This window comes from Castor canadensis, chromosome 3 (assembly GCF_047511655.1).
Source record: "Castor canadensis chromosome 3, mCasCan1.hap1v2, whole genome shotgun sequence".
Lineage (NCBI taxonomy): Eukaryota > Metazoa > Chordata > Mammalia > Rodentia > Castoridae > Castor > Castor canadensis.
In genome coordinates, this window is record NC_133388.1 from 180033483 (window position 1) to 180105571 (window position 72089).

The following is a 72089-nucleotide window of genomic DNA, read 5'->3' on the forward strand; positions in this document are numbered from 1 at the left end:
GACTTTCAATTAATCTGAAGAAAGTTCCTGTAAAAGGACCATTTGATTTGGGTGAATCCAGTAGACATGACAAATGTTCTCTAACTTAATTAAATAACAAAATATATAATTCTGACTGTTTATGCTATTTGTATTTAAAGACAGGGCATTCTAAAGGAATTTTTCCAGAAGGTGGTATACAGCACCACATGCCCTTATATCATATCATCCTTAAAGGGTGCCTCAAAATTTAGTGGCTTTCATGGGAGGAAAAAATCATAGGGAAGGAAAGCATTGGTCTAGGATGTTGGAGGAAAAGGGAGAAAAAGAGACAAAAGAGTTGTAATAAATGATTATAAGGGTAATGTTAGCTGCTGTAACAATCCTCAAATTTATAATGCATGAAATAGCAATGGATCGTACTAGGAAGCTCTTTAGAATCAGATTTAGAAGTGTCATATAACATTACTATTCACATTCCATTGTCCAGAATCAAATTTGTTATCACACCTAATGAAAATGGAAGGTTGAGAAATTTCTATCTGTGTACCCTGGAAAAAGAGAAAATGATTTTGGTGAATAGCTTATCCAGTCTCTGTGACAGAAATGGACTGATTTGGCAGACACACACACACATACACACACACCCCTGAAGGTTGAGACCTTATCTCTTTGTGTTAAATTATTAAATGTAAAATGGAACTAATAACATTGTTTAGGGGAAAGCAAAAATCTGTTAGGACACCCTTAAAAAGGGAGAGAACGGCATGCGTCTATGCAAAGGAGTAGCACCTGACTGAATAACCTTTAATACATGCTCATAGGGTTATTTTTAGAAGGATCAAATGAGATAATTAATATAAAATTGAAAACTCAAATGGTTTCTAATCATTTTCATGATAAGTGGGTTGGCTTCTCAAATGTTCAGAAATTATTATATTGTAAATATGTAAAGAGGATGAAGAACACAGAAATAAAGTAAAGGATCAATTTGAGCAAGTTTGGACTGATAAAAAATATGAAATTATTTTCTTAAGACTACTTCCCACTAAAAATTTTACCATCCATGTGTTAGTTACTAGCTGAATGAGTACTGTCATAGTCTCTTATTACCCAGAAATAGGTATCCAGGTCATATATACAAAAGAGAATTCTCAGAGCAAATACATAGGACAGAAGGAAGGGAGGGAAGGAGATAGAACAAAAAAGAAAAGGCAATGTAGCAGGATCAGACAATGCTACTTTACCTTACATCAGTAAGTTTTGAGTATTATAGTATGTAATCATGGTTACAAAACAATGAGGTATTATTATGTCCATTTTTAGGGGAATAAACAAAAGCTCATAGAAAGTATGTCAGTTGAACAAAATTACATTACCAGTAATTGGCAGAATCCAAATCTATTCTTTTTTCCCTACTCCCCCCTGTGCTATCACTTAGTGAAATAAGGGAAACCTTGGGGAGTTAACCTTTACAAAAGTCTCCTTAGTGAAATCAGACTCAGAATTCTAGACTTTTCAGGACTACTGGAAACTAGCTAGTCAAATAGCCTGTTTTAATAGATGATAAAATTGAGGACCAGAAGGAGAGATGCTTTGTCCAAGGTCAAAAAGCCTTTTTTTCTTCTTCTTCTTAATGTAGAGCCAGACCTAGAAAAACCTGATTTATGGTCCATTACAAAAGTTTTGTCTAAGGAAATGTTTTTTTAAAAAATAGCATGTGTTGCTGTAAAGTCCTGCATTGTACACGGCAATGCACACTTAGAAACTTCCCCAGATTCATGTTTCCCCTGTGGGTTTTAAGACAGGATCATTCTGAAAAGTAGAGCTGGGCTACTGGGAAGTTTCTGAAGTAGAAGTCAGTGAGAGAGGTAGTATGAGCATTAAGCTTGGTGAGATTATAGGCTGTATCAGATGTGTAAACTAGTAAAGATTCTTAACTTAGTTATAGAATTGATTGCCTGCTGTTTGGAATGGAGTCTACGCCCTTAACCCTCACTTCACTGTTCTGTGCCACAATCTCCTAACTCTTCATTTTGTAAAATAATCCCAGAGTGGAACTGATCTACACACCCTCTTTCAGGCTACTTGTGTTAACTGGAAAATTAATTAATGCACGGAAACAACTAGCCTCTCTCTTACTACCAAAGAGTGTACACACACATTAGAAAGAGTCTAGTTCAGATAGGGATAATTTTAATGCAAGCATGGGTTTTGAATGTGCTGATATTTTCTTAAGAAGGACTGCTGACAGATCTTGTATGCGCTAAGATGACATTCAAACAAGTTAATTATGGCAATAATGAGTGATAATAGTGTTGAATATTCCTGATGCTTATTTCAGTAGCATGCGTTATCTCTTCTGTTATTTCTTTCACAATAATCCTATAAGCTGGGTTCCTGACATTTTAAGAAACCAAGGTTCAGAAAAGTTATGTCTCTTTATTAATACCACAGAAAGTAGAGATTATGTTCTGTCTCAACTACCAACCCTGTGCTCAAAATACTATGCCATTGGTACTAAGTGCAGTCACCTGCAGTACTGATGGGCTTGTTAGAACAGTAAATGATTGGCTTCTCCAAGACTTCTTGGGTCTCTGTCACTGAGACCTATGATCTCTGTATCAATAAATCCTCCAGGTGATTCTGACTCAAGAAAAGTTGTGCCATTGTGATCGTGGCATGAAGATGACCCTTTATTAAATGCTGTACACAAGGGAACAGGATAAAGTGGCTAGGCAGAAAAGGGAAGTTGGAGAAAAAGAGATGATAAGTCAAAAAAACTTCTGTGATTGTGAGAATTTAGGATGACTATGCCAAAAATTGCCTGGAATACAACCCATTATTTTGGGGACTCATTACTACCTTTTTATTTAGAAATAAGTAAAGTAAGTCATAAAAGTAGTACAGACAGGTCCATCTACAATTCACCCAGTTTTCCCCATGAATATTATCTTACACAACTATAGTAAAGTATGGAAAACCAGAAATTGACATTGATACAATATGTATGTGTAGTTCTATGTAATATTTGCCACGTGTGCAGATACACATAACTACCCCTCTGTGAAGATCCTAAACTATTCCATCCTCATAAAGATCTCCTCAAGCTACCTATTATATTCACACCTAATGCCCCCAGTCTATGTTTAATCCCTGGTACCACTACTCTATTCTTCATCTCTGTGATTTTTTTTATCTAGATAATGCTGTATGTGTGGAATTATATAGCATTTGACCTTTCAAGAAGGTCAAATTTTTTCTATTCACCATAATCCTCTTGAAATTCTTTCAAGTTGTGTGTATCAGTGGTTCATTTTTCTTTGAGATTAATATTCCATGGCATGAATATACCACACTTTGTTTAATCATTCATTTATTGATACTCAGTTGGACTGTTTTCTTTCTGAGGTGGGGAATATTACAAATAAAACTGTTGTGAGTATCCACACACAGGTTTCGTGTGGACATGATCTTTCACTTCTTTAAAATAAAGCCCAGAAGTACAATATCTGAATTGTATGATAAATGTGTATCTACTGTTCTTTTCCCAAGAAACTGTCAATGTCTTCCAAACAGGCTGTAACACTTCATAATTGCACCAGCTATGTACGAGAGATCTGGTTTCTGTGACCTCACCAGGACTTGATATTGTTCGTTATATAGATGTACAATTATATCTTATCATGCCCTTAATTTTTATTTCCTTAATGTTACAAGTATCAAATAAACTTTCATGCACTTATTTCCTATCTGAATATCCTTTTCAGTAAAGTCTGGCCTCACATGGTCATATCCTTTGCCCATTTTCTAATGAGACTATTTATTTTCTTGCTATTGAATATAATCTAGATATAAGTCCTTTGTTAAATATGTGGTTTGTAAATATATTCTCACAGTGTGTAGTTTCTCTTGTTATATTTTAATAGGGCCTTTCTTAGGTGAAAAGACTCTAGTTTTGATGAGATCCAATTTACCAGTTTTGTTTCTTTTATGGATGGTGACTTGGGCATCGTATCTAAGACTGCTTTACCAAGCCCTACATTTGGAAGATTTTCTCTGATGTCATCTTCCAAAAATTTTTTTTAAAAAGTAAAAAAAAGTTTTACTTTTACTTTAAATCTGTGATCCATTTTGACCTTAATTATATTTTAAAAAGAATTTACCACAGGTGGGCACCCATGGCTCAACACCTGTAACCCTAGCTATTTGGGAGGCTAAGATTGGGAGGGTCTTGGTTTAAAGCTAGTCAGGTAAAATAGTACATGAGACCCCCATCTCCAATATAACCAGAGCAAAATGGACTGGAGGTTTGGCTCAAACAGTAGAGCCCTTGCTATGCAAAGTGCAAAGCCCTGAATTTAAACCCTAGTTCCACCAAAACCAACCAAACAAATAAATAAATAGTTTACTGTGAACACAATTTAGCAGACAGGAAAATATTTATGATCCTCCAAACACATTTGATTTAACAATTGCTAGTATTTAACCATATTTTCTTTATCTGTTTTTTGTTAAATTTTTAACAAAGAAATGTTATGATACTTCACTTCTAAATATTTTAATATAGTTATAAAAATTAAGGGAGTTTTCTTCCTAAATGACAAGATTATTATCACACCCCATAAAATTTATTAAAATTGTATCAATATAATCTAGCTCTATCCTAGCTCATCGTCAGCTTTCTCTAGTTTAGCTCAAAAACATATTTCAGTCAGACACTGGTGGCTCATACCTGTAATCCTAGCTACTTCGTAGGCAGAGATCAGGAGGATTGCTGTTTGAGAGAGATCATCCCAGGCAAAAATCCCTATCTCAAAAATACCCAACACCAAAACAAAGACTGGTAGAGGTTCAAGTGGTAAAGTGCCTGCCTAGTAAGTGTGAGGCCCTGAGTTCAAAACCCACTACCATCAAAAAATAATAAAATAAAACATGTTTCATACTTCCTTTCTTTAAACTAGAATCAAGTCAGTTTCCACTCATTAATTGTATTGGTTTGCTTGGTCTTTAAGGTATCCTTTTACTAGACAAGTACTTCCTTGCCCTTTCTTCCCTTGTTCATGACATGACTTTGTCCTTCTGGAGAGACTGGGGCAGGTGTCCTGACCTTTGAAGTATGGTACAAAGGTATAGTGGGCAGGTAAATTATGAGGTACAGCTTGGGAAAGACATGACTAAGAAAGTGAAAAGGAAGATAGAAGTTAAAATCTTATGAGTTCAATCTAGTGGATATTTCCTAAGCAATTGTACACTTATTTCATACAAAGCACATTTTAGAGAATCCAGAGCTTAGTAAACCAGCCCTTCCTCTAACTAGACAAAATGATGTCCTGAAAAAGTTACAAAATCTGAACAAAAGGATCCAGAGAGGTGTCCTGGGGGACAAGGACAGGAATTTGAGCTGTGCATTAAAAAAAGCAGCACTATTCACAATAGTCAAGTTATGGAAACAGCCAAGATGCCCCACTACTGATGAATGGATTAAGAAAATGTGGTTTTTATACACAATGGAATTTTATGCAGCCATGAAGAAAAATGAAATGTTATCATTCGCAGGTAAATGGATGGAACTGGAGAACATCATTCTGAGTGAGGTTAGCCTGGCCCAAAAGACCAAAAATCGTATGTTCTCCCTCATATGTGGACATTAGATCAAGGGCAAACACAACAAGGAGACTGGACTTTGATCACATGATAAAGTGAGAACACATAAGGAAGGTAAAACACCCAAAAAACTAGATAGCATTTGTTGCCCTAACGCAGAGAAACTAAAGCAGATACTTTAAAGCAACTAAGGCTAATAGGAAAAGGGGACCAGGAACTAGAGAAAAGGTTAGATCAAAAAGAATTAACCTAGAAGGTAACACACATGCACAGGAAATTAATGTGAGTCAACTCCCTGTATAGCTATCCTTATCTCAACTAGCAAAAACCCTTGGTCCTTCCTATTATTGCTTATACTCTCTCTTCAACAAAACTAAAGATAAGGGCAAAATAGTTTCTGCCTGGTAGCGAGGGGTTGTGGGGGTAAAGGAGGGGGCGGGGGGAAGGGGGGAGAAATGACCCAAATATTGTGTGCACATATGAATATAATAAAAAAATAGCAGCTTGATTTTGATGGTTGGAAATAGGTGTGCAGGCATTCAGATGCAGAAAACACCTTAAGTTAATGTGTTTGTTCATCCATCCTTTCATCAATTCACTGAACTCTTGTTATGCACAGAGGACACAAGATAAATAAATAAGGTGAATGAATCAGGTTAATAAAGTAGTGTACAGCCTATAACTCAGAGGAGATTTATTTTTCCAGCTCAAATTGAGTCAGAATGACCTAAATATCTGTTTCCTACAGATGTTGTAACAAAGTATAGAAAAACAGGTGACTTAAAACAGCACATTTTTCTTTTCCCTTACAGTTCTGGAAAGTAGAGCTCTGAAATCAAGGTGCTGGCAGGAGCACATGCTCTCCAGGGGCGGATAATTCATTGCCTCTTCCTAGCTTCTCCTGGTTCCTGGCAATCTCGGTGTTCCTTGGCTTGTAGATTGAAATCTCTGCCTGTTTCATCACATAGCCATCTTCTCCTTGTGTCCCTTGCTTCTTCTCATCAGGACACCAATTACATTGGATTACAGCCCCATCTGCCTCAGAATGGCTTTATGTTAAGTACATCTTCAAGTATCCTATTTCCAAATAAGGTTCATGTTCTCAGTTACAGGGGAATGATTTCCACACTTGAATATGGAATGACAACAAGTCGATTTATAACAACCTGTGACTGTAAAATTATTTATGTCTATAAAATGTGCCTTTGGTTTTGGTTACCTACAAATTTTGACAGCTTCTCCTCAAAACAACTTTCTCAATCCATGTCGAGACTACACAGTCTTGGGGAGAAGGGGATCCCATTACACTGATGAGATTGCTGCAGTGTTTTGAGATCTCTTAATTTTTATTAATTAAATATAAAAGCACATTTTATGATATGATGAGGGACTCATCTTATATTGTATAAACATGACTTCAAATTTTGAAGGGCAATCTTTCAGAGTTTAATAACAATTTTTTGCATCTGCTTAGTGAAAGAGAATTTATCACTACTTATAGTCACTTGGCAATTGTATTATTTTTTCCTGCAGAGGACTAAAGAAAAGCTCAAGGGCATTTGAAACAATAGAGTCCCACCTGTTTGGAATGTTGCATCTGTGTTCTCATTTAATGTCCTCACTTGCCGCATCTGTAGCAGCCCTAGAGCAATACCTTCATCTACTCTTAACAGACCAGATCAAAATAGAACTACCCCAGGACATATCATCATTAAAACAACAAGTTCAGAAATTAAGGAAAGAATATTGAAGGCTGTAAGAGAGAAAAAACAAGTAACATACAAAGGTAAACCCATCAAAATCACAGCAGACTTCTCAACAGAAACATTAAAAGCAAGAAAAGCGTGGGGTGAGATCTTCCAGGCACTGAATGAAAATAACTTCAACCCCAGGATACTCTACCCAGCAAAACTATCATTCAAAATAGATGGAGCAATAAAAATCTTCCATGATAAGCAGAAACTAAAACAATATGTGACCACAAAGCCACCACTACAAAAGATTCTTCAAGGGATTCTGCACACAGAATGTGAAACCCAACTCAACCATGAAAAGACAGGCAGCACCAAACCACAGGAAAAGAAAAAGCAAGACAGTAGAGAGTAACCTCAACTTAGGTACACACAATCAAACCTTCAAACAACTAAGACAACTAAATGACAGGAATCACCACATACCTATCAGTACTAATGCTTAATGTTAACGGACTTAATTAACCCATCAAAAGGCACCACTAGACGAAATGGATTAAAAAGGAAGATTCAACAATTTGTTGCTTACAGGAGACCCATCTCATTGACAGAAATAAGCATAGGCTAAGGATGAAAGGCTGGAAGAAGATTTACCAAGCCAATGGCCCCCAAAAACAGGCAGGTGTAGCAATACTTATCTCTGACAAAGTAGACTTCAAACAACATTGACCAAACGATATAAAGAAGGACATTCCATACTAATAAAAGGGGAAATAGACCAAAAGGAAATAATAATTATCAACCTGTATGCACCCAATGTCAACGCACAGAATTTCATCAAACATACCCTGAAAGACCTAAAAGCATATATAAACGCCAACACAGTGGTTGTGGGAGACTTTAACACCCCATTATCATCAACAGATAGGTCATCCAAACAAAAAATCAATAAAGAAATCCAAGATCTAAAATATGCAATAGATCAAATGGACCTAGTTGAACTCAACAACAAAAGTAAAGACAAAAAACATGCAAAGAGCTGGAAACTAAATAACTCATTACTTAATGAAGAATGGATCATCGATGAAATAAAAGAGGAAATTAAAAAGTTCCTGGAAGTCAATGAAAATGAAAACACAACCTACCAGAACCTATGGGACACAGCTAAGGCAGTCCTGAGAGGAAAGTTTATAGCCATGAGTGCATATATTAAAAAGACTGAAAGATCCCAAATCAATGACCTAATGATACATCTCAAACTCCTAGAAAACCAAGAACAAGCAAATCCAAAAACAAATAGAAGGAGAGAAATAATAAAAATAAGAGCTGAAATCAACGAAATAGAAACCAAAAAAACCATACATAGAATTATTGAAACAAAAAGTTGGTTCTTTGAAAAAATAAACAACATCGATAGACCCCTGGCAAACCTGACTAAAATGAGGAAAGAAAAAAACCCAAATTAGTAGAATCAGGAATGCAAAAGGGGAGATAACAACAAACACCATGGAAGTTCAGGAAATCATCAGAGACTACTTTGAGAACCTATATTCAAATAAATTCGAAAATCTTAAAGAAATGGATAGATTTCTGGATACATATGATCATCCAAAACTGAACCAAGAGGAAATTAATCACCTGAATAGACCTATAACACAAAATGAAATTGAAGCAGCAATCAAGAGTCTCCCCAAAAAGAAAAGTCCAGGACCTGATGGATTCTCTGCTGAATTCTATCAGACCTTTAAGGAAGAACTAATACCAACCTTCCTTAAACAGTTCCATGAAATAGAAAGGGAAGGAAAACTGCCTAACACATTTTATGAAGCCAGTATTACACTTATCCCAAAACCAGGCAAAGACACCTCCAAAAAGGAGAACTATTGGCCAATCTCCTTAATGAACATTGATGCAAAAATCCTCAACAAAATAATGGCAAACTGAATTCAACAACACATCAAAAAGATCATTCACCACGACCAAGTAGGCTTCATCCCAGGGATGCAGGGGTGGTTCAACATACGAAAATCAATAAATGCAATAAACCACATTAACAGAAGCAAAAACAAAAACCACTTGATCATCTCAATAGATGCAGAAAAAGCCTTTGATAAGATCCAACACCATTTCATGATAAAAGCTCTAAGAGAACTAGGAATAGAAGGAAAGTTCCTCAACATTATAAAAGCTATATATGACAAACCTACAGCCAGTATTATACTTAGCGGAGAAAAACTGAAACCATTCCCTCTAAAATCAGGAACTAGACAAGGATGCCCACTATCTCCACTCCTATTCAACATAGTACTGGAATTCCTAGCCAGAGCAATTAGGCAAGAAGAAGGAATAAAAGGAATACAAATAGGTAAAGAAACTGTCAAAATATCCTTATTTGCAGATGACATGATCCTATACCTTAAAGACCCAAAAAACTCTACTCAGAAGCTTCTAGACATCATCAATAGCTATAACAAGGTAGCAGGATATAAAATCAACATAGAAAAATCATTAGCATTTCTATACACTAACAATGAGCAAACTGAAAAAAGAATGTATGAAAACAATTCCATTTACAATAGCCTCAAAAAAAATCAAATACCTAGGTGTAAACCTAACAAAAGATGTGAAAGACCTCTATAAGGAAAACTATACACTTCTGAAGAAAGAGATTGAGGAAGACTATAGAAAGTGGAGAGATCTCCCATGCTCATGGATTGGTAGAATCAACATAGTAAAAATGTCTATCCTCCCAAAAGTAATCTACATGTTTAATGCAATTCCCATCAAAATTCCAATGACATTCATTAAAGAGATTGAAAAATCTATTGTTAAATTTATATGGAAACACAAGAGGCCACGAATAGCCAAGGCAATACTCAGTCAAAAGAACAATGCTGGAGGTATCACAATACCTGACTTCAAACTATATTTCAAAGCAATAACAATAAAAACAGCATGGTACTGGCACAAAAACAGACATGAAGACCAGTGGAACAGAATATAGGACCCAGATAGGAAGCCACACAACTATAACCAACTTGTCTTTGACAAAGGAGCTAAAAATATATGATGGAGAAATAGCAGCCTCTTCAACAAAAACTGCTGGGAAAACTGGTTGGCAGTCTGCAAAAAACTGAAACTAGATCCATGTATATCACCCTATACCAATATTAACTCAAAATTGATCAAGGATCTTAATATCAGACCACAAACTCTAAAGTTGGTACAGGAAAGAGTAGGAAATACTCTGGAGTTAATAGGTACAGGTAAGAACTTTCTCAACGAAACCCCAGCAGCACAGCAACTAAGAGATAGCATAGATAAATGAGAGCTCATAAAACTAAAAAGCTTCTGTTCATCAAAAGAAATGGTCTCTAAACTGAAGAGAACACCCACAGAGTGGGAGAAAATATTTGCCAGCTATACATCAGACAAAGGACTGATAACCAGAATAATAGGGAACTTAAAAAACTAAATTCTCCCAAAACTAATGAACCAATAAAGAAATGGGCAAGTGAACTAAACAGAACTTTCTCAAAAGAAGAAATTCAAATGGCCAAAAAGCACATGAAAAAATGCTCACCATCTCTAGCAATAAAGGAAATGCAAATTAAAACCACGCTAAGATTCCACCTCACCCCTGTTAGAATAGCCATCATTAGCAACACCACCAACAGGTGTTGGGGAGGATTTGGGGAAAAAGGAACCCTCTTACACTGTTGGTGGGAATGTAAACTAGTACAACCACTCTGGAAAAAAATTTGGAGGCTACTTAAAAAGCTATATATTGATCTACCATTTGATCCAGCAATCCCACTCTTGGGGATATACCCAAAAGACTGTGACACAGGTTACTCCAGAGGCACCTGCACACCCACGTTTATTGCGGCACTATTCACAATAGCCAAGTTATGGAAACAGCCAAGATGCCCCAGCACTGACGAATGGATTAAGAAAATGTGGTATCTATACACAATGGAATTTTATGCAGCCATGAAGAAGAATGAAATGTTATCATTCGCTGGTAAATGGATGGAATTGGAGAACATCATTCTGAGTGAGGTTAGTCTGGCCCAAAAGACCAAAAAATCATATGTTCTCCTTCATATGTGGACATTAGATCAAGGGCAAACACAACAAGGGGATTGGACTATGAGCACATGATAAAAGCAAGAGCACACAAGTGGGGGGTGAGGATAGGTAAGACACCTGAAAAATTAACTAGCATTTGTTGCCCTTAACGCAGAGAAATAAAGCAGATACCTTAAAAGCAACTGAGGCCAATAGGAGAAGGGGACCAGGAACTAGAGAAAAGGTGAGATCAAAAAGAATTAACCTAGAAGGTAACACACACACAGGAAATTAATGTGAGTCAACTCCCTGTATAGCTATCCTTATCTCAACCAGCAAAAACCCTTGTTCTTTCCTATTATTGCTTATACTCTCTCTACAACAAAATTAGAGATAAGGGCAAAATAGTTTCTGCGGGGTATTGAGGGGGTGGGGAGGAGAGGGAGGTGGCGGAGTGGGTGGTAAGGGAGGGGGTGGGAGCAGGCGGGAGAAATGACCCAAGCCTTTGTGCACATATAAATAATAAAAGAAAAAAAAAAAAAAGAAACCCCATTCACCTAAGCAATGAACTCTGAACAAATGAGACTTGGTCTGCATGGCTTCTCAGACACATCATTCCGTCCCTAGATCAGGTCTCCTTCACTCTCACTTGATCCCTTTCTACAACTCCTAGGCTGCAACCAACTCACTTTGGCTTTTCATTCAGTGGCTTAGTGTTTATTTTTGTATGTAGTTTCCAGAGTTCTGACCCCCAGACATGCAATTCACCTTTGGTGTGCACAAACCATGCCTCAGGTCTATAAAACATCCTGGCAAATTGAGATTCCCCATATAACTGAAGAATGATGACAAATACCTTATGCAACAAAATATCCTGATTTTCAAAATACCTTTTTATTGTCTGAGCTTTAGGTTTTGTGCTTTAATCTTTGTTAGAATCAATATGTCCAATATTTCTTTTGAATATGAAACTATGTTTTCATGAGTGACATTTTATTGCCTCTGTCCTGTGAAAAAACTTCCTTAACCCTTGTGGAAGGATTATAAGTAAGAAAATATACAGACAATGCAAAGTTCTTGTAATTCCAACTAATAATCAATTTCATAGGATTTTTTAACTTCTAAAATACCAGGACAATTACTTGCAAAAAATATGCCCATAGGAGAGCCTATTGCTATTAATGTGCAATATTAGGAAAGAAGAATATTTGGGATTTTATCATGAAATACCACTCATTAACAGTAGTAGCAATCTGAGGCTTAAAGAACAAGAATCACCTCCTTTCTCTTATACTTGCTCCCAATTCCCTTCCTTTATCTTCTAACTTTCCCTTTCCATCTCTTTTATCACTTCTTTTCTTTACCTATTCCTCAATGTCAATTTTAAATAGTACTGGCACCTGAATATTGATGTGCTTAGTACTATGCCTGAAAATAGTATTGTGCTGACTACTGATTTACTCCTAAATTCACTCATTTTTCCTGATCTCTGAAAATGGCTCTGGTTCCTTTAAATATTTTTTTTTCTTTTGCTAGCTGGATGATTAAGCTTTGCTGGTAGAAAGTGGTGTGGCTTTGTACAGCCATTCCCCAAGGAAAGAAACTTGCTTCATGTTGTGGTGTGCTCCTCTTGCAAGGTTCCTGCATGGATTTTTCCCATTGCTAGCCATTTTCAGTAAGCAGCTTCTGCAGTGCTCAACCCTCACAGCACAGGCCACTTCTGCATTTGGCTGCTGCAGTGCATGCAGTTCTCCAGTGCTGGGTTCCAGTGCCCTGTCTCAAAGTGCATGGCAGCCAGCAACTTCATCACTGAGTGGTTTTCCCCAGGATACCCTTTATGAGGGTTCACAAAGGAGTGCATTTGGGGGCATGTTTCCTGTCACAGGATCACCCTAGAAGACAGATTTCTGGCAAGATCTAGAAGGGTGATTATGGTAGCTGTGACAAAATATTATGTTCTGAGATAATTTATAAAGTCTGACTCTCTGTTTTGGAGTTTTCAGTCTATGGTAGTTCGGCCCTTTGCTTTTGGGTCTGTAACAATAACAGTATATCATGATGGGAACATATAATAAAGGGAACTGCTCACCTCATGGTAGCCAGGAAGACAAATAAAAGAAAAAAGAAAAGTGAAAGACAGAAGACAAGAAGCCAGAGTCACAATATCTCCTTTAAGAACATTTTCCAGATGACCTAACTTCCTCCCAGTGGCCTCACTTCATAAGGGTTTCACTACTTCCCAATAGCACCAGGGATTAGAGACCAAACCTTCAACACATGGACCTTTGGAGAATTTAATATCCATACTATAGTAGTGATTTCCAACAAGTTCTTCAAGATGACATAACAGTGACTTCTCTTGTTTAGGGAGATAGAATTGTGTCCACTCCATGGAGAGCAAGATTTGAGCCTGGTAGATAAGGGGAGTGCTTTTGCTCAGACTCTCTATCTCAGCTTTAGAAGTAGTGTCTTGGCAATTTCTACATTCATGATTGTTTTATTTAATCCTTTCTAGTCTATCCTTCATCACTCCTATCTCCAGTTATAGCTAATGATTACTTGCAATAAACTTTCTCTGCTCAAATTACTATGTGGTTTCTCTCTCCTGATTTTACCTATACTGATACACATATTCTCACAAAAAAAGAGAACATAGCACTTTTCCTTAAATTAATTTTCAGTCTTCTGCAGGAAAAAAGAAATAACACATAAAGAAAGAAGAGGGCATGTAGCTAAGAAGATAATCAGAGGACTGAATATATAAAGTCAGGATAGAGATCAAGACCTCAGAATTCTTAACTGAAGGCTCTTTTAATACCAGAGCACTCTGGGACCCAGTCTTAATCCTTTTTTTCTCTATCTTCACTCACTGCTTGGTGATCTCACATAGTCGTTTATCTTAAGTATAGTCCATATGGTAAAAATTTCCAAATTTATGTTCCCAGTTCAATCGAACTCCAACTTCCCACTGAACATTTCTTCTAATAGAAAAGTCAAAATCAGGATCTCTGGTCCTCTTAACAAAATAAAATCTTTCACTGATGGAGGACTCCATCCTTCAAGTTATTCATAACAAAATCCTGGGTCCTCCTTGATTCTTCTCTTTCTCTCACTATTCTCAGCCAATGTGCCAGGACATACTGTTTATTATACCTCAATGTTTATTTGAAATTTAGTTTCTCCCTACGTGGGTATAAACATCCTAATCTAGCTACCATCACTTATAAGTTAGACTGCTGTAACAGTCCCTTAATTAGTCATCTTATTTCTATACTTGTCCTTCTGCAGCCTGTTCTCTACACAGTAGCCAGGGTTAGGGAATTGGGGGGAGAGGAGTGAGTATGGTTGTAAAATGACAGCACAAAGGATTCTTGTGAAGAAACTGTTCTGTGCCTTCATGAGTAGATACACAGGTTATACATGGGATAAAAATCCAGAAAACTGAATGCACGTACACACACACACAAACACACACACACACACACAAACTGGGGGGATCTGAATAATTTTGATGGGTTGTATTAATGTCAATCTCCTGTTTGTGATATTGTACAACAGTATTGTAAGATTTTACTATTAGAGGAATGGAAAGACTATGTAAAAGGTATGAGATCTCTGTATTATTTAATATAACATGTAAATCTATAATAATCTTAAAATGAAAGTTTAATTTCAAAAACATTGAATCCAAAAAGGAATGCTTTGTGGATGACAGGTAGAGATTAGTCTAATTGTGATTTTACTGACTCTAGAAAAAGAATTTATCCTATCTAGGAAAAGGAATCTCTTGATTTCTCTTCTGAAGTCAGAGAGATGGGAACTGATTAATAGACCTTACTCTAGGAAGAATTTTCGCAACCTATAATGAAAGCACCACATACTCAGTTTGGTTTATTGCACTTCTGAGTTATCCTTGTTTATACCTGCCTGGTAGAAAGATTCTTTGATTTGTATTAAAGAAACCTGAATCAAAATGAAGTCATGGCACCAACTTGCTTTGCATTCCTGTTCAATTCAAGGACTCCTGGAATCCTTAGTATAATCTTCTGAAATTCAACAGGTTATGGAGACAAAGAATGACAATGACTGGGCAATCTCTCTGGCCCCTCCTACAATTGAAAGGTTATGATTTTGGACTTCCCTGCATGGCACAAATGTTCTTCATAGGCACAAATAACTCTCTGCCCTTTGTTTTTTTAAAGAAAACATCAGGAGACACCATGCTTGGCATTTGAGTCATAAAGCATGTTTTTACAGAGCAGTTTTAGGGACATCCTCTCCCCCAAATATTCCACTGAAGTATAGCTAAGAGTTTTAGTGACATATATCTAAGAGGCCTTGGGATTTTTTCCTAAGACTTGTATACAAAATGTCTCATTTTATAGAAAGCTAGAAAGTGTCAGATTTATTGACTTTGAGAGACATTAAAAATTAAAAATTGCTACCATAATATAACTTCTTGAGAAAAGAATAGTGGGGAAAATTTTGCTTAGAAGCAATTTAGAAAACAATGAATTATATCTTGTAGTTATCCAGCATTTGGAAAAGTCCACTATTCCCTGAGACGTCCTGGGAAGATCTGCTGATGAACAGAAAGGAATTCTGAGACAGAGACAAAGGGAAAGTAATAAGAGAAGGGTTCTTTCATGTGAGGAGGTGAAATCATTATTTATTGGAGCAATTCTTACCGAAATGTAGACAAGATACAAACTGTGTGATGCACATACTTCTGAGGCCACTGTGGGGTCTACCAACTAAGAAACTTCAAATGCCAAGGAACCTGAACTTTTAATGAGCACACTGCAGTAAATGAAATGCCTACTTCTCTGCTTTAGGACAGAGTTACTCATTCCTTCAGCTGCCAGGAGTTGACTGTTGTGGAATGACTGTTGAGTTATTGCCCAGGAATTTCCTGGGCTGTAGGGAAACACCTTTCCCAAGGCTGATTTTTTTTCACTGCAACCACAATGAACCCAGAACAGCCTTCATAAAATTACTGGTTGATATGTGGAGGGGGTTTACAAAAGTAATAGAACCCTTGTCTAAATTTAGGTCAACTTTGGAAGCCATTCCATCTCTAGAATCCCTGAGCAACAGGCTCAGGCTTCAGTTGTAACTGCATCTTACCTTGGTTCTTTCTTCTGCCTGTTACTGTTTTCCTCACTAACTCACAGGTATTTTTCCTAATAGCACTTCACATTAAACTATCTAAGAATTCCATCTCAAGGTGTGTTTCCTGTGGGAATGAATGTAAGACATACTATAAATATTCAGAATTATTGTAAGTGCTTGCCTCTGGACTTTAAGAAGAATCAACAATGACCAAAGCCTCCATCTTGTGTCATTCACATATATCTTGTGTCACTCCAAGTGCTGTATTAGGCACTTGGAGTCTTCCTAATTTGTCACCTATATCTTTGGGTCATTAAAAGGAAAGAACAGAAGCTCAAATGGAAAGGACCACTACAAGGAGCAGAGTCACTGTACCTGTGACAGTAGAACAGTCCCACAGAAGGCAAAGCAATTGGAAGGGTGTTTAAGATGGCAGCCTGAACAGAACCAGGGCACAGCATCAGAGGTGTGTCAATGTATGTTCTGCAAAGGGAGGTACTCCACGTGCATGTCCTTCAAGGGGAAAAATATTGCCGGGTACAGGTGGCTCATGCCTGTAATTCTAGCTACTCGGGAGGCAGAGATCAGGAGGATTGTGGTTCAAAGCCAGTCTGGGCAATAGTTCAAGAGGCCCTATCTCAAAAATAGAGCTGGTGGAGTGGCTCAAGTTGTAGGCCTTGAGTTCAAACCCCAGTACCACAAAAAAGGGGGGGGAATATCCACCCCCTTATGGAAGGAAGGGATTTGGGCAAAAAATTGCAGTAACTAGGAATGCTGTAAGGAGTAGAGTTAGTGGAAGGCAGAGGGAGTAGGTTTCCAGCAGTCACACTCACACTGCTTCATCAGACTTGTTTTTATTGACCTGTGGGTCTACACCTAGATTCTAGATCAATATATGTGAGTGACACATAAGCAATTACCCACTCACCATGGAGGAGAGGGAAACCTTGCTTCATAGGCTACATCTACTTGAATGGGGAAGAATATCAAGCTGAGGTGGACAAATCATGTACTTTTCCTCAGTGTCCTTAAGATAAATTTTCCCTCTTTATGTAAATTTCTTCTGCTTTGTTTCTTCTAATTTGAACACAAAGAAAATCTGATGATATATTGGATTCAAGACACAGCAGGAACACAATACTAAGGGGGCACTACTGTGTGTCAGACACTCAAAAGAGACTAAATTTACTAGTCCAAAATAATAGCAAGACATCTGGCAGCAAAAATAATCATATTGAGAAAACATGGTAAGGGGTAACGCTAAAGAATTCCAGCCCAGATTTACTCAATAAGAGAAGAAACTTTCCAGATTTGTTTTCACCCATTAGAATGCATTTCCAACCTTCAGTGAGCCTCTACACTAAGGTTTTCCTATTATCCACATGAATGATTGTAAACACTTGCTCTTAAAACTTTTCAGACTCAATTTTTTTTTAGTTCTTGGCAAAGTAAAACCTTAAGGCTCAATCTAATTGTCATTCAAGTGCTTCAACAGACCTAAATCACATTAAATGAAGAAAATGTTTAGCCCTACAATGCAGCTCCTACAGCTTGTCTTCTTACAGAAATGAAATTGTTGAGGTAACAAGTCCTTATTTATTTATTTATTGGTGGTACTGAGGCTTGAACTCAGGACTTCATGCTTGCAAGACAGGTGATCTTCAACTTGTGTCACTCCACTAGCCTTTTTTTGTGTTGGGTATTTTTTGAGATAGGGTCTTACAAATTATTTGTCTGGGCTGATTTCGAATCTTGAAACTCCTGAACTCTATCTCCTGAGTAGCTATGATTACAGGCCTGAGCCACCAGCACCCAACCACAAGTCTTTTTTTAAAATGTTTACCTTACCATTTAAATGTTAAACATGTGAATCCCTTCTTCACTAGCAAAACAGAATAATGTGACTACAGGTATTCAATAGGAGAATCCAGCCAATAAATCACTATGATCAAGACTTGACTAAAATCTTTGAAATGTCTTACAATGATAATAGCTATTTATTTTTATATATGTATCTATCTATCTATTTTATTCTTTTATAAACTGAAGGTCTTGAGCCATTATCTATTTTTGAGCCATTATCTAGTATTCTCGGAGTACTGTTTAAATGTTTTATTTCAGTGAATCAAAGGAGTACAGCACTGAACATTCTAATCAATTACATACACAGAACTGAGTTATGTGCATCCTATGTGTTGTCCTTCCCATTGCCTCTAAACTTGGTCATGCGAATTGCTTTTGTCAGATATTAGCAAACATGATATAAGGAAAGCCTTGGTAAAGTACAGTATTTTCACAACTGAGATACATTGAGAAACCCTTTGAACACTGACTTTGGAATTTAAAATGAAGGACAGGACTGTGGAACAGGTCCTATGAAGGAGTGGGTACTTGTGGGAGGAGAGAGAGTGAATGGAGGGGATAAAGGAGAATAAATATGGTCAGCAATACTAAAAAGCATATGACATTTCTGAATGTTTACAATAAGCCCAGAACTTTTTAAAAAAGCTTTTTAAAAGCTTCATATCAACCCTGTAAGGGAGTTCATACATATTTGTTGTTTGGAGGATTCCCATTTTTGAAGGGTTTTCTTGGTAAGAGGATCTCAATTCCCTTTTGGAGAATTATTTCCTCTTTACTTTAAAAGGTACAGAACTTATGGCTAGGCTTATTGAAGAGTTCTGCCTTAGCTTAGCCAAAAGTTAGGCATGTGACTTAAGCTGGATTAATCAGAATCTCCCTTGTGAAAATTTGAATTTTGAGTGCAGAATAGAACTGAAACAGAAATACAGCTGAGATTTATTAGTTGTACAAAGTATGCCTGGGAAAGAGTAGGAATGAAGGCAAGAATTCTTCTTTATCTACCCACAGTCACTATGTTGTATTCTTTTCTTTTCCTGATTCTCTGACTTTTGCATATGAGTATTTTCAATGCATTCCTTGCTTTAATTAGCTAGTTTTGCTCTGTTGCATTCAAGCAAAAGATTAGCTGGATGCCTGTAATTCACACCTGTAATCCTGATTCCTTGGACGGCTGAGATCAGGAGGATCTCAGTTCAAAGCCAGCCAGGGCAAATAGTTCTGGAGACCCCATGGTCAAAATAACCAGAGCAAAATGGACAGGAATTGTGGATCAAGCAATAGAGCATCTGCTTTGCAAATGCAAAGCCCTGAGTTCAAACCTCAGTTCCACCAAAAAAAGAAAAAGATTATTACTTACTAGTGAGGAATCTTATCATCACTGAATCTATGTAGCGCCTCACATCTTACACAGGGCAGAGCTGGAATTCTGAGAGAATAAATCTGTTTTGAATTCTGCCATGATGCGTCAATTGACTTTGGGGAAATCCTCTTATTTTCCTTAGTGTTAATTCTCTCCTCTATTAAAGGAATTATCAATATTTAACTTATGTGCTTGTTTAGGGTAATGAATCATATATTAAAACTGCTTGTTATTTGGTAGTCAATCAATATATATTTACTTGTTATTGATCGAAAGAAATGTTTTGTAATTTTTTTCTAAGACATGGATGACAAGATCAATTACTCACATCAACAACACATACACATTTCCCTCAGTCAATAAGCATTTTATATTGGTAAGATATGTTTATAAAGAAGAATTAGATATCTTCCTTCTCATTGAGTAGAATACACTCTATTAAGGAGAAGAAGAGAGAAATTTTTAAATAATTAAATATAATGTACTAAATGCATTGTTACTAGAAAATAGAAATGCCACTGGAAATACAGGATGGTATCACCAACTACCAGAGAGGCTTTACAGAGGAGGAGGCTGATATTTCACCTGGATCTTGCACAATAATGAGACAAGCTGAATGAAGCTTTAAGAAAATTAAACAAAATCCCATGAGCAAGAACTGGTTGAATCACTGTGATCATCTATTTGTTAATGTTTACTCCAGATCTAAAACTTTATTCACTCTACCCAACTTAGTTTAAGTGAAAAATGACTAACTAATTTTATCAGTGGATTTAGAGTGAAAAAGCTGCTCCATCACATGTTCTCATTCACACTGGTGGAAGGGAAGAAGGAATAATGCCATGGCAGTGTGGAACCATTTTATCTAGCTCCAGAAGCTCAGCTGGGTTAGATAAGCTTTGGAGAAATAGTTCAACCTTTATATGAATTCATAGTTATGAGCCTGTTCCTTATCTTGTTGATGAAGGAAATGACTGAATCATGAGGAGGGAAGATGGAAAATGCCTATGGCATCACTGGATTTGTCCTTTGCTACATAATATTGTTTCCATGGAGACACTTTCTTAAACAGATCATTTCTAGGCTGAGCGCCTATACATGCAATGAGATATCAGCTCTATATGCTCAGAAGAATGTTTTGAACAATTTTAAGGTGACCATCTAAATGGGGTCATAGCAAAACAAGCAACCACAGTCATCATCCTGGAAGGTCACTGGAAGTTCTCAGATCTCTTTGTACTCCCTAATCACTAGGTTTCTCCTGCCAAAAATCTACTTAGAGAAAGTTATTGCTGGTTACAAATCACCACCCAACGCCTATGTTCTTGCTTATAAGGGGTGGGACTTATCCCTAGAGGGGACAAATATTGGGCCAGCAATAACTACAGCCACCAGTAAATAAAGAACTAGTGTATTTCCCTTTCTTACATTATCATCTCTATAAACTCAGAGATGGAAAAAAAAATGTTACCAGATAATTCAGAGTCAAAAAAATCACAAACTCTAGCTTGGGAACTTAAATACACATTCATGCTGGTGGAATAAAACATTTTTTTAAAAAAAGGAACAGAGCTCTAGTTCTACATTATATACATAACCAACCCATAAATTTTTAAGTATTTGCTTGGATCTAACTTGTAGGATAAATTCTTGATTCACAAGCATGAATATCAAAGAGACCAAGTCTTATTTTCCTTCATTAGAATAACAAAGGAGCCATTCTTTAAACCTTGATATCCTCTGTGTCCTGTCTTAGGGCTTAATTTTGGTTGACTAGGTCCAAGATTTATAAAAGGTTGGGGGTGGGGGAGCAGCACCATTATTGTACATTTTATATCTGCATGTATCCAACTATATTCACTTAACACTTCCATATGTCAAGCATTGTTCTAGTCTTTGATATACAAACTATGTTCCTGTTCTTTGGGTTTTAAATTCTAAGCACTGCAAGAGATAATAATTAAGTAAACAAATATACTAAATCCAATAATGATAAATGCTTTGAGAAAAGTCATACAATGTCATGGCAAAAATGACTGGGAGATAGGATGTCAAATTAGATAGTGTGGCCAGGAAAGGACTCTCTGAGAAGGTGATCTAAATAACTAGAAATCAACCATGCTAACTTTTTTTGTTTTTGGAGGTACTATGATTTGAACTTAGGGTCTCATGCTTGCTAGGCAGGTGCTCCACCACTTGAGCCACTCCACCAACTCTGTTTTGTGTTGGGTATTTTTGAGACAAGGTCTATTTCCCAGGCTGGCTTTGAACTGTGATCCCTTTGAACTGTGATCCTTCTGATCTCTGCCTCCTGAATAGCTAGAATTACAGGTGTGAGCCACCAGCACCTGGCCATGCTAATTTATTAGAAAAGAGTGTTTTAGGTAAAATAAATAGCAACTGTTAATGGCCCTGGAGTGAGAACAAGCTTTTCTTGGCTGAAGAAAAGAAAACATGCCGGTATATGGTATAATAAGAAAAAAGAGAGAGAAATGGTCATAGAAAGAGAGGCAGAACATGGTACCCTGAGATAAGACATGTAAAGACCTCTAAGAGTTAAGGGACATTCTCTCCCACTGGCTGCTCCACGGAGACATATAGAATAGCAAGTGAAAGATGTCACTGACAGTTTACACAGATGCTGGTAGCTTGACCTAGGAAGATCAATAATGATGAAAACGGGTGTCCAGGAGGACTCAGTCCAAATATGACTTCTGTCATGGTAAAATCTGAATGTCTTCTAATGCTCAGAACTAAATATCAAAACAAATAAAGTTCTTGCCTGAAACCAACTTGATGTCATCGCTCACAATGAAGAAGTGGATAAGCCAGACGGGTTTGTAGCTCTGACTTACTGTGCACTTGGGCTTCTGTTGCAGACTGACTTGTATTCAGAGTTCTGTTCTGCTACTTATCTGCTACACAGACTTGAGAAAATTACACCATGTCTTTGAGTCTTGGTTTACTAATTTGAATAATAAAGAGAATGACACTCATCTGTCAGAGTTGTTGTATAATCAAGGGATTTTTGTTTTGTTTTGTTTTTTGGTGGTATTGAAGGTTGCATTCAGTACCTTGCTTTTGCAAGGCCCACTTTTCAAGATACATGAGAAGGCCTAGGTAAAAAACTTACCAAACAATAAGAGTTGAATAATTTTTTCTTTCCCTTGCCTTGTTTTGCAAATAAGAAATTTCTTTACTGTTCCTTCTTTCCTACAGTGTCTTTACTTGGCAAAATACGGCACTGAGGACTGAGACATGTAACTCAAATACCAAGGAACTTATCCTCTCCAAAAAGATGAATCTTACTTCACCCATTTGTTGCTTTTATCTGGCCGTGAGATTTTCTTTAAGAATAGGTGGCCATGGGGGAGAGGGAGATGAAGGAAGCGGTTGAGGGGGTGATTTCAAGTATGATATATTTTATATATTGTAAGAACTATTGCAAATGCCACAATGTACCCCTACCTAGCACAAAAATAAAAAAAAAAATAGTTGGACACCCTCCCTTTTAGACATGAAGCTGATGGATTCTTTTTTTACTTTTAATCTGATTTTAAATTAAGATATGATAATTGTACATATACATGAGGTAGAGTGTGATACTCCAATATTTAATGGAGCTGAAATTTCTGATACTGGGCTAACTACTCAAGGTGACTTTATATTTAAAATCTAAATATCAAGGACCCATAAACCTGAAAGCTTTTAATTTACAACTCCCTTTAAGCGAAACAGATTTTAAACAAAGCCTGAAAACGTCAAGTTTAAGAGTGCAGAATGCTGCCCAGAAATTGCAGTTGAGATTTTCTGCTATATGAAGCAGGCTCAAAACACTTATCTGGGTAAAAGAGATTCAGATGCTGGACCCAGGGTGTGAGGCTAGTTTTGGAACTTTGAAGTAGGAAGTAAAATCAACTGTATCTCCACTGAGTCATCTCAGTCAGGAGCATTATTCTCCACTCTTCTCTTTCTTTACACCTTTGCCTTATTTCGATGAAGATTTGAGGTAGCCCTGTTGGAATAAATGACTTTTAATTTCCCTTTGTTCTGTGATTTTAATAGCCTCATGAGACAGCCACTCAACTTCATTTTCCAAAGATCTTTCTTCCTAGATTTTTATTTCCTTAAAACTTTCATCCATTTTTTTTTTCTTTTTCTTTTTTCATCCAAGAGAGGCACATCATGTTTGTTGTCTGGAGAGGTGAAATGTTTACTTCTACGATGTACCACTGCCTCTGCTCATTCTGTGAGTAAACATGTGCTCTGTGATTCTATCCTGACCTGATGAAAAATGACTGTAGATGATTTTGCAACTCAACAATCAACCCAATCCAAAACAGAGAATAAAACACAACCTTTCTCTCAGTTTATAAAGCAATTGTGCTTTTTTTCCACCAGAGCTCTCATACATGCCAACATTATGTCAGCCTCTAACCCACTGACTGTTCATTTTCCCAAAACATCAGGATTAAACTCCTTGTTGTCATGAGCAGTAGAACAAAACAAGTGACTTAGCTTTGCCTAAGTGACAGTGTAGAGATCTTTCTGACAGCCAATGGACGAATTGAACTCTTTTTGTGAGCAGCCTATTTCTATAGCTCAGAGGCTAAGCCAAGTGAACAGGAAGGCTTCTCCCCCTTTAGCCCAGTGGCCTCCACACCTGGAGCTCATTACTCAAGCAACATGGAGGTTAAGCTCTAAGTGATGTTTCTAGATCTAAAGTGAAAACAAATCCACCCTGTGATGTCAGGAATTACATATCTGTGTGGCCTGAACTATGTTCTCTAGAATAATGCCAATCCAGAGGATAGCAAATATCCCTGTAGAAAGTACCATAGTCATTTAAGTACGGGGCTTTTTATATGTGATATGACTTTCTTGCAGCTCATCAATACATAAAGGTATCTGAGAATTTCTGTAACACAGAAATCAGACATATTCAGCATTTTCCAAACATTCTTGCAAATAGAACTCTTTTGTTTCATGGATTAACTTTCACCATCTTAGAGTACTGGTATAGCAAGCATTTACTGTATTCACATTTCTTCCTTTTCAAATCACAAAGACACAATAATAGACATCTAAATAAACATTGTTGAAATGTGAGTGCAAGAATGAACAAAGTCAGTCAGGTGATGACATATACATGCAAAGACTTGTCCTATTTTCCCCCTGCAATAACATTTAACATCACCCAAGACACATTTACTAAGCTCCTGCTCTTTGAGAGACCCCATTCCAGCTGCTGGAAAACTCAGAATCTAGCACAAGATGATGGTAACACAATGTTATCCAGGAAGAGACATGATGTTTTATATTGAAGAGAGGTAGCCAAGAGTAAGTACAATGTGATGTGGACTTGGGTGGGAGGAGTGGAGGGAGGCAAGTAAAATCTGTGGAAAGGGTGATGCTGAGGTGAGTCCTAAGTAACAAATTAGAGTTAGCCAGGCTAGGTGATGGCTCCGTAAATTGTGTGAAGCTTCACATATTTCGTGTATATAAAATTATAGTTATTAAGCATATATACATGCCCAAATGTATTTTATGTTTTGATGATAAAATGTAACAAAACTGCCTTTATCTGATGAGACTAGTTTTATATTCTAGAAAACAAGATAACACAGGAATATGGGTCAATAACACCTATATAACTTACATTAAAGGGAAATATAAAATAAAAATTTAGAAAGGGAAATATAAACTATGAATCAAAATAGAAAGTGTAGCATTTAACAATTAAGTTAGTAAGTTATGAAATGTAATTGTGATGAGAAGTTCTGTGTATCCTCATTATAAGTACTCTAGTGAACTCTGCAACTCCACCTTTCTCAAATCTAAAAGAAATCCCCGCACATGTGAATAAAATAATAAATAAAAAATAAAATAAAATAAATCCCCTACCTATAGATTTTCCTTTCCCTGTGCTATTAAAAACCTAGACCATCTCTCTCTCTCTTTTATTCATATCATACAGTTTGCCTTCTCATGGGTGAATTTCTTCATAAATAAAAAGCTAAGGATTTTAACTTTCATAACTAACTGTTTACTAAACTATATTAAGAGTTTCATTCTCTCTTCCATTTATTCAATCTGCAAGTTTACAATGAGTTTCTATTCATGACAAACTACATACTAAGATCAGGTGATGTAATACTGGTACTAAGATACAATCTGACACTGCTCCTTCCACTTTGGAGCTTATCCTTCAGTGAGAGAGATGGATACCAAACAAGAAATCATAGATGTAAAGTTAAGAATGAACCTGTTTCTGAAAATAGGCATTGAAGACTTGTCTGCAAAAGAGATGACTGAACTTTCTGTTGAGCCTGAAAGGTAGACTAGGAATTGATGAGACAAAGGGGGCTGTGGGAAGGAAGTAGGTTCAGGAGGAACTTCTGGAAATTCCCAGAGGAGGGTGGGAGCATGGTTTAGTAGAGGAAATCAAAGAATTCCTTACAAGCAAGTATGATTCCTATTTCTGAAATCCCAAGAAAATCTGGCATGTAATCACTACTCAAAAACTGTTTGGCTTTGTAAATAATACTCCAGTACCTCAGGAAACTTGAGCAAGGATTGACAAATGGGATAGCATCAAATTAAAAAGCTTCTGCACACCAAAGGAAACAATTAGCAAAATGAAGAGACAGCTACAGAATAGGAGAAAAATCTTTACCAGCTATTCATCTAACAAAGAATTAGTACCCAGGATACATAAGGGAATCAAAATTAAATACTAAAGAACAAATAATCTAATTAGTAAATGTGCAAATGAACAAATAGTTCTCAAAAGAAGAAGTACAAATGGCAAATAAGTCGAATAAATGTTCAATCTCCTTAACCATAAAGGAAATGCAAATCAAAACAATTTTGATTCCATCTCACCTCAGTGAGAATAGTTATTATCAAGAAAACAAAACGGCTGGAGGCATAACTCTAACAGTACAGTATTTGCCTAGCAAGTATGAAGCCCTGAGTTCAAACCCTAGTACCACCAAAAAAAATTAAAATAAAACAAAACAAATGCTTGTGAGGAGAAAAAAATCCTTATGCCGTGTTGGTGGGGATGAAATTAGTACAGTCACTATGGCAATCAGTATGGAGGTTCCTCAAAAATCTACAACTAGAAATACCATTTGATCCTGATATAGCACTCATGAGCATAAATCCAAACAAATGTAAGTAAAAGCATTCAGTAGAGATAGCTGCACACCCATACTTATTGAAGCATTACTCACAATATCCAAGCAATGGAATCAGCCTAGGTTCCCACTATTCAATGAATGGAAGAATAAAATGTGGTGTATACACACAATGGATTACTATTCAGCCATAAAGAAGAATGGATTTATGTCATTTGCAAGAAAATGGATGAAACTGGGGATCATAATAATAAGCAAAAAAAGCTAGATTCAGAAAGACAAATATCACATTTTCTCTACTATGCAGACATTATACATAACACACAAATATTGGGGACTAGAAGGGAGAGCTGGAAAGGAAGTGGTGATGAGGGGTGAGTATGATAGAAGTACATTAAATGAATGTATGAAAATAACATAATAAAACACAGTATTTTGTACAATTAATATACACTAATAAAAAAAGTTTCTAAAAGAAAAAAACAAAACTGTTGAATGAGTCCTTAACTTGGTAGACAATGTCAAGCACTCTTTTTCTGGTCACAAAAACATCAGCCCAAGATTCATTACTTGGGTCCATCTCTCCTCCCTTGTTCTTTCAGGTACGCATTTTCTTACTCAATTTTATTGATCACCTTCTTGTGCTGGTTACTGTGGAAGATTAAAAAGTGATGAAGACATGGCCTTACTTTCAAAAACACTTTTAATCTACTCAGTTGTTATCATGTGCCCCGATATCCATAACTGTAGGAAAAAAGGAGAAAATTCCCTTTATGTTGAGGTATTTGGGGAAGCAGATACTTGTAAAAGGAAGGAGATAGAAGAGCTCTGACACGTAGATACAGGAAATGGGGGGAAAAGTGGAAATCCATTTAAGGTTAAGAGCAAAATGTTAGCAAAGATGAAGGCAAAGTGCAAGAGGGAGCAACACCTAGTGTAGGGACCATGGGAAACAAATAGGAGGCAAAACGTCTGAGAGAAGGTAAATAGGTAATTGCCAACCTTGATGCTTTCTTAATGGTTTCATCTCGTTGACAAGGAGTTAAACCTTTTTCTTTTTTTTGGCAGTCCTGGGTCTTGAACTCTGACTCACACTTGCTAAGCAGGTTTTCTCCATGTAAGCCACTTCAGCAGTCTTGTTTTGCATTGGGTATCTTGTGAACGATATGCCTGGGCTGGCTTCAAACTGAGAACCTCCTGAGTAGCTAGGATTACAGGTGTGAGCCATCAGCTGGGGTAAACCTTTGTATTGAAAGTTAGGGCTTAGAAGGGTAACTTTGACAGAAGTATAAACAATGCATTGGATAAAACAGAAATTGGGGAAAGAGAAGTATGATAAGAAGTATTTTTAATGGCTTAGGGAAGAGACAAAGAACTTCTTAATAAGGATGTAGGATGAAGGTGGGCATGGTAGGCGGGGTGATCATGAGTTTGAGGCCAATCCAAGCAAAGTTAATGAGACCCTGTCTTCTAAACAAAACAACAAACAAAAGTGCTGGAGGCACGGCTCAAGTGGCATACTTGGCTAGCATAATTGAGGCCCTGGGTTCAATCTCCAGTACCTCAAAGGAAAAAAAGTTGGGGGGTAGGGTGGAGGAGGTGACATAATTCAAATTGGAGGGACATAGGGGTACCACAAGGTGGGACAAAATGATCAAATGACTGTAGTGGTGGGCTTCTTATATGAAAGCTGAAAGGAATGGGGGATGTAGCTCATGGGTGGAGAAACTGCTTAGCCTGTGTGAGTCCCTGAGTTCAATCCTGAGAGAGAAAGCGAGAGAGAGCTGAAGATACTACTTGGTTAGTCAACAGTATGTGATGCCATTAGTTAACTGAAGATGTACAGCAGGAGGCCCAGTGGGAAGGAACACACCAAAATCGTCAAATGACTGGAATAACACCACCAGGTAATCTTAAGCCTGTTCAGACCAAATCATAATTATAAACATAATTGTATACATGGAATGTTCAAAACCATGCCATACCTCATTCTCATCCTTCTCCCAGTTGGGTAAGAGTCATCCTAATTTACTTTCTATAGTTATGCCCTACTTCATGGCTAAACCCAACTCGTGCCATAATTAAATTTATTAGTTCAGATATAAAGGACCACCTATTAAAATCATACCTCTTTAATCACGCCATTTCTCCCTCTGGAAACTCCTTAGTTCCCATCCATTTGCACATCCTTAAAAAAATCAGTACAAGCCAGGCACTGGTGCTCACTTCTGTAATCCTAGCTACTTGAGAGGCTGAGATTGGGAGGATCTAGATTCAAGCCAGACAGGATAAATAGTTTTCTAGACCCCATCTCCAAAATAACCAGAGTGGAATGGACTGGAAGTGTGGCTCAAGTGATACAGCACCTGCTTTGTAAGTAGGAAGCTCTGAGTTCAAACCCCAGACCCACCAAAAAAACCAAAAATCAACCCAAACACCACACTTTCTTAGCCAGCTTTTACAGAGCTAACTGTACATGTTCATTGCTTCTTTTTATATCACATTCTACTATTTACAACTGTTATTGTGCCTTATATGTAGTTACCATGGACCTCTTACTCAAAAGCATTTTGAGTATAGACATTATGTATGCTTTGTCACTGCTTGGCCATAATTGGTACTTAATAAACTTAATTAAAACCAGATATATGCCTACACCCATAAATAATATCAAAAGCAGAGAGTGCAATAGGAAAATACAAATATTTGAGTGGAACTGACACTCACTTGCAGGGGAACAGTATAAGATCTTGAAACAGAGCAATGCTTTTCCAAATTTAATGTGTATAAAAGTCACCTGGGTATCTTATTGACCTGTCCCAAGAAATACTATTAGATTACCTGGATCTTGATTCAGTACAAGTAGGGTAGGGTGATTTACTTTCATTTCTAATAAGTTCCCAGATGCAGGTGGACTGTGGACAACATAAAGAGCAGCACTAGGGGCAGGGCGCCAGTGGTTCACGCCTGTAATCCAAGCTATCCAGGAGGCAGAGATCAGGAGGTTGGAGGTTTGAAGCCAGACTAGGCAAAGAGCTTGCGAGACCCTATCTCAAAAAAAAAGAAAAAACAAGGAAGGGGAAAAGCTTAATGTCAGGATGTCTGAACATAAAATTCTACCACTACAAGTTACTGGCTTTAAGGTTTTTTTCTTTTCTTTCTTTCTTTTCCTTTTCTTTCTTTTTTTTTCTAATAGTGGGGTTTGAACTCAAGGCCTCAAGCTTGCCAGAAAGGCACTCTACCACTTGAGTCACTCCACCAGCCCTGATTTAGGATCTTAAGTTATCACATTTCTTTAAGCCCAGCTTCCTTGCCTATAAAAAAATTGACAATAATAATGGAATCCTTTGGGACCGATATGGAAACAAAAAGTTGACCTATAAAACATACGCCTGACCATACCTAACCACAGTACATACTCAAAAATAAAACAAAAAAAAAGGTGCATTTCATGGTACAAGTACGTCAACAGAACAAATAGGCCTGCAGGATAAATCTGGTCCATTCACTGCTATGGTAATGCTGATGAACTAAGTAAGAATAGCTTTTTATTTTTTTAAATGTCTGAAAAATCTCAAGGATAACATGATAATTATGTAAAGTTCAAATTTCAGTGCCCATAAAGTGTTATTGGAGCACAGCCACACATATTCATCTGTTCACACAGAGGCTTTTGGGCCAGGATAGCAGAGTTGAGGACTCATATAGCAGATTACAGGGCCTGCAAAACCTGAAATGTACACTGTCTCTTCACATTAAGATTGTCAACCCTTAGCCAGGAACCAGTGGCTCACACCTATAGTCCTAGCTACTCAGGAGGCAGAGGTCAGGAGGATCATAGTTTGAGGCCAGCCTAGGCAAATAGTTCATGAGACCTATCTCAAAAAAACCCATCACAAAAAAGGGTTGCTGGAGTGGCTCAAGGTGTCAAAGTGTAGACCATGCATTCAAACCCTTAGTATCATACCAAGTAAATCTATCAGTGAATTCCTGGGGCTAGAAGCAAGTATTTGTGTCGTCCACTGAGGCGGTAATGCTCAGTGGCTGTGGTTGATGATGTCATAATACCTAAGTAATGAAGGATTCAAAGAAACCAATAAGAATTAAGAAGCAAGAGGAATTTTAGGGTAAATTGGGATAAATAACCAAAGTTCCTCAAACCAGGAAACGCTATTAGATGTTCCAACCCACTTTAAAAAAAAAGCATTTATTATACTTTTTCTGATTATAAAAGCAGTACATGTTTATGATATTTGGAGACTACAAAAATGTATACAAATATAAATTGGTCATATTCCCAGTATGAGAGAACCACATTTAAACACCTTTGTCTTTACAAAGTTGGGATGTTACGAAACAAATGGTTATATATTTTTAAGTGTGACAACATACTCATAGATTGTCTGAGAACATTGTGTTTAATGGGTAGCAAGGTTCCATTGCTTGGAAGTACCATAGTTTATTTAATCATTGCCCTCATTATTCAATTTTAAGGTATTTTAAGGTTTAAGTTTTTAATTATTTATAAAAATTCCACAATTATAATTTTTAACTGATTTTCCCTGATGATAAAATACTATCATAGTATTCTGTCAAAACGTGGGCTGCTTTTGAGGTAAGAGAGACAAGAAAAGGTATTGGTAGTTGACAGTCTGTCTCAAGTCTGTCTTCTTTTTTCCAGAAGTATCCACAATGGATACTTAATAAGCTTAATTAAAACCAGATATGTTAACACCCATAAATGACACTAAAAGTAGCAACTTTTGGATCTCTACCTAATGAAAATACCATTAAATGACATCTTTCACCATCCATGTTTTTCTATATACCCCATTATTAAATTCATACCATTACAATCAGGAAAATAGCTCCCCCTTCCCTTAGAAACAAAGGCAATAATCTTATCAAAAATATTTTATTTACAAAACAATCAATTATACTATACATCCTATACTGGAAGTACATTGAATAATTGCTAAAATAAATACAGGCAATTAATTCAACTTTTTATAAGAATGAGAAAATTTGACATTTGAATGTTATCAAAGCTTAACTTAGAACATAAATAGTTAAAAAGGCAAACTCAAGTTTTAGTCTCACTTATTGGCATGGAGTTTGTTTCCCAGGAGCTCCCCAGTCAGTGAGAGCCTGAGCCTCAAATGCAAATGGACCTTTTGTACGCAGAAGGTAGAATGTGCAGCTTTTTCTTAGGATAGATGTAACATAGTTGTCTGTATAGGAAGGAAGCACATTGTTTGACACGTGTGTCCTTGCTTCACCACAATGCTTTCTATCCCAACTCCCTATGTGTTCTTATTGTGAATTTAACCCGGGTCTACACAGCACTGCTACAAGGCAAGACTCATGGTGTAAAAAGTCAAATTGGATAATTGAAGCCTTGCAGTAACTAAATTGGGCGTGTTCAGAGTACCCAGTTTGTGATGCACTTATTAAACCTTGGTACTGTTTCTACTGTGTAGACGTATTTATGGAGGCCTAGAACAAGAAAGATGGAGTCATTAATCCTCTAATTCTGAAAAAAATCTTTCCTTGAAAGAGTTTAAATCTGCCAATTTTGAATTGATGTCTTACTTATATTATAATTTATTCACTTCACCCATGTAATCGCGAACATGCAAGGTGGCCTGGAAAGCTGAGAAAAGTAGGTGAATGAGTTAAGGCCGCAGAACAAAACCTTTGATGAACTGCATTGTATTTGTCCAAACTATGTATAACTTTTCTACTTCCCATTTTACTTGGCCTGGAAAATACTGAATCTCTCCAATACTATTCATCTCTGATGCTCACGTTTGTCCAGTGCTGGGTGCCTAGTGTCTTCTTTCAAGGACTAGCATTCCCTTTTAGTCTTATGAAAAAATTGCACTTTTCTACCCCTTCGGCCTTGACTTTTAATGGTTTTTTTGTACATACATAAACATGTATGTTTACTCCCAAAGTATGACAAGTATATTGACATTTTCTAAAAGAAAGGAAAAAAAGTTAAAATATTGAATGTTTAAATACTTTTTCACAGAAATAAACTATTCAATTGTAAAAGGTAAAGAGAGAGAGAAACATTTTATTCTTTCTATCAGGACTATCAGTCAACCAAGCTTCACATTTTGGGCAGGTATTTTTTTAAGTATGAAATTTTTTTCAAAACCTATTTTACTATTTAAAAAAAAGGAAAAGATGGATTTTGGTGGAGAAGTAAAATATAGAATATGAAAAATTTGTTTTAAAAATTGGTGTACAAAATTTAAAAACACAGTACAATTATATCAAAATACAACACAGCCAACGGCTTTCAAGATTTCCTTTGGCATTTCATTTGGTAGAGTTAAAGAGAAAAGTCTTCCTAAAAAAAATTAGCTATCAAAACAGTCCATTAAGTTAGGTTGTATAGGTTGAAAAAACTTTTCCTTGAGATTCCAAAACCTTTTCTTCCATGATAACCCACATAAAGCATGACTAGTGAGGTATATAGGGCAAACACTGTCAGGCAGATGCACAGGAAGGAAAAAGTGCATAAACAAAGATTTCATCCCATTTTCATAGAAATGACAGGTTAAATCTGAGTTCTTATCGATGTTATCATTTTACTTTGGCAGAATCAATAAACCCTTAAAATGTCTTTGTTCAAGTCCCAGCAGCAGTGATATGTCTCCCTTGGTGGCACTAATTGATGCCACAATACTGGATAGCCCCTAGAGGAACTAAGGTGTGTGTAACTGCAAACACCAAATGATGTGAGATCATACATCAAGCACCATGTCATACTGTTGTCCCTTCTTCCGCCTGCCACACTTATTGATAAGAACCACATACAGCGTCAAAAGCATGACCCAATAACACGCATAGAGCAAGGTCCCAACAATTAGAACAGTCTGTTTGGATTCTGAAAATGGCTTTTTAGATTCCTTATAAATGGTGAAAATCACACCGCCTAGGAGGATTGTAAACCAAACCGACACTGGAATGAGTCCTATGAAATTAACAACAATGGTTTTCCTTCCAGATGTGCCCCACCCAGCTTTGTTTATCGTTGCAATCGCAAACATCTTGGCAGGAAGTAAACTTGACATGTATAACACTGAGTAGAGAGACATAAAGACCATGACGATATTTCCTCTAAGGCAGCTGGCAAAAGATGATTTGATGAGACCTACTAGCTGGACAGTTAACAAGAAAAGGAGGATGTTCCAAATCTTCCCCCGGTAGAACAGCTGAATTACTGTGGCAATGAGAAAGAAGGGAAAGAATCCAGTGATAACCGCTTCATAGGTCATCCACAAGTGATGCTTGTGAAACCACATGGCGTTGTACAGCCACTCTCGGAAGTAGGACTTGCTCCATCGGGTCTGCTGGTTTAACCATCTGAGATATTCTATGGGTGTTTCAGTAAGGCACTTTGATCGAGCTGTGTATTTTGTGGCATAGCCCAGACTTAGCACCCGGTTCGTTAGATGTCTGTCATCACCAAAACTACATTGGTTGCCCATAAATTCCTGATTATACCAGTCTTCTACAAACTCATGCAGCAAGGAGTTTCTGTACATTCCCAGAGGTCCACTAATGCACTGGACACACCCAAAATAAGACTGGCAGGCCCTTTCTATATTAAAAGCCATCCAGTATCTTACACTGCTGAGGAAGGAGATCCAGGAATCATACTTGTTTAAAATCTGCAAAAAAAGGTAAAAAAAAATGAAAGTAAGTTTTAGCTAAAAAAAAAAAACCAAAAAACCCTCGAGAGCCCTGAGATTACTACCTAGCATGAAATTTATTACCTTATCCCCCTATTTTGAGTTCTTTCCTCTGTTTGATATACTTATTTTCTCTTATTCTGCATTGCTAAATTAACCTGATTAGTTCAGGGTATGTGTTAGGATCCTTTTAATGGTGAGTATTATTTTCTACTTACTGTCTTCTTGCTACCATCTAAGATTTGTAGGTCTTTTTAAGTCCTAATCAGTTCTGTTCTGGTTAGTTTCCAAGTTATCCAATCCTTGACTGTTAATTTTCCTTCTCCATTCTCTACACTGTTTTGTAATGCCAGTGATAAGAGTTTGCTCTGACCTCCTCATAGAAATCTGATCCTGAACTAATGCTTCATGCAAAGGCTACTGAAAAGTACAAGCTTTATCTTAGCAGTATTTCTAAATCATCTTCTCCGTCTCACTTTTATTCAGCTTTCATTTGAATTTTGCATGCTTCATTTATGTTTGTCCTTCCTTATGCAATTTCTTTGCTGTCACTGTCAACATGCACGGGTTATAAAGCAACACAAAATCTAAACTTCAAGGTGAATTTTCTATATGCTCCCCATCTTTTGTTAAAATCTAAACTCAAATTTTCAAAAGACTTAATTTCCACACTCATTTCTCCATCCACAAGCTTCCATTACCTTCATTAAAACGTCAATAACTGTTTCTCCATTGATAGTAAATGATGGGTCATGATGGAAAACTCACTTGCTGGTGGGTTTTGTGTGTGTGTGTGTGTGTGTGTGTGTGTGTGTGTGTGTGTGTGTATGTGTCTTTCTTCCTAGCATAAATTGTCATTGTCATTTCTCTTTTCTCCCTTTGTTTTCCAATTTGCATTCTTTAACCAACCATATACTGGCCAGCTGTTAAATAGAGAGGTATAAGATAATTCATTCCCTATCATACATCTATTTCTTTACTCTTGTAACTAAATGAACTCCGTACAACATCAGACTTAGCAGAACATTAATATTAAGTTATGGCCCGATAATGTGTGTTTGACATCATTACATAGTTAGGTTATGTTGTATATAACTTATAAGACCCTACAGACATAAGTTACCAGGACTAAACAAGGAACTTTTATGTTATTTCAATTTAGATGGGAAAAGAGGCAGTGAAATGGATCCTAGGCACATGTTAATGTGTATCTAGCACCAAGAATGATAGCTGGCACAGAGCTGATATGTAATAAATAATTCAGTGAATCCATGACTAAGAGTGCTACCAAAAGTGTCTCATGCAAACAGCAAAGCATATGCACCTGGACATCTCCCCCAACACCTCCAACCATGGGGTCTTCTTCTAAAACTTTCACCATCTCCACAGATGAGGCAGGGTCAAGCATGGTATCTGAATCACATACCTACAAAGAAAATTAATTAATGAAAAGAGAACAGCGATGTACTTTATATAGTCAAAATTGGGCATATACACCATGCCCTCAGCTTTGTTCTCATAAGACTTCAGGACTGTAAGCAGGAGGAGATGGTTTGTTACATCATATCAAACAGCTTATTTTTCAGTGGGCTCAATATTTAAGTTCATGCCATTGCTAGCTGGAATGATTTGTAAGGTAAACATCTTGTTCCAGTTTGGCAAGGATGTTCCAAATTTTGGCAATGAAAATCTGGTGTCCCAGGTTACACCCCAATCCTGGAAAACTAAGATGGTTAGTCACCTAGATGTCTTTTTTGTTGTTAATTGCCTTAAATAAGGCTTTTAAGCAATTTGTTCCTTGGATCTGAAAAATTAAAAATAAAATCTGTATCAGTGTTAAAAACAAGATATACTTAAACAAGATATACATAGCAGGGATTTCCTACCCATTTTAAGATAGTGAATAAAGGACAGAAATCCTCTTTCAGGGTAACTGTGTAGTTCTGAAGCAAGACTTCCACATGACCTAGGCTTAGTGAATGGTATTGCATAAGGCAGGGAAGGGACATAGCACGAGCTTTCAGAATATGTTATACTAGAGCATGAACTGTTCATCCAGCCTTTAGGTTTAAAAGTATATTTAAGCTGGGTGCCAGTGGCTGATGCCTGTAATCCTAGCTACTCAGGAGGCAGAGGTCGGGAGGACTGCAGTTCACAGCCAACCCAGGCAAATAGTTCCTGAGACCCTATCTTGAAAAAAATACATCAAAAAAAGGGCTGATGCAGTGGCTTAAGGTGTAGGCCTTGAGTTCAAATCCCAGTACTGCAGGAAGGGAGGGGAAAGAAAATGCAAGTCACCTAAAGTTATTCTACAAATGCCTGTCATTATGCTTAAAAACAATCAAGGGCCAAAACAAGCAATTCTGAAACCAAATCAAATCCAAGTTAAAGAAAATCATCTGTGCACCTCTAACAGATGTTTCTATGAAAGGCCATAGTGGGAAGGGTTGTAAATAGTACTTTCTGATTTCTGAACCAATTGAAGAGCTAAAACAGGCAGGGTGCAAGCGACTCATGCCTATAATCCTAACAAGTTGAGAGGCTGAGATCAGGAGGTTTTGCAGTTAGAGGCCAACCCAGGCAAATAGTTGGCAAGACCCCACCTCTAAAATAACCAGAGCAAAAATGGACTGAAGTTGTGACTCAAGCACTAGAGAGTTTGCTTTACAAGCATGAAGCCCTGTGTTCATTCAAACACCAGTCCCACCAAAAACAAAAAAGTTAAAACAAAAGAATATAGCAGATGAGGGAACCCAGTTACATTTGTGGAGAAGTGGGCACTACAATTCTGTTTCCCAGTACAGAACTTAGTCCCAGATAGCATCTAAATGGGACTAGCTTCCTCCTGCAGATACACAGTATGTCTTTTCAAAAGAGTATGGCTGATGTCTGTTTCTTAGGGGGTAGCCCACTTCCAGAAAACAGTGGGGAGAAGTTGGGCTACTCAGTGCTCCTTCTGTACTTACCAGTCAGATTAAGTCACCTACTCATCGTTGAGGAATGAAAGACAGCTGGCAAAGGCCAGGTGAATTACACCTGTTTACAGAGCTGCCTCCACATCAGAGATAACCAGACTTAGAAACAGAATGTCCCCACCTTCCTATCTGCTTATGGTTTGAAAATGGTTTATGCCCTCAAAAACTCATGTTGAAATTGGATTCCCAAGTGTAAGAACAGTTGAGAGGTGGTAGAAAGCTTTTAGGAAGTAGAATCCTAATGAAGAGCTTAATGGTGCTCTCAGGACTGTGTTAATCCTCAAGGGCATCTAAGTTCTTTTTCTTGTGGGTTTGGATTAGATACCATGAGGGTAAGTTGCTACAAAGTGAGGCTGCCTTCTTGTTTTTGTGGCCTTCTTTGCCATCATTTTCTGATGCAGTATGTAGGCCTCTGCTAGATGCTGCTGCCATGTGCAGTCTCACTAACTGAACTGAATTCTTTTCTTTAGAAATCATCTAGTGTCAAATATTCTGATACAGCAACAGAAAATGAATTAAGACAACATCCTCACAAGGATTACTAATTGGACAGTGTCCTTTTCTGCTGCATGTGCCAGAATCAAAATGTGGTAACCCAGTTTGATATCCCCACCCACAGGATGAATTACATGATTGGGACATCAGTCATGGCACGGTTTCCATTATTCTGCCCTCCTGTCTGGCTTTACTAGTTGGATTGAATCAAGATTATCCTTCATGCTGGGCACCAGTGGCTCACGCCTATAATCCTAGCTACTCCAGAGGCAGAGATCAGGAGGATAGCGGTTTAAAGTCAGCCCTGGCAGAAAGTTCAAGTCACACTATCTTGAAAATATCCAACATCAAAAAGGGCTAGTGGAAGGCTCAAGAGCACCTGCCTGACCAGTGCCTGGATGAAAATACCTTCTTAAATGCACTATTAAAATTTAAGGACTTAAGGAGTTACAGAAAGTAAACTTACTCCTCTAGATTTAAGTAATTTTACTAGGTAGAAAGTATGAGTTTTCATTCTGGAAAATAGGATTTTACTAACATCAGGTTTAAATTCAAACAAGCCCAGCCTCAGGAACTTTCACAGTCATCTGAAAGTGATGTTTTTGACTCTCCCATGCCTTCTCTATCATGGGAAGGGAACGGTGAAGGCAGAAATTCAACCCATCTTTAGAATCCAATATCCCTAAGTTCATGGCCACTCCCACTGCTATTGACTTAAGCTGGGAAAGGTAAAACCCAGAGAGCTAAAATAAGCTTAAAAACAACAGGAAGGGAGAGAACCAGACTTAATGTTCAAATAACTCCTCCTGTTTCTGAGCACAAGCAAGCCAGAAGAACTGCCACTTTGAAATGACTGAATTTGAACCAAACTTCTGAGGTTCTACATATTTAAATTGGACCCTGCCCCTCCCATTTTATAAAAGCAAACTGCCAGAAGTTCTCAGACAGACTGTTAGCAGAGTGAGTCTGGCTGTATCAGAGGGGAAACTCTCAGAAATCTCTTAGGAAAGGGTTTGTTATCAATAGATTGAAGTGCTTTGAAGAATATCAATTTCAGGATGCTGTTTGTTGACTAAATGCCAACTAGAAAGCCGTCTTTGCCAATCTGTAAAAGCATATGCAGTCAGACATTTTCTTATTAGGATATAAATAACTTTAATCCTTACAATCCTTAACAATCCACATAATAGGACAGGGTGTCTAGTTGTCTCCTTACCAATAACAAGTGTTCAACTTCATGAATGTTAGTAATTTAGCTCTGGACTAGAATTTGGGGAAACACTGAGTTCATTCAGAACTGAAACTCTCGTAAGGAAAAACTATAGGACTTGACTTACATACAGGAAACACAAAAATGAAGACTTTTTGGTCATAGCTGAGGATTACTACTATGATTTGTTGAAACCACATGACCACTGGTTATGAGATTTCTCACCAGGAGATATGGAAATGAAGCAAAACCACAACTTCTAAGTGAGTGGAAAATGTCAAGACAAAAATAGTTATTGGGAAGAATAGCTGCTTCTCCATTGTAGAAAGTGGCTGTACATTATGTTTTATGCTTCCATGTGTCACTTGGACAGAACCTGGAGAGAGTGACCACCCAGGTGAACTAGCTCCTTAAAACTCCTGACCTCATTTCCCAAAGTGTCCATCCCACAGGTGAGAAATATGGATAATGAGAACCTAGGTCCTAAGTTTGTTGCAATGGTCAGCTGATGAGATGACCTCTTAATAATGGCTAACTCATAGTGAGTGTCCAATAATTTGAAACCATGTATACTAAGATATATAGACCAAAACCAAAGAAACAAATTCATGACACTAGTTCAAAGAAAGTGTCCTTGCTATACTTACTGTAAATAAGCTATGACTCCCTGAGAGTGAAACTAATGCCTCATCCAATGGATTTCAAACAAGGTGAATTCTTGAGCAGACAATGAAAAAAAGTCCTTAGATTGGGCCATTAATTAGTGGAAATAAAACAGTGGCTTGCATTTGATTACAATTCATTCACTACCTGAATGTACCATTGGAATAAAATGTATGTCATCATGTGGAAAAGGATGAACCACAGACCCACTGCAAAACGTTCATTGCATCTGGACTGGACATCATTAACACTGAACTCGAAGCTGCGATGGACTAGGTACATGACCTTTGGTTTTGGAAGCATGTAAATGTAGAAGACAAACTCAAATCTATACCCAGAGAACTACATTGTCTTTCGAAAAGGTGTACATATGACTAGTAATTTTTTTGGGACTATGATATAGGGGTAAACAAAACAAGGAGAAAAATAATCTTTACAAAAATAGAACACTGCACACAATCTAAATTTTCTCATCTAACCAAAAAGTTCTATTAAAAGCTCATAGTAAGTCTAGGGGCATAGTTCAGTGGTAAAGCACCTGCTTAGCATGCAATAGGCCCTGGCTTTGATCCCCAGCACTACAAAACAAATATACAAATAAAATTCTTAGTGTATGAGCTTTATTTATATTCCCATACACTTCTAGGACTTTTACCAATATTATGATGCTTTTTTAAAAAAACATTGAGTTTTCTATTCACTTGGATTCTAGATAAAATTTAGTTTGTAAACATACTTAAGCTTACCAGCTTCAGAGCAAATAAACAGAAAATCATAAAATCTAAAATCTGAGCCATAGATCCTTTGAAATTAATGAGCAAAACAATTCCTAAAGAAAAGTATATTCACAAAATAATAATAATCCTTTGTTTTTGTTTGCTTATGAGTTTTTTGCAGTATGGAGTTTGAACTCAGGGCCTCATGCTTGCTAAACAAGTACTCTTACAACTTGAGCCACACCCCCAATCCTTTTTCTTTAGTTTTTCAGATAGGGCTTTCAGCTTTTTCCCAGGGTTGTCTACCGCATAATTGAGATCACAGGCCTGTACCACCATGGCCAGCTTGTTCTCCAAAACAGGACCTCAATAACTCTTTGCCCTGGTTGGCCTCAAACCATGATCTTCCTACTCTGCCTCCCAAGCAGCTGAGATTCAGGCATGAGCCACCACGATACGACACACAAAATAATTTTTCAGGAAAGGGACTGAGGAATAGGGAGGACAATTTTTTCTTAAGTGATTTATGGTACAGAATCTCAAATTTAGCCAATGGAAAGGCTCTAGACTATAGACATATAAGCAATTTGGTGCATCTTTGTTGCGAAGATAAGCATTCCTTATTAGAATGAGTTATCCAATTTGTTATAAAGAATTCCTACCTTCAGTCAACCTATTATCCCTTCCAAGCATTGAGAAAGAGGGAGTGATTGGTTATTCTCTTCTCTGTAAGAAAGCTTCAACAGGAGTGAAAGTGACAGAAGACACAAAGCAAAGGTGACAAGCCAGCTGGAAAAGTAGAACACCAAATGTTGTCACCTTGGAGGCTTAAGCAACTAAACACCCTTATTCCAAATGTCTGGAATTCTCATTCTAAAGAGGGGAATTGGGAAAGCCCATAATGACAGCACTTAAATCAGAGTTTATCTTCAAGAACCCAACTTTTGTTGAGTCCTGAGCTGGGAGGAATCTAGAGATCATGTATTCAACCAGCTCTCCAAATGAAACAGAGCTCAGTCTTTTTTTGTATTTTGAGGCTCTCTTTAATCTTATCCCTAAAAATAAATGACAGAAAAAAAATCCCAAATTTTCAACTCTGGTCTTTTCAGTTGCTTATGTTTCCTACATGGAACAGGAATGGGGCAAATGTTGCATACAGTTGGTTGTCATTATTTACAGTATCCATGCTCTATAAAATTGTCATGAACTCTAAGTGGAGATTACTGAAAACTTGTTTCTAGAAAAAACAAATGGTTAAGTTCCTCTGAGCCTCTACTGACAAAAAAAATCAATTTGACTACTGATCAATACATAACCTTTCTTTCTTTGTAATTATGTTTAAATTGTTGATTCATAAACATTGAACTCATGCTCAACAGAGTAACAACTCATGCCTGTCAGAAACTCACTATTTCCATAAGGCATGTCACAGCATTCTTGTGCTTATACTAGACAAACTTCAGCCCAACGTGGGGATCATTTTAAACAGCTATGTCACAAAAACAAAAAAACAAAACAAAACAAAAAAAACACTAAAATGTGAAAAACATGACACTAAACAGACTATAAAGAGGATAACTCTTTATAGCATAAAAGCTGAGATGAGAAAGCAAAGTATCCCTTTGTTTGACCTCAGCTGGAGTATACACTTTGGGTGACTCAAAATTTTTAGGACTATGTGGATCAGATGACCAAAGCACATGTGTATTGATTTTGGGGTTAGAATTTTAGAGAACAGATATATTTGCAAATACTGAATCCATAAAAGTTGACTGCACTAATTAGTTACACACTTATTTTTTCCCCAATGAATTCTGGATTTCTAGGGTGGTGCCAGATTGACTTACTAAAATTGCCTCTTGTTATACTCTTTTAGAAAATGTTCATATTGGAGGAAGGAATAAGTAATAATTTAAAAGAAAATGTTCTTATTTATTGTATATACATTCTACCTGAGAAATCCCTAATAAATAGTGTCAGAGGATATTATATTTTTCCTTTTGTCTCATAGACTGTAGCCACTGAATTATAATGATGATCAATGATAAGAGGTACTAAGAAAACAAATGTATATCTTCTAATAATGTTATATAAAATGATATGAAAAAAGTAAAATACAATCCTAAACTGTGTTAAGAATAATGGAAAGGCTGGTCACTGGTGGCTCACACCTGTAATCATAATTTAGGATGATTGAAGTTTGAAGCCAGACCAACACTATCTTGGAAAATTCTATTACAAAAAAGGGCTGGTGTTCAAATCCCAGTAGTGGGGAAAAAAAAGGAAAAAAATTGAAGGGTATACACTGAGAAGTACTAATCCATCAGTTATATATATTTGTTTATTATTTCTCATGGTACTTTTTTCATATTTTCATAACATGCTGTTATAAATGTGCTACTTTAATAAATAAAAAAGCTAACGTAAGCACTATTTGATAAACTTTTTGCCGTACCTTAAAGCCAAATCCAATCAGTCAGAATCTGTCCTTTTTGAAACAGTCTCTCTAGAATAAACATTGACTTGGAATTTTAAAATTCTTCCTCCTTTGCTAATTTTACATTTTCTTCTTTTCTCACTTTATTATTGTTCTTCTCCATTTTTCTATCTTTAACTCTGAACAGCCACAAACATCACAGGTAATTTGGTGGACATTGGCTTTCTCCTGGACTAGAACTTCCTCAGTGTTCTGGGTCAGCATTCATTACTTGAATGACAGTAAGTGATCAGTAGCGGAGACTGCAGATGAAAACTGAGACAGATAGGTGGACAGGTGGCAACTGATAGAGAATTGTTCCTAAGCAAACCATAGGAAGTGGATCTACAGGTCCCAGCAGTGTAGGTAGAAGGGATAACCTCAATACAGGAAGTTGGCTGAGTGCTACTGCAACAGAATAAGCAAGAGAATAAGGATGACATTAAGGACTTTTCAGAATGAGTACAGTTTTTTCTCCTTTAGAGGCAATGTCATCTGTTAGTACTTAAGCAGGGAGGAGTTTGGACAGGGTGCTGGGAGCATGGTGAAGGTATGAAATAATAGGTCGAGATCATGAGACCCATAAGACATTGAGGATCGAGAGAAGAGTACAGTGAGCACTAAGGACCCAGCTGTGACAGGAAACCAATCCTTTTGGCCATCTCTATGCATAATTATGCAGTATTCTCCAGAAAGTGTGTAAGCAGGCCTTCAATTTCTTCCCCAGCCCTCCATTTTCTCTTGTGTCTTACCTCCTGAACCGTGCTTTCTTCTTTCCCTAACCAGCCTACACACCAATTTCAGATGCCAGCAATGCTTAGTAGCCAACATCTTCACACCCATCTTTCTTTCTGAGACTTTTACATTTCAATCCCTAAAGCCTAGGCCAGTCACAATAGAAGAGTGTTCAGTGTTTAGTTTGAACCTTAGGAAACTGTCATTTTTATAGGTCAAGCATGGTTAGATATCAGGGTAGGAGGGTGGGTTGATGAAGGATGGCAGATGGAATTACCAAACTCAGAATGCTAAAGAATTTCTACCTTTGTTTGAGTGTGTGCAACTGGCTGAGTCTCAGGGGGCCTCAGGACCTAGTTAACAGCAGCTGTTGGGGGCAGTTTTCTGGAGGGTTCTGCCTGGAGAAAGGAAGGTTCTCCAGCCTGTTTAGGGCTTGAGCAGAAAGCCTACTCTGCCCTTTCGTACTCTGTATGACTTTTTCCTGGACAGGCACAGTGTAAAGTTGTCAAGGACACAAACAAAATTCAAAACAAGAATAAGAGGAGAAGGGGGTTGGGGAGGAGTAGGTGAAGAAAGGAAAGAAAGAAAGAAAGAAAGGAAAGAAAGAAAGAAAGGAAGGAAGGAAGGAAGGAAGGAAGGAAGGAAGGAAGGAAGGAAGGAAGGAAGGAAGGAAGGACGGAAGGAAGGAAGGAAGGAAGAAAGAAAGAAAGAAAGAAAGAAAGAAAGAAAGAAAGAAAGAAAGGAAGGAAGGAAGGAAGGAAGGAAGGAAGGAAGGAAGAAAGAAAGAAAGAAAGAAAGGAAGGAAGGAAGGAAGAAAGAAAGAAAGAAAGAAAGAAAGAAAGAAAGAAAGAAAGAACCCACACAATGCTGTCTTAATTGGAACTGACAACTGCAGCAGTTGTTTTAACTAGGATTGAAGGCAAAATATCAAAACAGATGTTTTCTCACTTGAGGCACAGAGCTTCATTCTTTGTGTCCTCCAAGGCCCTAAATCATGCTTTTTTTTTTTTTTTTTTTTTTTTTTTTTCCTCAATACTAGGGCTTGAACGCAGGGCCTACACCTTGAGCCACTCCACCAGCCCTTTTTTGAGATAGGGGCTCATGAACTATTTGCTGGGCTGGCTTTGAACCTTGATCCTCCTGATCTCTGCCTCCTGGGTAGCTAGGATGATAGGCGTGAGCCCTGGCACCTGGCTGGAATCATGCTTGTCTTTGAACATATCCATCATACTCTTAACTAGGCCCAAAGTTGGACTTTGTAAATACCTAGTGTCTGGAAATAACAGAAACTACCTTAATTGTGAGAGTGCTACTATTGAGAATTGATGAGAAACTCAAAGCTCTATCAACTCTTAGAAGTGAGACTAACATGCAGGCAGGTATCAATGAAATGCTTCAAACTCTTTAGTTATTAACTGCTGTTTGTGGTGACAAGCAGCAGACATTATGATTTTTTTAGTTTGGACTAGATAACATAAATAACAGTAAAAGCTTTAAATTAATAATGTCATAAACAACTTTTGTTAAGCATTTGAGATGCATTATGGCATAATTATCTTAAATCACTTTTGACATTAGTTTACTCTGCCAGTAAACTGAGGCCCATGGAGATAGACTTGCTCAGTGAATAGCTAGTAATATCTGTGACTAGAACCAGTCAAAAATACTCTAAAAAAAAAAAAAGATAAAGATAAGGAAAAAAAAAAAGAAAAACAAAATACTCTAAAGATAAGGTTCATTCTCATTTTATTACTCTAAGACCCAGTGGGCATTACTTTGTGGCAGTTAGAAAAATAGGGGTCTTCTGAAAGCTAGGACTTCACCTTTAAGAGAAGAGGAAAAGTATCCCAGTGACTTTCTATAGGTATTTCTCCCTTCTTGATATTATGGCCAAAAGCTAACTAAAGAATCTGCAGAAAATTTAAAATTAGAAAACTCACAGGCACACCAGGAATGTTCTAAAGAAGAAAGACTTAATGAAAACTGGGGCAGGAGGGGCTGACAGAGTGGTAGAGCACCTGCCTAGTAAGTATGAGGCTGAATTCAAACCCCAGGACTGGAAAAATAAAAAAGGAAAATGAAGGCGTTTTCCTTTTTTGTGTATGATAGCACACAAAACTAGTGTGCTGTCAGAGAATTAATGAGACACAGCCTGCCTAATTTTCACGCTAGCAAACATCCCAAATGCTTTCAAAGGTCAAGCTACAGTGAGGTAATGTTGTTTGGAGAGTGAAATAAACACTACTTTGCTTTTGCTGGGATTATTTTTGTTTTCATTTTCCTTTTCTTTCTCTCTCTGTTTGATTCCTTGCTCTTTTAAATCAAATTTGTTCTCACCACTTCCCTTTTCCCCCGTCTATGTACAAAGCATTTTATAACCTTCCCTTCAGCCTGTAGATTTTCTCTACACTCTTCTGCTCACTCAGACACTATTTTCTTACAGAGCTGGAGACGTTTTTTAGAGTCTGGAAAATGACTGGAAAAGTTTGATTTGACTTGGCAAAACCAAGGGGACAGGGAAGGTAAGGGAGGGGGAGAGAAGGGAAGGAAGGTCTCCTGTAGTCCACATTTCTAACCAATAGCATGACAAGCTAAGCATTTTCATAGATAGTCTTAACAGTTTTACAAGATTTTTTTTTTTCCTGTCTTTCAAAATGTGCTTTCAACAGTCATGCTGTTTTCAAATGAACTGAAAGGAGTACTGTGCTCCAAGGGACAAGGATGGGCTATAGCATATGACTGGAGAGATACAAAAGCTGCTTTATTTAAATGTATGTTTGCCCTGGCAGAAATCTGGAGACCTACCTGTACATAATCCACACTTCGTCCCAGTGCTCTGAAGGCTGTGTACATGACTTCTCTTTTTCCTCCCCACTTTTGCATGATGCAAATACTTTTGTTGGATAAAACCAATTGAGTTACATGTTGTGAGCTTTCTTTATGCGACTCATCTGTCTCACCAGGACCCTTTTCGTGGAAGTTGTTCTTCCAGATATAAGTGGCTGATTTGTCCCTACCCATTACTTCACTGAAGATGTCCATCATATAGAGGTCGTCATCTGAGTTTCCATCTATGACCATAACGACTTTAATCCCAGGGTAGGTTAGCCTTTTCACAGATTGCAAACATTTCCTTAAGTAGTCTGGATCTTCTTGATAGGCAGCGATGCAAAGAGCAACAGTTTTGTTCAATTTAATGGGGGTTTCAAGGGATTTTTTCATTTTCCGGTGTTCCAAAAAGGCAAACAGGCTTTGAATGATGAGGTGTGATGCTAAAAAGGCACCATACAGTCCAAAAGAGAAATAATAATTATCTGTTTGTATAAACTGGTAGCCAACGATATAAGCAGCTGTGATTCCAAGGAGAAGAGAGACTCCAAAAAGTGTGGTTCCAATTATTCTCAGGATACATAGAAACCTCTCACAATGCATCTGCAATAAAATCAAATGACACTCTTGGTTAGCCACTCTTGTGCCATGCTTGTTATATACATAGTATCAGGGCAGAGCATTGCCCAACAAAGTTTCTCATTTGATTTGCTGTGTGACCCCACATAGCAAATCTTCAAGGCAAAAATAAGGATGCCCTTTTAGTACAACTCAGAAGGCTGTTTCAAGAATCAAATGAGATCCAGTCCTGGTGGCTCATGCCTACAATCCCAGCTACTCAGAAAGCAGAAATCAAGAGGAATGCAGTTGGGGCAGCCCAGACAAAAAATTAAGACCTCCATCTCAACAAACAGGGTGTGTTATGGTATAGCACACCTGTGATCCCAGTTATTAGGGTGGAATAAATAGGATCATGGTCCAAGCCAGCACAGGTGAAAACATGAGACCCTATTCAAAAAAAAAAAAAACTAAAGCAAAAAGAACTGGGGACAGAATACCTGCCTCATAAGTTACAAGTTCAAACCCCAGTACTGCCAAAAATTAATCAAATGAAGTAGTGGTGCTATTCAATATCATAGTGTATTAAACAAACACCTGGATGTATTGCTTTTATTGTGAGATACTTTTTTAAGCCTCTACTCTATATGGTCACAGGTAGGCTTGGAAATGAAACTTCCCAAGCCCCAGAGCAATCTTTTCCTACTGTGCCATGAGTCCCTTCAGCCCCTAATCATTTAAGTAAAAATTCCAGATAATTTCTCATGTGTGATTCCAGGTCATCTCCAACACAAACTCCTTAACTTACGTCCCTTCTATGTGGCTAACTGAGAGTGGAGCTCAGAATACCTGAGTGTTAGTACTAGTTGACAACTAGCTGTGTGACTGTGGGTGAGTCACCTTACCACTCTGGGCCTCAATGTTTTCTGTTTGCTGCCTTTAATCTGTTAAATATGAAAGCTTACAGTTTATTTCAAAATTTCCCTTTGATGTTACACATTTCTCATCCCTAGATATTCTGTGCACATATATTTCAAAGTTGCTTTGAGTCTGAACTGTATGCCTTTGTTTAGATGTTTCTCTTCCATTCGCCATCACCAACAGCAGAAAGATCATGGGGATCAGGAACCTTGCTGGAACACTGTAATCATACAATAAATGCTTGTAGAAATAATGAATTCAGTAAAGAAATAATATCATGCTTAATTTCAACAGGTAAATGCCATTCTATTAAAAGCTGTAGCACAGACTTGAAACCTGTTTCAGCTCTTACTGATAGCCAATTTTGCATTTCTCCTAAATAAGGTTTTAAACAACCTAAGGTACAAAAAAAAAAAAAAAAAAAAAACCCAAGGACAGGAGAGAATTTTCTGTATTTCCCAAAGCCCTTCCAATGCTGAGCATTGAAAGGGTACTTGGTAAACCTATTTTCCCTTTAAGTTTTATTTTTCTTTCTCTTTTTTTTTTTTTTGTGAGACTCATGTTGGAAATCCAGTGTTCTATCACTTGAGCCACACCTCCATTCCATTTTTGCTCTGGTTATTTTGGAGATGGGGTCTCCTGAACTATTTGCCTGGGCTGGCTTCAAACTATGATCCTCCCAACTTCAGCCTCACATGTTTGCTAGGTTTATAAGTGTAAGCCACAGACAGACACCCAGCTTCCTTCTCTTCTAAGAATGAACTAAGGGACGTAATTGGTATACATGTAGTATTCCCATTTTCAGTCCCTCACATCAACTTTGAGGGTTTGTCACACAATTATTACTTACCAACTAGCTTCTGAATGCTGAGTAAACTTATTTTAAATTAAAATGTAGGTTAAGCAATTTGTAAAAGCTCCTGCTTGATATGCTATTTATAGTTTCCTAATCCACACCAAAGTGTAAAATCGAATTTCCACCTAGATTATGGTGATGTCCTCTTGTCTCTTAACAATTGTGTGGTCATCACCTTGCTCACCTCTAGAAAGGCACCACTGACATACTGCACCTGATGGGACGCTGAGGTGGTCCTGAGTGGGTGTGCATTACACTTCTGAGAACTACAGTGTGGCAGCTTCACCACGAGTGTTGCACCTCTGTGCTAAGCCATGCATTCCCGCCTCTGGATATCTGAGATTCGCCACCTCCAGCAGCATCCCTTACAAGAGGGTATGCCTCCTCCAATGTCTTTCCCTTCCACATGCTTGATATTTATAGTAACAAGTTTCTAGGGGATTGCATAGGCTCAAGAAAGAAGGACCTTGGTCCTTGAATTGCCATACAGAACTTGCCCACTCATCTGGATACCTGGCTCGGACTCTTACGTTAGCAAGAAATGATTGTTAGATGTTTGTTTCTTATCTGTCATAGGCATTTTAGGGTTTAGTTCACCCTAACTCTTATAAACTAGATAATGCAAAGCAACCTAGAAGGCAGATTCTAGTTTGTGGACTTCATTTTCTTTTGTTAAATGGGAGTGCCAATATTTGTCAAAGATTCTTCACAGGGCTGTGCTGGGGAACAAAATGAAATAGTTTGTCAAAAATCCAAAAACATACTGGGTGCCAGTGGATCAGGCCTGTAATCCTAGTTACTTGGGAGGCTGAGACTGGGAGGATTATGGCTTGAGGTCAACCTGGGCAGAGTTCACAAGACCGCATCTCCAAAATAACCAGAGCAAAATGAACTGGAGGCATGGCTCAAGCAGTAGAGTGTGTGTTTTGCCAATTAAAACCCCTGAGTTTACCCCTGAGTTTAATCCACAAACACAATGGCTAGGTGCAGTAGCTCACATCTGTAATCCCATGCATTTAGGAAGCAGAGATTAAGATGATCCTACTTTGAGGTCAGCCTAAGCAAAAAGTTAGGGAGATCCCATCTTAATCAATAAGCCAGGTATGATGGCACATGCCTGCTATCACAGCTATACAGAAGACTTAGATTGGAAGATCTCATTCCTGAGAAAAAAGCAGGAGATCCTATCAGAAAAATATCAAAAAGGAGGCATGGGGAGGGCTGGGAGCATTGTTCCAGTGGTAAGAGTTCCTGCCTAGCAAGTGCAAAGCCCCGAATTCAAATCACAACACTTGCAAATAATCAAGTAAGTGCTAGAAAACATGATGCAGTTTAAAAGATCATTTAACTAGGAAGCTGATAAACATACAAAACAAATTTGTGTTCCACTTTTAGCAGACGAATAGGCCACCATGGAGTGTAATATGGTACCCATATGAACGGAATGTTGAGACTGCTGAAGAATAGAGAAGTTCTGAGTTCAGTGAAAGGCAAGCCAAGATTGTCTCTTGCTAATTAACTCAGCGACAGGGATGCTAGACACTCCCAAAGGGTACGTTAACCAAAGTCAAAAGGTGCTGCAAGCACCAGACTTGGAACTTGTCATTTCCAAGACATGAGTCATTCTCACAGGAGTGAAAAATTTCAAGGACTAAAGCACTTTGCCAGGGAGAAGCTTACATGTGTGTTTCGCTTACGTTTAAAACCACCATCGCCAGCAGCAGAACTGCCTGCCATTCTTTTCCATTATTCACATTTTCCTTGCTTTTATCAGTGCACGTGGACATAGAGAGTGGTCACATCACATCTGCTGGCCACAGTCAAAGTGGGAACACCCTCTTACATCATAGGAGTCTACAGAATGTCCTTTTGAAGCCTGGGAAAAGTTGCTTGCTAACTCTGACAATGTGGCTAGAATTAAACCTTATATTCCTGCTGGATATCTCAGCGTGGCCGCCTGTGACACATAGAGCATCTTAGCACAGGCCAAAGGGCAAGAAGGCACATTTTAGAGCCAGCTTTGCTGAGGGGATACACTGATCTTGGGGAATGACACACAGGATGTGGTTTTGTTTGGTTTTTTTTTTTAATTCCCCTGGGCAATTTCTTAGATATGGACACCATGTGTAAGACTTTGAGACAATCCCTAATTCAAAGGTTCTGTGTCTCAAGCATACTCTCCTACTAAAACAGGAACATGCCTATATGGGTTTTTGTTAAGTTGGAAAAACAGAATTAGTTCAGTCCTAGATCCTTAGAGCTTTCTGCTAGACAGAACATGATTTTAACAATCTGTATTCTATAAATATTTAAAATATAAAACTTGGATTTTTTTTAACCAATAGTCATTAGCCTACTAATTGATTTTTTTAAATGGCTCGTGGACTTGATAAAAATTATTTAATAATTTCTATTCTCCACAGAATTCCGGGCCAAAACCAAGTGTCAAGGAATGGCTTAATGTAACAAATTCAATGATCAGATAGATGATAGATGGACAGAGATTATATATTTTCACTCATGTGCCCCAAAGACATAAAACATTGCCTGGCTTATTGTTGTTACTCAGTAAATCTGTTGAATAGTAGACAGGTGGTGGTGGCTCACGCCTGTAATCCCAACTACTTGTGAGGCAGAGATCAGGGGGATCTCTGTTGGAAGCCAGCCTAGACAAATTGTTCATGAGACCCTATCTCAAAAACACCTGATACAAAAAAGGACTGGAGGAGTTGGCTGGAATGGTAGAGCACTTGCCTAGAAAGTGTGAGGCCCTGAGTTCAAATCCCAGTACTACAAAAAAAAATCTCAAATATCATCATAATTATTTCAATGGCCCCTAGTATTTATTCATCATGTATTAGATTTCAAGTAGAAAATTTTTGGTTGTTTAACAGCATGACCTTACTTAATTTTAATGGCTTTAGGTAGAAAACATTAATCTCATGTTACAATGTAAGTATTTAAGTAGCCTACCCAAATTTACAAACCAGGAGTGAGACCACACAGCAGCCTAAGACTAGATGACTAACATTCTCAGATTTTAATCTGCATGACAAAATAGGCAGCATCTTTTTGTTTCTGGCTTAAAGAAAAAAAAAAACTTATTGTATAAAGAAAGTTTGATCAGAAAAGAACTTAGAAGGTTGTGTCCCTGCTATTATGGAAGCTGGAGAATAAGCATTCTCTGAAGTACAGATACAAGGCCAGCCAATGTGCAGATTTCTTGGCTCAAAGACTTTCCAGATGCATGCAGCCTAAGGGGACATGAGATGGTGTTTTAAAAGGCACTGCTGGTTACATCTGTGCAACCCCAATTCTGATTCTAAGGCCAGCAGCCAAAATTCCATCTCATAATAAGGCAGTAAGTACTGCCTCCATTGCTCTCACGTATGGAGCAGACAGAAAGCCCTGCTGTTACTTCCTGTACTCATCAGATGCTTTTCCTCCCCCTTTTAGCACTTTTATATTAACCAGAACAAGTTGCTGGGTCAAGGGAGAATATCATTGCCCTAGTGCAATGAAAATCCCAAGTTTTCATAGATCAGTCAGTCCTTCCACTTTTGATCAGAAGACATGCATTCAGATTTGCTGACTCAGCATTTGGGAAAGGCTACAGAGATAAAGTCCCATGACATCTCTTCTGAGAGGTCATAGCTCACTACCCCTTTTTCTAAGGTTGTTCCTATACCCTGTCCTCTCTCCACCCCGGGCACATTCCCTTCCCTTGCCCTGCTATGCATACTCCATGCCATAGGAACTAGTGTGTCTCAATGACTATTGTGTCCCTTATAACAAAAGTAGAGCTTGGGGAGGGGGGGAGGAGGGTGTGGAGAAGGAGATCAATGGAGATGAACCAAACTGGGGTACATTATATGTATATATGGAAATTATGTAAAATTATACACTAACAAAAACACTTCTTTAAAAAAAGCAGAGCCTAACATTTATCAAATACTTAATGAATACATTTTGAATAAAGGAATAAATTTATTTGGAGTAAGGCAGTTAATACAAAGAACCCATCCTCATCTTCATGGCAGGGGCAGTGAATGATTGTTTTCTTTTTTTAAAATTCTAGTTGTTCCGGTCTTTGGTGGCTCACACCTGTAATCCTAGCTACTTGGATACCAGGATGCAGAGATCAGGAGAATCACATTTCTAAGCCAGCCCAGGCAAATAGTTTGAGAGACCCTATCTCAAAAAAATCCACGGAGGAGAGAGGAAAAGGGGAGCAAGGGGGAGACCCTAAACAATGTATACACATTGTTATACATAATAATAAAAAATAATATAATATATATAAAATAAAAATATAATATAAATAATAGACTTATTTTTAATAATAAAATCATTTTTAAATAATACAATAATTTTTAAAACCCATCACATATACAAAAAAGGGCAGGCGTAGTGACTCAAGGTGTAGGCCCCGAGTTCAAGCCCCAATACTGCAAAAAAGAAAAATTCTAGTTGTGCAAGGGTTAGATTTGCCCTATGTAAAATAAGGGCTCCATAATTCCTTGCCAATTATCTACAGTTAATGGCTGTGGGGAGTTCCAAACCAGCTCTTCTACTAGATAATAAACAACAAATGCACATGGTCCCTAAGAGCCACTTACAGGAATTCTGAGTTACAATCTGAACAGTCACATGAATACAGGGGTCAAATTTGGGATGAGGGATAAGATCATTTTTTATTAACCCCAAACCTATTACTCTTGTAGAATTTACTCACCATTAATGCATGCACTGTTTTGTGTTTTGGTTCTAATGCTTGTGTGTATTCTCTTCAATTGGAAAAATCACATGGCATTAGCCAGATAAACATTGTGGAATCAGATATACTAGGTTCAAATCCCAGCTCTGTCATTCCAGGAAAATTTGACCTCCAAAACTGGACTGAGTATAGAATCAAAGGCTCTTTAATGGCTAGCTGACCCTGAACAAGCATACATAGTGCTCACCATCTTCAGTTTCCTCTTCTATAAAAAGGAGCAGTCACACCAACTCCCCAATAAATGAGATTTAAAGGAACTCATTTAAATACCTACAAATAAACAACCAACAATTACATATCAGTAATGTTAGCTTCCTGCCAGTAATTACCTAATCATTGTGACCCTGTTCTTGAACCCACTGTTTGTCAGTTAACAAGTAACAAATGTGGCATGTCAAAAGCAGGACTAGGAATTAGAAGAAATAAACTCAAGTCCTGCCTCACAGTAGCTATTTGACTTTGAAGGTTTTGTGAAAAAGCTATGTGTCCTTGAACAAAATCTTACAGGTAGGATACAGACACACCAATTTTAATATTGCTACCACCAATAGTTGAGTGTCTATATAAAAAAAAATGGACTAGTGGACTGGTTCAAGTGGTTAAGAGTGCCTGCCTAGCAAGCATGAGGCCTGGAGTTCAAACCCTAGTACCACCAAAAAAATTTTTTATAAAAAGCAGGTTGCATTAAGTGCCCCACTTCCATGCTCTTTATCGTGAGTCACCTCGTGGCAGTAGACAGATTCTTACTGATACTCACTCTGAAAACTTCATTTCCTTTTATAGGGTTACTAGTAAAGATAGCATACATGAGACTCAGTACATGAAATCTGACGTCACATTCAATAATTGGTTTGGGTGGTCATTATTGTTGGTGCTGCAAGCCAATATTTTAATCCAAACAAAAATTTAGGGGACAAAGTATACTTGTACTTTCTCATTATATTTTCAAATCCACTGATGACCAGGTCAGTGCTCATCTTAATTTATAGCAGTATGAAATCACTAAGGCACAAAGGATGATAGAAAACTTTTTAAAAATGTTTCCTTAATGAAAGCATTGCTCAAGAACATGGACATTCTTCACCTGTAAACTCTTATAAGTATTTATTTTTATTCCTATAGGCCCTAATTCATATGTAGAACCATTAAAATGAGAATATTGACCTAAATAGATGACACTAGCAAGATATTAGAAACCTGCTTCTTTTCTTATCTGCCTGTTCGTAGTGTATTAGGAAGGTAGAGTAACCAAAAGCCTACAGAGTAGTGGATCCCAATGCCGGGCACCAGTGGCTCACATGTGTAATCCTAGGTACTCAGGATACCAAAATCAGGAGGATCGCAGTTTGAGGTCAGCCTGGGCAAAAAGTTCATGAGACCCTATTGCAAAAAAGGGCTGGTGGAGTAGCTTAAGTGTAGCACAACTGCCTCCGCCCTACCTTCCCCACCATAAAAAACTAATAATTCTTTTGAGGTATGAGTTACAGGATGACCTGTAAATGTTAGTGTGTGACTCCAACATTCTGAATTCTTTGATATGCATCACAAGCTTTTAAATCTCTTCAGGAAATTCTAATCAGCAGTTTGATTTGGCAACCACTTGGCTGAAGTCAAGATTGTGCTCTCATTTGCTTTGATACAAATCCTAAGATTCTGAACTAGATCTGTTAGGTGTACCCAAGTGAAGACCGCCCCAAGTCTTCACATTAAAGCTCATTACATACAGGGCATGAAGACTACCCTCTTCCTGGGTCTAACCTTGTCTCCCTCTCTGGCTTTAAAGTCTGCCTTTTTCTATTCATTCTCACTGCAGTTATCCTAGCAAAGGCCCTGGAGCCAAGCTGGGAGGATTAGTATACAAACCTTTTAAAGGTTTGACACCCCAGTGGTGGCTGGATCCAGAGCTGCAAATTTCAGATTTCTCTTCCTTTACCATCAATTTTAGTCAATTACTCCCAGGATGTCAATCCTCCCAACTGCTCTTTTGGTTCCTGAACTTGACCGTCTTATATCCAGTTCACAGTGAAGGGGAAAGTTACAATGATTTGCCATGAAATCTTAGTTCTGTATGTATTTATTTTGGGTCTTAGGAGCTACCTCTACAGGTCAAAGCCTTATGTGGCAAAATGCAGCACCTTTGTGAAATCTTAAATGATTGAAAGGTATATGTGGCAAGATGAGGCTTGCTCTATGCAGACTGCTGTTAGAAGAGAAAAGATTAAAGTTAATCTTTGGTAATGGAAATGAGTTTTCTATACAGGGAGCTGCCCAATCTGCCCTCAGTTGAAAGAGCAGCTGACATGAGTTTTGTCCTTTGCAGCCTCTTAGAGGAACATAGCCTGGGTACACATGGGTAAAAAGGAGAACCCAGAAAGACAGGCAGTTTATTCTCTGTTCTCCCATTACATTAATTTATGGATTGCACTTCATGAAAGATCCAGAAAGCTAAAAATGTTACAAACCACTCCATACTTGTTCTTAGATTTAAAATGAAACTGTACAATATAACTTTGCCAAAGGGGATCTCCACCTTGTCCCCTTGACAAAAGATTTTCCTCACAGTGCCAATAAGAGAATTAATGAACTGAAGAAGGTTATGTGTTTAAAAATTCAAGAAAAGATTTTAAAGAAATCTGAGTTGATAAAAAAAAAAACATATGGAAAAGCATTTATATGATTCAATATTGGCGAGCTATATTATAGACCTGGCAATAACGATTGCTTCTAAGCTAACTCGCTTTCTAGTAACAGTTTTCTTACTCCTTTTTTGCACAGTTCTTGCTTTCTAAGGCAGTAACTGACCAAGTATCATCATTCCTTTGGGGAAAGCTGCATTCAAATTTGATATTAGTCAATGATTCATTAAATCTCTCATATACTGCACAACTCTCTTTGATAAAGTATTGATTCAATTCTAGGTACAATAAAAGCAATACAGGTAAAATAAGCAGGTCTTGTATGGAGGAGAGGTACCAGTGGAAGCAGAGACCGGTAAATGGAGAGGTTGAAGGAAAGGGAAGGAAAAATATGTGTACTTGTATATGCGTATAAAATAGAACAATGAAACCTGAAGAAACTGTTTTAAGGGGAGAAGGGGGCATAGGGGAGAACGTTGGAGGGGGTGGATCTAATTAAGATACACTGTAAGCACATACATAAATGTCACAATGAAAACCCCCTGTACAACTAATATATGCTAATAAAAAAAAAACCAAGGTAATATGCACGTCTACAATACATTTTTCCATTTATCTGACTCTGGTGATATTTAAGTAAATGAGAATAGGAAGATAATATTCTAGTTACAAAGCTTTAATTTGGAATTATTTGTTCCAAAAACGAAAAGGCAGGCACAATAAATTATACATACATTAGTTACTTTATAGTGCTAAACTTTCACTGAAAATGTAAAAGAGCAGCCAACCTACTAGGAAAACCTTTGGGGAATGATGGATATTCAAAACAGTATCTCAGTTGAATATATAATCTTATTAACCCCCTAGAAAAGTGTAGTAAAAGCTAATTTTACAAACGAGTCAACTTGCACACATTGGAAAATAAAGCGTTTAAAATTTAAGATTCTTTTCAAACTTAAAAATTCTTCTGTAAAATGTAAAATATTACCTACAAATAGGTTGATGAGCAAAGATTTGTTCTAGCCCGTTCTATAAAAGTACATATTTAAATTTAAAACCCGTACCCTAAATTTGAAGGGGACCATTAAAAACTGTACTCCTAAAATGCCCTTATTAAGAATATCATAATCCGGTTTAACACTCCCATAATTACAATATTACACGCCTTCACTGCAGTGAGAGGTCATAGGCTAACCCACAAAATCTACAATGGGCAGTGAAGTCTCCTCAGCTGAGTCTATCCGCTAACTTCCTTCTCTGTTCCCCGGAGCTGAACCTGTATATATACTCAGGCCTCCAGTTGGGGAAGCCCTTGGTGGCCAATCAGAGCGTCTGGACCTATTGCGTCACATCTTCCCTCACCGTGTGACGTAAAGGCAATCCCAGCCCAGCCACGTGGGCTGGAGTGTAGCATTTCTGCATGGCTGCAGGAGAGACAGTTTGGCAGCCTTGGTCCTGAAGGGTGGGGACCTGGGCGACAGGGAGGGGCGGACAGGGCTTCTGCAGATCCCCTGTGGGCACAAGGCTTGTAGCAGCTGCCTCCCCTCCATTACCCAGGAGTCCAAGTACTTAGCGCGGGCATTGGGGGAACGTAAGGAGAGGCGCTGGAGAACCTGGCACCTAAGACTGTGTAACAGGACCCGGGTCTTGTACACCCTCCTCCTCAGGCACCGCCTCTCTGCTCCCAGCCCCTCTTTCTCCAGCCTTAACGATCCTTTCAGCGCTGTTTCCCCTTGGCTGAGTCTCCTTGGCCAGAGGAAACAGCTCTCTCCCCTCCCGGTTCTCACCCTTACACAGACCCTCCTTTCAGACCCGCCCTCTTGGTCACAGGGACCCATTTCGGAGCCCTGGCTCACGCTGGGCGGGAACCAACGTGACGGATTCAGTCCAAGGTGTTGATTATCCATCCCAGCTCAGCCTTTGGCTTCACTCCAACCGCCACCCCGGCTCCCGCGGGCCCCGAGTCCCCACCTTGGGCCGGGGACTCGGGACGTAGTCCCCGAACCCCCCAGTCTGCAGGGTCCCCAGCTGCATCTGAGGAACCCAGCACCAGCATGCTGGGTGCCACGTCGGAATTGGCTCCCGAAACGCTGCAGCTGCCGGAGCGCAGCTCGCGGTCCCCACGCACGCCTGGCCCCGCGCAGAGAGGGATGCGCGCCCTCCTCCCGCTCCCAGCCTCCAGTACCACCGGCGGCGTCAGGGACCCCCGGCCCGAGTAAGGCTTCCGGAGCGGAGCTGAGCCCGGACAGACCCTGCCAGACACTTTAATAGGGTTTGGGAAGTGCTAAGGAGGGGAGGCCAGGGAAAAGGGGGGAGTGGCTGTAGGAGGCCGGTAGCGGCTAGGAGGTGGCGAGGACCCTCCTTCTTCAGGGTCCCAGCTCTACGGAGCTGGAACCCCGGATCGCTTTAACCCTTTCACTCCAAGCAAGAAGCAAGCTTCCAGGGGCTTTGCCAGGGTTTTTTTCTCCACACAGTGTGTGGGAGAAAAGAAAGGTTAGGTTTGGGATGGGAAGGGGACAGGGGACGGCTGCGCGGAATGCATTTTCCTCCCACAGTGGAAATGCTTGTTTCCCAACTCAGGGGCCCCTCTGACGCTCGGGAAGATGCAGAATGGAAAAGTACATCTCGGGACCAGCAACTTTCCCCAGCCAGAGCGGTTACCTGTGTACCCAGAAAGACAGCGGATTTCTGGCGAGAGCCACAGGGATACGCTACTAAGCTTAATAGTGGTGGGAGGTAGTTCCTGATTTTCAGTCTGGTGGAAATTTTCAAACCTCACTCTTCTATAGGAACTGACAAATTTTAAAACATTCATGTGGACAATTTCTTCTCTCCCTAGCCTATTTGAGGACCTTGATAGATTACCCAAACGCGCTTGTACCACGTACCTTGTTCAACTCTTGGTCATAAGTCGTCCTCAGCCTGTCTGTGTGGTCCCGGAGGGTCGGTGGAAGGCAGTTTGCAAAATTGAGGTAATAAGAGATCAGATGAATTTGAGACGACCGGCCAAAAAAAACAAGAAATTTAAAAACAACATTTAAAAAGGATGGGGGAGTCTTAAATGTTTGATTCTTCCCCACTTAAAGAAAATTTGGCTAATATTATCTTTATTATTTCCGTTGCACTTCAGTCTTGTGATTCTTTTTTAAAAAATTATCTGTGCTTTAAAAATAAATTAGTTTTTTTTTTTTGCTCCAGTCCCCCTCCCCCTAATAACGGAAAGTTTCTTTCTCGTATCAACAAACAAACAAACAAAAATCCCGGTGAAGACTCAGCAGAAGCCGGGAAGAGCAGAATGGAGAGAAAAGTCTTTGGCTAGGGCTGGTTCAAGTCCCTGGTTCAATGGGCTGCTTGAAGCCAGGACTGGGTAATTCTTTCCAGACGTCTTGACTTCTCCTTCCTCGCTGTTGTTGCCTTACTGCCTCCTCCAACTTAAGGGGGTCTTAACAAGTGAGCTGGTGGGTGTTTTAATAGGGCGGAGGAGGGAGTGGGGGTGAGGGGAGTGGAGGCGGGAGGTGTGGACTGGGGAACCCGGAGGGGAGGGAGCGGGGAGGGCGGGCGGGAGGGAGGCGGGGAGGAGGAGAGGGAAAGAGAGAAATTGGCCATTCAAAGCCCTCTGTGAGCTCGAGGCCGGCTCTAAACTCCAATGAATTCAATTAACTTGATTGTTAACGTGTGCCGAGAAATGCCGTGCACACAGGCTGGTTACCACCTGATTTCTTCTCCTCCAGCAGTGGAGCGGGAGACTGCTTTGTAGATATTCCTGAAATCCCATCTCAGTTATAAGGATTCCCTCTCGGCGATAAAACTCCCTGTTGCGTTTAAGTAATTTGTTTTAAAGCCAAATGGTGCCCTTCGGCGAAGTAACTGGGAGGGAGGGTGTGTGCGCGCCCGCGAACGCACGTACCTGCAGCCTCCCCTAAGCCGCCCAGGACTCCAGAAAGAGGGCGACCGCGCTGCCACTTTTTAACCCTTTCTCTCCTCCCACCCAGAAGTTTCCAAGCAGATGTCAGGTGTCAAAGCCTCCCTTGTGCAGAAGTTTTCACCGTGGGTGGGCGGAAAAAAGAGAAATACATATATATATATTGTTTAACACGATCCCCAAATATAAAAATACGCAAACATCGTGCATTAAAAATAAAAATATAAGAAAAAGCTGCAGAACTCATAGCGCCCTTATAAAGATATAGCCATCTTTTTAAAAATGAATCGCGTGGCTTTGGTTTCTTGGGAGCGTTCGTCTAACAAGGCGAATACTTAAGTCTGGCTTCGAAATGGCCTTTTTTCATATTTCTTCTAAAGCCCCCTAAACTGAGTAGAGTTCTTCCTGGGTTCCTTTTTGCCCCCTCTTTCTCCCGGTCCTTGCCAAGAAACACTTTCTAATGACTTAAAACTAACAGTAGGTGGCGCTGTTTAGGAAAAAATAAGTGAGTTTTCAAATTTGCTTGGTCTTTGGAGAGTCTGCTGACATTGTAATAGGGTAAAACATTAGTTTCCTTTTTCTTCCTATCTTTTTTTTTCTTTTTTCTTTCTTTCGCTTCCAAGATTCCTCTGAGGTGTGGACTTCTTTCGAATTCGACAAGGTCTTGATAACTTGGTTATGGTCTATGATTATGGCTAAATACAAATTTGGTTAATAATGAACAAGTCAGACAAATAGAAAAGTAGAATAAACTGGGAATGATGCTTTCAGCGCTGTTGGGCAGGATGCGGTTTTGGGGGTGTGATTCGGAGTCAAGAATTTTACTAAAATACCAGGTAGTTAGCCAACTACCTTAGGACTGGACCTGCAAAGTACTGAGTATTTTGTGGCCTACCCTCCCAACCCCCTATCCCGCAGGGTTTCACCTCTGGGAAGCATTACCTTGGCCAGATGACTTCACACTGCTCTGGGGAGACCCACTTACTCATTTCCCCAACAAACCTTGGCTTCAGCCTTTGTTTGAACTCTGCCCTGAGGTGGTTCAACTGTGAAGAGACTGGCTTAAATTTCAGAGTACAATTTCATCTTCCTTAATCAGACTGGTGCTTCCTGACTTTTCAGGGTTTGGGCAGCTTTCAAATGGTAAATTATGATTTAAAATATATTGTCTAGGGCTGGCAGAATGGCTCAAATGGTAGAGCCGCCTGCCTAGCAAGCGTGAGGCCCTGAGTTCAAACCCCGGTACCACTAAAAAATATGTATCTTTATATAGGTAGATAATCTAACTTCTATACTGTGACACAGAATGCACAAGAAACTGATTTAGAGGTAGGGTAAAAATTGTGGGGTGTCATGTGCCCAGGGGACACTTAACTGTGAATATTATGCATAATGTAGAGTGCTAACTATCGTTAGCAGCATTAAACTGTTTCTATGCAAACAGTTCAAGCAATGAGAACAATAAGTAAAACTGAGTTTCTTGCCTGGAGTCCGTGGCTCATAGCTACACCTGTAATCCTAAACAGAGAACAGAAGGATTTCGGTTTAAAGCCAGCCAGGTCTCTCGGTTGGAGAGACTGAGACCGTATCTTGAAAAACCCATCACACACAAAAAAAGTACTGGTGGAGTGGCACAAGATGTAGGCCCTGAGTTCAAACTCTAGTACTGAAGGAAAAAAAAACTTAAATTCAAATCCCATCTTTAATGTTTATTGTTTATGGGATCCCTGGAAGCATATTTGAACTCTCTAAGCCTTCATTTTCTAGTTGGTAAGTTTAGGAAACAAAATACTCAGGAAAGTAGCATTGTTTTCTATTTTTTGCACCTTTTTACTGTACAGCTTTATAAAAGATAGCTGTATTCTTGTATCTGCTTCTCATTCAAATGTTTTGATTGAAGTACATAAAAAGATGCTGGCCTTTTTAATAGTCTTTTTAGATATTCTTCCTTGATAGAACATCAAAACGTGGTAAGTTGTAGTGTTGAATCTAAAACAATATGGCCAAATAAATAAATAATAAATAAATAAAACAAGATGGCCAGGAGCCAGCAGCTCAAGCCTGTAATCCTAGCTACTTGGGAGGATAAGATCAGGAGGATCTTGGTTTGAGGTCAGTCCCAAGAAATAGTTCAGGAGACCCGATCTTGAAAATACCCAACACAAAAAGGGCTGACAGAATGACTCAAGTGGTAAAGAACCTGCCCAGCAAACATGAGGCCCAGTGTTCAAAGAAAAAAAATGGTCATTGAGAGAAAAATACTTAACAGATCAAAATAGCCCACCAAGGTCATGGAATGTCACAAGATGTTTTTGAGCCTCCCACCTACCTAAGGTAGGTCAACATGAGTTCCTGAATCAATAGATCTTTAACTTAACAAAACAAAGACCCTGGCCTGTAAACCATACCCCAGGGGATTCCCTGGAAGCCCATCCAATAATAATTTGTATGTTGTAAATCTGTAGGCCTACTCTAGTCTAGTGACCTTCACTTTGACTTCAGCCTTGTGGGCTGGTCCTGGGGTGGGGGGCACTTAACAAAACCCCTTTTCACTTCAGTAAAAACCTGTGCTTTGGACTGGAGGCATGGCTCAAGTGGTAGAGTGCCTGCTTTCCATGTAAGAAGTCCTGACTCCAGTCCCTCCCCTCCAAGAAAATTAAAGACCAGGAAAAATTTAAAGTTTAGTCAGGGGCTGGGGACATGGCTCACGTGGTAGAGCACCTGACTTATAAGTGCAAACCCCTAAGTTTAAACCCCAGCAACACCAAAAAAAAATTTTAAGCTTAGTCAGGCAGGAGCCCGTGGCTCATTCCTGTAATCCTAGCTACTCAGGAGACAGATCAGCACCAGGTAAATAGTTCTGAGACCCTATTTCAAAAAAAAAAAAAAATCATAGCTGGGCGCCAGTGGCTCATTCCTGTAATCCTAGTTACCCAGGAAGCAGAGATCAGGAGGATCTCAGTTAGAAGCCAGCTGGGGCAAAATAGTTCAGGGAGACCCCATCTCCAAGCAGTAAGGGTGCTTGCCTAGCATGAGGCCCTGGGTTCAAATCCCACTGCTGCCCAAAAAAAAAAACTTGTGCTAAGGTAAAAATAATTGTTTAATTGTTCTCATTCTCACTCTTCTAAAGACCCTCTTTCAATCTATTGAAAGTATTGAAAGTGTCTTCCCTTCCTAATAAACTTTACTATCACTTTCACTCCCCCCTCACCCCCTTGCTTACATTCTTCTCTCACAGGTACATAGCTGTGCTGGCTTTCTGGAACACATTTCATTTTCGGTATTTTTTTTTAAAAAATCACAATCATTAATATCGCCACCAATCTCATTCAATAAGTCTTTAAATATTAGAAGTTATCACATCCATCATAGCAAACACAGTTATTCCAATATTCCAGTTTTCTCTTGAAAGCTCAGTAGTTTCATTAGCAACAAATAATCTGAGTTGTTTTCAAGTTATGACAGGTTCAGTTCCTTCAATAGAAAACAACAAAAAAAGAAAGTCTTCCAAATACCCAAGTCTGAATAACATTAATTTGTTAGTTGTTCAAGCAACAAGTGATCAAGTAACAGTGATGCTCCAGGAAAAAAGTGGCCAAATCAACCCATGACTCATGAAAGCTTTTCCTCTGGAAAAAACATGGTAGCTTACTAAGTGTGTATCGGAAGTGTCTCTGTGTACACAGACTTTCCACTTAAGGACTGAAATTTAATTAAGTTAGTAACTGGCACTGTTTCATCTAGGATGTTCTTAAATGGAATTGGATTTTGATTTTTATTTTACTGTGAGCGAAATATGCTTACTTGATCAAACTCAGAATGGACTCAGAGATATCAAGGGCAGTGAGAGTGAGACTTTAACAACATTCCTGCAGGATTGGATATCTGCTAAGCAGGACACCCAAAGCATTACAACAGGCATTTTATCCCTAGTGCGCAGATCCCTCCCCTGGTTCCTCATTGGCTGAGTACCGCTGGGGTGTACAATCTTCCAGAAGTTGCCTAAGTTTTATTATTTCCCTTTGGGTTATTTTAAAATATGCCTCTCTTGGGATTGCTCAAATTTTAGACTCAGACTTAAGTCTCCAACTCCCTTTGTCTCTTTGTGGGGGAAGGCCTCCTTGTGATATGCGCTTTCTGGCAAGTAATAGTTTTTACCCATTTCCTGATTTCATGGTAGTTTACCCACCCCCCAGTTTAAGTTCCCTTATCAGTTGGCCCCTCCCCAAAGTCTTGTTTGTGACTTCCTGGGTGCATGGACTTTGTTACGTCCCCAAGCTGCTATGTAAGCAAGTTATCAGTAATTTTCTATTCAGGGTTAACTGCTTTGCCTTGAAGACAACCATCATTGACTTTATCTCCAACACCTGGAAGTGTTTGGGGGCCACTGGGTCCTGCTAAGGCACTAATGATTTACCCACCACTGTCCATACCATATCAACAACGTGAAAGATGGAAATAATGACTAAGCATTATTGCAAAAATAGTTTTGATCCTATGAAAGGTTCTTGGGTTTCCCCACAGATCTATATATTTTACTTTATAAATACTGGTTTGTATGTACTAAATGTAGAGGTGTATAATTCTGGATTTTTTAATTATTATTTCAAGAGGAATTTTGTCAAATGGCTGCACATAGAGAAGAGATCTAACTGTAGGAACAGGATTATCAGTAGCAATCTTGTCATATGAGACATGACTGTAGGAAACAGTCATGCATTTTATGACAAGAAGATTCAGAAAACATGACAGACATTGGGTAACTTTTATGTCTTGGATATGTACATGAGATTTAACACATATTCTATGACCCTAATACTGTATACCAGTGGGAATAAAAACACATCCTCTTTCAACTCCAAGGATGGTAAATGTCTTACGATTTTCATCTCAATAAAGAAGGGAAAGAATTGACCTGGAATTAAGTAATTTAGTTTTCTAGTCCCAGTTTAGATGATACAAAGGGATTTCCAGTATCACATATAAAACTAAACTACTTCTTGTGTTAATCCAAAGGCTGAACTCCCATTGCTCTACAAACTAATTCAGAAAATATTTTGAAGAGGGTATGTTAGTGGTGGTCTCCAGATTTGACAATATGAACCATGAGACAGGGTTACAATTTACCCATCTTTGATCATTTCAAATTAGATTCTGAGTATTATTTAAGATACTTTTTAAGATTACCAAAGTGCAAGGGAACAAAAATAAAAAATCACTGGAAACCCTTTATAAACTTCTCTCAATAGCCCTTTCTACAGATGAAGAAGCTAGCTTCACAATAGTCTATGACTTAGGTTGAGCCCTAAAAAGGTAGATATTGAAGAGTATGGGAAGTCAGTGATTATGGCTGATTGACAGCAGACTTCCCAGGATTTCACCATGTAGCCCAGGCTAGCCCTGCACTCTTCATCCTCCTGTCTCAGCCTCCTTCCTTGTGCTGAGATTACAAGGGTATACTACCAGTCACCAAGTCTGCCCTGTATTTCACTTTATTTATTTATGATTAGTTTTGTTTTGTTTGCAATACTGGAGTTTGAACTCAAGGCTTTGTGGTTGCTAGGCAGGAACTTGACTGCTTGACTAGCCATTTATTTTAAAAGAAAAAGAAACTGTATTTTAGAACTTTGCCTTAAATTAGTTACATGGGAACTTCACTTTTATAGTATTCACTATTTAAAGTTGAAGAATTATCTCCAAATTCATGTGTATTTCGGAAGTCATTCTACATAACCTAATGATATCTTTTTCTTTCTTTCTTTCTTTATTATTATTTTTTTAATTCATATGTGCATACAATGTCTGGGTCATTTCTCCCCCCTCCCCCACCCCCTCACTTACCTCCCACCCCCACCCCTCAATGCCCGGCAGAAACTATTTTACCCTTATCTCTAATTTTGTTGAAGAGAGAGTATAAGCAATAATAGGAAGGAACAAGGGTTTTTGCTAGTTGAGATAAGGATAGCTATACAGGGAGTTGACTCGCACTGATTTCCTGTGCATGTGTGTTACCTTCTAAGTTAACTCTTTTTGATCTAACCTTTTCTCTAGTTCCTGGTCCTCTTCTCCTATTGGCCTCAGATGCTTTAAAGTATCTGCTTTAGTTTCTCTGCGTTGAGGGCAACAAATGCTATCTGGTTTTTTAGGTGTCTTACCTATCCTCACCCCTCCCTTGTGTGCTCTCGCTTTTATCATGTGCTCATAGTCCAGTCCCCTTGTTGTGTTTGCCCTTGATCTAATGTCCACATATGAGGGAGAACATACGATTTTTGGTCTTTTGAGCCAGGCTAACCTCACTCAGAATGATGTTCTCCAATTCCATCCATTTACCAGCAAATGATAACATTTCGTTCTTCTTCATGGCTGCATAAAATTCCATTGTGTATAGATACCACATTTTCTTAATCCATTTGTCAGTGCTGGGGCATCTTGGCTGTTTCCATAACTTGGCTATTGTGAATAGTGCCGCAATAAACATGGGTGTGCAGGTGCCTCTGGAGTAACCTGTGTCACAGTCTTTTGGGTATATCCCCAAGAGTGGTATTGCTGGATCAAATGGTAGATCAATGTTTAGCTTTTTAAATAGCCTCCAAATTTTTTTCCAGAGTGGTTCCATTAAACATTTTCAGACCTAGATTACAGAAAAGAACAAAACTATCCTTGATTTAAATGCCAACAATTTGAAACTATTGCAGGAATGGGTGGGAAGGGGAAAAAGGAGAATGATGGAGGAGGTGAATTCAATTATGATATAGTGTAAGAACTTTTGTAAATGTACCCCCAGTACAACAATAATTAATTATCCTTTTTTTTTTCTTTTTTGTAGTGCTGTGGATCAAACCAAAGGCTTTACATATGCTGGGCAGGCGCTCTTCCATTGAGCTATACCCCAGCCAGTACAACAATAATTTAAAAAAAAAGAGGGCTGGAGGATTGTCTCAAGTGGTAGAGTGCCTGCCTAGCAAGCACAAGGCCCTGAGTTAAACTCCAGTACTGCCAAAAATAAAAAATTTTAAAAAGAGGGGGAAAAATGCCAACAACTTCTGTCAACAAGGGTTTGTACTTTTCATGACAAGTGAACAAAAGCAGAAAGTGCTATTCCAGGGGTAGTGACTCTGAAATATAATGGTCTTAATTGTTATGACTGAAGGGAAGATTTTTGAAAAGTATATATTTGTCTACAAGCAGTTAAGAATAGTTTTTTTTTTTTAGTTCACATCTTTTATTAATCCATCCACAATTACTTGTCTTCTGGTTTATTGAAGCAGTAAGTCACACAACACTTGCCACAGTAATGTCTGTCAAAGTGGCTAGCCATAAAAACTTCAGCACCACATTCATCTGAAGGACACTCATGACAAAGGCGACTAATCATTTGCCATTTTCATTGACCTTATAGTATTTCAGGACGGCCAACTTAACCTTCTTTCTCTTATGCTTATTCCTCTTGGGAGTGGTGTAAGACTTCTTCCTTTTCTTAGCACCACCACAAAGTCTTATCACAAGATGAAGGGTGGACTCCTTTGGGATGTTGTAGTCTGACAAAGTACATCCATCTTCCAGTTGCTTACCAGCAAAGATCAGTCTTTGCTGATCAGGAGGAATTCCTTCCTTATCTTGGATCTTGGCCTTGACGGGTTTTTTTACAGTACGCAAGGGTTCAACCTCTAGCGTGATCGTCTTCCCCATAGAGGTTTTTACAAAAATTTGTATCTTGGCTGTGGTTCCACCACAGATGGCAGACCGGAAAGCAAGGATAGTCTTTACTGTGGAAACTGATTAAGTATCTACGATATAGAAATAATCTTCCTTGATATAGCTAATATTTGAGTACTGTTCATTTCAGTGGGAGGGTGGATCTTGAATGTTCTCATCATGGATGTCAAATGTTTAAGGTGATGGAGGAGTTAGTTGGTTGGCTTGATTTGATCATTCCACACTGTATTTAAAAGTTATAACACTTCTTACCACGTAAATATTTGCAGTCATAATTTGTCAAGAAAAATAGTAAATAAAAATAACCTTCCTTAGAAATTATTTGACATTTCATCTTATTTATGTTTTAAAAACATGCTTAATTTATGGAAATGGATTTTTTTCTTATTACAAGGTCTAGTTGTTGAACTTTCCTTTTTTTGATAATCTGGAGAAATGTGACTGTGCTTCCAAGATTATTAATCTGCACTCATGCATACTAGTGTACTCCATGCAATTCATGACTTCATTTACTGGTTTTCTCTGAACCTGGTCATGGACAAATTAAAAATTCCCTATCCAGCTTTGATGATCTATCATGTTTCAGATGACTTGAAGGTGTCACCCCTGATGCCTCCTTGCTTTTGTGCATGCCCTTGCACAATCGCTTCTTGGAAGCAGATAGCACCTGTGACTGCTTCTACCAATAGGACACCATGAAGATGGCATACCTGTGTGATGGCATTGTTGCATTACTTAAGATTGCAGCACCTCCTTGCCCACATCTTTTTCTCTCTGGCTGGATTCTGGAGTTGGCGATCTCCACAACAGCTTCCAGGGGTTGAAAGGCCCTTATTGCTACAAGCACAGGGAAATGGATTTTACCAACAGCTTGAGTGACTCTTCAAGTAGATCCTCCCCAGGTGAGTATTCAGATGAGACCCCAACCAGTTGCCTTTGACTGCAGGCAATCTTACAGAGAACCCAGCAATGCTATAGCAGACTTCTAGACCACAGAAATGGTGAGATAAGTATGTACTTATTCAAGCCATTAAGTTGTTGTAACATTGTTACACATTAATAGATATCTGGTACAGACCATTAAATCTCAAGCTGTTAAGTAAAAAAAAAAAGAAAAATCCTATCCAGGAGAAAATATTATAGTTTTTTAAAAGACCATTAAATCTTAAATTTTCTTAATGATTTAGAAACTACAACATATACATAAAGTTTAAAAAGAAGGTAGAAGGGGGAAAAACTAAGTAAACCTTTATTTTATCTAATGATGTACACTCATTTTATTTCAATGCATCAACTTGGAAGAAAAGGAATGTCAAATTAAAGGGATCTTGGCCATTGTGGAGAAAGCTGGGAATGTAAGATTTTTCAAGAGTTCATTACCTCTCCCTTGCACCAGGTACTGACACACCTGATTTTATTTGCTATCTTTAGAGGAACAGGAAAATCCAAATTCAAGTTTTCAGGTTAGAAGACCTACCTTTAAACGCTGGTGCCGGAAATTCTTAGAAGGAAAAGCTTGGACCAATTCTGTGAAGTGAGACTTCCTACTTGTCTTCAAGAGAGGTGTTAGGTCCAAGACCCAATTAATACAATTACCATTCCCATGGCACCTGAGAACCAGCATTGCCAGCCATCTGTCCTACAAATACCATTAAGAAGTGTGACTCCACACATTAGTCACTTCCTGATTACTCTGTTAACCTAGTTGAAAGTACTTGAGGATGAAAGCTTTTCAAAGGAATTACACTTCCCTGAATTACAGAAGTGATCTCTCCTATAAAATTTTCTATTTATTATTTTAAAATTTCAACCTTCAACCCAGAACAGTATGGATCTGAGGACTTAGCGTGGTCATATTATGCTGAAGCAAAAAACTGGGACCTTTTTGAATTTTGTTTCTGACTCATCTCTTGGAAACAGAGCCTGCTGTTTGTTCACAACAAATCTGTCAGGCTTCTAATTAGGCAATTTAGGAAATAGCTTCATTGTTTGTTTTGAAAAGCCAGGTGGTTTCTAGAATCAAAGGTGAAAAAGAAATGTAAAACTGTGTTTTTCAAAGTGGTCAGAGGGTGGCCTCCAGAGCAATCACTTGGCTGCTTTTAAAAATACAGATTCTGTGTTGGAGCCCCAGGTCCAATTCACAATTTATAGTGTGGGTTCTGGGAATAAGCCTATTTGGAAAGTTTCCCGAGGTGGTTGGTTCTTAGGCACTTTGAAATTTGGCAACTTAGGTTTTAGTGATGCTGTAGATGAAAAAATAGGTTTCCTGTTTTGTTTTTTTTTTTAAACACATGGCCCTTTATAATTACAGTTTTTGTCCTCAGCACTATTTGAACATTTTTTTTCTCAAAATGCCATTGTAAATTCCAAAAAATTTCTGTTTAGTGACCTTATGCTTGTCTCCAGGTGAGTTAATACCAAGTATAAACATGGGAGCTATAGGCCAGAACTACTGTTTTTGGCACCCCTGCACTTAACTGTCTCTGTGGTCTTGAGAAAATTACTTAATCTAAGCCTCTGTTTCTGTATGTAAAATTGATCTGAAAGTAAAAGCGTACCTTAGAAGTTCATTGTGGAGAATAAGTAATCCTATGAAGGTTCTGATAAGTATGAAAAAAATGGTAGCCATAATTATTGATGTTGTTGAACACACTGGGAGGTTGAAAAATGACAAGTTCCCTTGTCCTTAAGAACTTGAATTTGCTCCTCAGCTGCAATGGAGATGTTTAATTTCTGTTCTGGTAGGCTTCCTGTCACTGTATATTTTTAGATTATGCTCAGAATTAAAAAACATTCAAAGCTGGTGAAGTCTTCTTGAAGACTGCAGATTTGATTCTCAACTCCTAAAGCAAATCTTTTTAAAGTACTAATTGACTTCCAGCAGTAAGTGTATATAGTACAGCAGAAATTTGCTACATTAATATTTGCCAAATCTCCCTAATTTATAGGAAGCTCCGTGTTTAAAAAGCCTTAAAAGCCAAGTTAAAATTCTCCTCTGAAAGAGTTTGCTATTTTGAAAGCCCCCTCCTAAATTCATGCTGAAATTGGATTGTCATTGTAACAGCATTGAGAGATGGGACCTTTGAGAGGTGATTAGGTCAGAAGGTGTCTGCTCTCAGGAATGGATTAATGTCATTATTTCCAGAGCAGATTAGCTATCTTTGGAGTGGGTTCCTGATAAAAAGGATGGATTTTCTGTCTGTTTCTTGTGTGCTTGCTTGCCCTTCCACCATGCGATAACAAAGCAAGATAATGCTTACCCTTGACAAATGAAGGCATACCATGTCACAGCTTCCCTGCCTCCAAAACCATGAACCCAATAAACTTCTATTGCTTATACCTGGTCCTACTGCAAAGCCAAGTTATTTTGGGCAAGCAATTTGATCCAAATTCAAGATTCTTCGTGTGCAAAATGGGTGTGATGATATCAAGTTTATCTTCTCATAGCCTTGTTAGGAGGATCAAATAAACACAGGCAATAGTCACAGCAAATGTTTCTTACTGTTATTTCACAGCCTCTTACTTCCTTTTTTTAAAAAATTACATTTCTTTCAGTTGTTTTGTGAAAAGAAGTAGCGTAAATCCAATCTGGCTAATCTTGAAATATTCAACCACACTCTAGCATTAGGTCGGTATACAGATAGATATTAGGTAACCAATCACTAATTTTTCATGAATTTATTTAGCAATATTTATAAATATATATTATCTTTAAGGTTTGTATCAGCTATCATTAGGAACACAAAAGGAAATAGCACATTTCCCTTTGATATTAGAAAAATCCTAGTTATAAGAATTTATTTAGTTAAGAGACAGAGTTGGGGTATTTGAGAAAATACCACTTACCAGCAGTAAAGAAGTAGTACAGAAAGAATTTGCTTTATTAATATTTACAAAGTCTACTTGAATTATTAGGAGTCTTTTAGCCTTTTTTTTGGCAGCACGGGGGTTTGAACTCAGGGCTTCACACTTGCCAGGCACATGCACTTACCGTTCATGCCACACACCCCAGCCCTAAACAATGGTTTTCTACCAGTTCATCGCAATGTAGAATTCTGATGCAGGCATTGGCA

General features: G+C 38.3%; 1 protein-coding gene and 1 pseudogene across 1 annotated transcript; both read right to left on the reverse strand.

The window, feature by feature from the left end:
- Window positions 1-31016: 31016 nt before the first annotated feature.
- On the reverse strand, window positions 31017-59890 carry Has2 (hyaluronan synthase 2). Its single transcript, XM_020153582.2, has 4 exons — window positions 59267-59890; window positions 46607-47233; window positions 35856-35957; window positions 31017-34510 (listed from the first exon to the last, which is right to left on the reverse strand). Exons 2-4 carry the CDS (start codon window positions 47231-47233, stop codon window positions 33581-33583), a joined length of 1659 nt encoding a protein of 552 aa, XP_020009171.2. The 5' UTR covers window positions 59267-59890; the 3' UTR covers window positions 31017-33580.
- A 7508-nt stretch (window positions 59891-67398) lies between these two features.
- LOC109677773 (ubiquitin-ribosomal protein eS31 fusion protein-like) lies at window positions 67399-72014 on the reverse strand (annotated as a pseudogene).
- Window positions 72015-72089: the final 75 nt, after the last annotated feature.

Excerpts from the sequence above, each read along its gene's own strand:
- Has2 (XM_020153582.2), bottom strand. The coding sequence starts at position 47,233 with ATGCATTGTGAGAGGTTTCTATGTATCCTGAGAATAATTGGAACCACA. Across the intron at positions 35,958-46,606 it reads GAAGTGTGGATTATGTACAG|GTATGTGATTCAGATACCAT; the intron begins GTAGGTCTCCAG and ends TTTTCTTTGTAG. Across the intron at positions 34,511-35,855 it reads GTGTTGGGGGAGATGTCCAG|ATTTTAAACAAGTATGATTC; the intron begins GTGCATATGCTT and ends CTTTTTTTGCAG.